Source organism: Lutra lutra, chromosome 12 (genome assembly GCF_902655055.1).
Source record: "Lutra lutra chromosome 12, mLutLut1.2, whole genome shotgun sequence".
Classification (NCBI taxonomy): Eukaryota; Metazoa; Chordata; class Mammalia; order Carnivora; family Mustelidae; genus Lutra; species Lutra lutra.
The window spans coordinates 13,367,154-13,428,101 of record NC_062289.1 but is presented as its reverse complement, the minus strand read 5'-3'; the positions used below and the strand labels follow the sequence as shown (position 1 = coordinate 13,428,101).

The following is a 60,948-nucleotide window of genomic DNA, read 5'->3' as shown; positions in this document are numbered from 1 at the left end:
TTTGAGGGCTATTAGGATTTCTACTGCTGTGAACATTCATGTACAAGATTTCTGGTGGACATTTGCTTTTATTTCTCTTGGATCTACACCTAAGAGCAGAATGGCTGGATCTAGGGTAACTGTGTTTAACCAGAGCTGCCAGACCTTTCTATTCTCGCCCACAATGTATGAGGGTTCCGGTTTCTCCACATCCCCACCAACACTTGTTACCATCTGTCTTTTTCATTATAGCCTTCCTAGGGGGTGTGACGTTTCCTTCTGGTTTTGATTTGCATAAGGAACATCTGTTTGTTTGCCTGCTTGCTTTTCCCTTCTGTTGTTGTTTTTAGAAACATGCAAGAACTCAGGGGCAAATTGATCTCATTTTTTCTTCTTTCTTAATTTATTGCCCAGAGTTAGGCAAATGACAAGGCTTGAGGGTACAGTCCCCAAGACTTCTGACACCAATTACGAATTTGGGGGTTCCCCTCAAAATGAAAAAAGTAAAAATTAAAGAAACAAATTTGGGGGTTCCCAAACCACCTTCACTTTTGATAACTCTCTGGAACGCCTCACAGAACCCACAGAGAGCTGTTATTTTCGTGGTTGTGGTTCATGACAAAGTCAGCTAAGGGAAGAAGTACAGAGGTCAAAATATGGAGGCCTCCTGTTGCCGCCTCCCATGGAGTCAGGACAGGTGACCCTCCCAGCATGGGTGTGTGATAATAGCACCAAGTACTGCAAACCAGGGAGGCTCATTTGGTGTCCAGAGTGTTTATTGGCATTTCCAGCGTGTAAGTACAATTGATCGTACATATGGCTGATTGCACATATGGCTGAACTCAGTCTTAGAAGGTCAACTAATGATACGACCTTCCACCTAAATCACATGGTTGGTCTTTCTGGCAGGATCAGCCCCCACCTCAAAGTCCAGACTGGCCTACCTCATCTAAACAAAGGCACTTCTATCAGCTGTGGCACAGATTACTCCAAGAAGCCAAAGACAAAGGCTAGAACTTCTTCTCTTCTGGCAAGCCTAGATTCTTGACTACACGGTCACTCCCTGGCCTTTATCCAAAGCCCTCCTACAGCAAAACAAACACATGCCCTAACATTTGGAGGAGGTAGGGTAGAGTAGGAGGCTCTTAACTCAATTTCCCAATAGATTTTACCAACAATATCAGTAGTGCAATCTTCCTACCTTCACTCCTATAAGACAGTGCCAGTGTTACACCATATCACAAGATGGGCTGTAGACATAACTTGAAAAATAAGAGCCAAAAGATAGTGGCCTGTCACTGGAATGTCACTCAGTCATCAACAACTGGTCCAGCTCATCATCACGTCACATGTCTCCGAAAGTCATCTCATTCAGATTTGTAGGTTTCCATTCAACTCTATCAGTTTCTAGAAACAGGGGTGCTCTCCACCCCCTAAGACATCCGGTATAATTGAGCTTTCATAGGAGACAATATCATCTCTTGCTGTGAGCCTCCTTCAAGGTGTTGATGTAACTCTGGATTATGTTTGTCGCATAGCCCATTTATTTGTTCTTTTACACTCAGCTACTAGTTCTCCTTCTCTCTATTTGTGACTTATTTTTACCCAGACTTTCTCGCAATGGAAGGAAGGCTAGGTTCAGCCTAGTTCTAGGCTGTTCCAGACTCCTAGCACTGCTACTAATTGAGCAAATGCCTCTCCCTCGGTCCATTCCCATTTATATGGGGGAAGGTAACAGAGGTGCACAACCTGTGGGCTTTCTCAACCAACCACCACACAACACATCTGCGTTCGCTGTCAACCCCAATTTCATCAGATGGAGGGAAGGCGTAACCATCACCCCCATTACTATCTTGGAAGTCTAGTATAAATGTTTAAAAATAGAGTTAGAGTTTCTTGCTTGGGGATCATCCTTGATTCTACCACCCGAATTTGAAGCCCTGGCCCTTGAGATCACTGAATCGGGGAGAAAAAGAGGAAAGTTGAGGCAATGTGGAGAAAAAAAAAACAAAACCGAAAGTATGGTCATACCATCTTCTCTCCATGGGAAGAACTGCGTAGTCGCACCAGCATTCTCCCTCACCCTCTCCAGATTCCCCAGAAGAGTGGAGAAATCTATCAGAGTGGGCAACATGTTCAGGAAGATGTAGATGTCAGCCCTTCATGCCTTTATTTCTTCCTCCCCGTTTTCTTTTCTTTTCTTTTCTTTTCTTTTTTTCTTTTCTTTTCTTCTTTCCTTTCCTTTCCTTTCCTTTTCCTCTTCTTTTCTTTTCTTTTCTTTAACATTTATTTATTCATTCCAGAGAGGGAGAGCACATGGGGGTGGGTGTAGGGACAGAGGAAGAGAGAAACTTAAGCAGATTTTCTCTAAGTGTGGAGCCCAATACGGGGCTTGATCTCACAACTCTGAGATCATGACCTGAGCAGAAACCAAGATTCAGAGGATTAACTAATTTTGCCACCCAGGCGCCCCTCCCTCCCCCATTTTAGACAATAAATGTTTCAATTTCCTGTTCCAATTCTCTGTCAGACCTTTACTCAAGATGATATGCAACATGATTCGTCCGTCTGATGTTATCTCTTTGCCCGTGACTGGACACTGTGTGCTGAAAAGTGCGTTCCTTGGTCCGAAGACATGGAAGTGGTGGTCCAAGTTGTTATGATATTGTCTAGTCCAGTCCTTTTATCGTATTTTGATCATTTGCTCCTAACTCTAGGCCTGCAAAATCCAATCCAGAGTGTGTCTCTTCCTGTCAAACCACATCTGTAACCTTCCAGGGCTCGCAGCATCTGTCCAGGTACCAGCTCTGTGTTTCCCCCAGGGAATCTGTTCTGTTCCACAGCCATCTGCAGCCTCTGTCAGTTTGGGTGGCCCACAAAAAGGGTCTCATTGGCATCTCCAGAGGGTACAAGAGGACAATGTCTAGACTCATCCCATCTCTGCGTTGCTGTGCCACTCCCCACCCCATCCCCATATCCATTCATGCCATGGACCCAGGTAGCCAACCCAAATAAGCACAACAGGATAGTCACCAGCTGGTTCCAATCACCTCCCAGTCCTAAAAGAAGGTTCTTCTAATGAACAGTGACATGCCCTCCTTTGATGTTCCCCTTGATGGCCATAGTGATTTCCATAGGGCAGTGCCCCCTATAGCATCCCTTGAACACAGGCAAGTTTTCCATTGCTCTTTTACTTAACCACATGGCCAAGACATTAGCCATTGCCATGAGTTGGTTCAAAACCCAAACATACGGGTCACACCACATAATTCAGCTCATTAGACTGATCTGTTCTCATCTTCTTCTATCAGAGTGGTGGCCTCCAAACATTGTGTGATCTATACCCCTTGAGACTGACCTCTGTAAGCCAAGCAGTTCTTTTTTGGTCCATAGAGAGCTGTTTGTAAGGCACTGCCCAAGGGCCTACAGATCTAGCAATTTCTCAGGTGGTTCCAAAGTCAGCCCTAGGGGAAAAGATTCTACCTGCTTGTGAACACGTATGCACCTCCTTGTCCCCTGGTACCATGTTCCTGCAAAACCAGCTCCACTGTATCATGGAACTCGTCTAGACATTGCTTTTTCCATGAGACTGTTTCTCTGACATCACCTGAGACATTTTATGTATTTCAGGTTTCCAGATTATTTTATGTCCTTCAGTCAATGGGGCGGTATCAGTTAATGTCCCGTGGCAAGCTAGTAATTGGCTCTGAGATGGAAATCCTCTGTCCAAAGTCACAGCAGTCATTGATAGGGGATGCTCACAGCCTTTTGCCATAAGCCCCAGTGTGAGTAAGGATTCTAGAACTTCATTCTAGTGGTGTTACAGGTACAATCTAGTAGTATTTCCAGATGTGGAATATGCACCCTCCAAAATCCAAAGAAGCCAACTAGACACTGGTCTTATAGCATCTCTTATCTACCAGGTAACCCATACTGCTATAAACAATGTATGTGGGCTTGGGCAATGTTATCCGGTCCTATTTAAGAGGGTCAGGCAATCTTGCCTGGAGGTCAGATTTGCCTGCCTTGTGTTTTACAGTACTAGGTAGAGGAAATTCTCCCCAATCAGACACAAAATCCATCCCCATAGTATAATCACATAAAGGAGACACAACTACTTCACACAGAGGCTGTTTAGACGTTCTGCATTTCATCCAGACTTTCACCTAATCCCATCAACCACTGTAGCTCTGTATCCTCCCAGCCCAACTATAGTCCCTGTTAGGACTTCACCAACAGGTAGAACTATCGGAATGTCCATCAATGGATGAATGAATAAAGACAGTATACACACAATGAAATATTAGTTGGCCTTTAAAAATAAGGAAATCCTGCCCTTTGTGTTAACATGAAGGAACCTGGGGATATTATGCTAAGTGACTATAGAAAGATCTCACAGAAATACAGACAAATATTTCATAATCTTACTTATATGTGGGATCGTTAAAAAAAAAGCAGAACACATAGGAACAGAGAACAAAATGCTGGTTACTGGAGGCTCGGGCTTGGTGGGGAGGAGAAGATTATAGAAAGAAAGAAGGAGGGAAGGATGGAAAGAAGGAAGGAAGGAAGGAAGGGAGGGAGGGAGAAAGAAAGGGAGAGAAACAGAAAGAGAGAAAGAAAGAAGTAAGAAGGGAAAATGAAAGTAGAATATCAGTTTCCAGAGGCTGGGAGGAAGGTAGCATGGAGAATTAGTGTTTAATGGGTACAGAGGTTCCATTTTGCAAGATGAAGAGAATTCTGGAGACCAAGGTCAAGATGTTTGCACAACAGTATGAATATACTCAATGCTACTGAGCTGTTGACTTTAAAAAATGATTAAGATTGTAGATTTCATGTCATGTGTATTTGATCACAATCAACATTTCCAAGTGAATATACTGTTTAATATGCTTCTATCAAAATCCCAGCTAGATTTTTTGTAGATAGAGGCAGGAGTATTCTAAAAAAAGCGAAGAAACAAGAACTAAAACTTTATTTTGAAAAGAATAGGTGGGATGGGGCACTTGGGTGGCTCAGTAGGCCAAGCAACTGCCTGAGGCTCAGGTCATGATCCTGGAGCCCAGGAATTCACTCCTGCATAGGGCTCCCTGCTCAGCGGGGAGTCTGCTTCTCCCTCTGACCTCTCTTCTCTTTAATGGAGGGAAAGGTAGCCGTTTTAATAAATGGTGCTGGGACAATTGGGCACCTATAGACCAAAAATAAATAAATAAATAAACCTCAACCTGGACATTCCATCTTCCACAAAAATTAATTCAGATGGCCCAATAGTTAATTTTATGTCACTGTGACTAAACCCTGGAGTGTCCAGATATTTGGTCAAACAGTATTCTGGGTTTTTCTGCAAGAGTTCATATAGTGATATAAGCATTTAAATCAGTAGAATGGAGTAAAGCAGATGGGCCTTCCCAGTGAAGATGGGTCCCATCCAATCTGTTGAAGGCTGACATAGAACCCAAGGCTGACCCTCCACCAAGTAACAGAAAATTATTCCTGCCTGCTGGCCTTTGAACTAGAACATCAGCTTTTTTTCTTGCCTTTGGACTTGAGTTGAAATCTTGGCTCTTCCCAGGCCTGCAGCTTGTCAACTCACCTGTAGATCTTGGAACTTCACAGCCCTCATAATCACATAAGCCAATTCCTTATAATCAGTCAGTTAATCAGTCCATCTTCTATTGGTTCTGTTTCTGGAGAGCCCTGACTAATGCAGAAGGAATCATGGACATAAATGTAAAACTATAAAACCATTAGAAAAAACACTGGATTTTCAAAGAATGGCAATTTTTGGTCAGTCAGGCAAAAAAAATAAATAAAAAAAATCCGGGTCACTTATTTATAAAAGAAATCAGACTAGTTTTAGATTTCTCCATGGTGACGTTCAACACAAGAGAACAAAAATACATCTATAAGATCCTTAAGGAAAGAATGTTGAGCCAAGGTTTTGTATCCAGCTAATCTGTATTTCACCCACTGAGCATGCAGTCAGTAAGGAAATGTTTTTCCCATAAGTGTTTCTTTTTTTTTTTTTTTTTAAAGATTTTATTTATTTATTTGACAGAGAGAAATCACAAGTAGGCAGAGAGGCAGGCAGAGAGAGAGGAGGAAGCAGGCTCCCTGCTGAGCAGAAAGCCCGATGTGGGGCTCGAACCCAGGACCTGGGATCATGACCTGAGCCGAAGGCAGCGGCTTAACCCACTGAGCCACCCAGGCGCCCCCCCATGAGTGTTTCTTGAGGCAAGTATGGAGCTCTTAGTCCCTTTGGGTTACTAAAAAACAATACCACAGATTCACTGGCTTATCAGCAACAGAGATTTATTTCTCCCAGTTCTGGAGATTGGGAAGTCCAAAATCAAGGTGCTGGCAGGTGCGATGTTTGGTAAAGGCCCACTTCCTTGTTCATAGACGGTGTCTTTTCACTGTGACCTAATGTGGCAGAAGGGGGAAGGGAACTCTCTGGGGTGTCTTTTAGAAGAGCATTAATCCCGTTCATGAGACCAAAATCACCTCTCCAAGGCCCACCTCCATTTGCCGTCCTGTTGGGCACTGGGATTTCACATATGAATTTTGGAGGACACAAATATTCAGCATGTAGCCAGCTGAAAGATAACTGGAAAAGTATGATACTGCCTTTTGAGAATTTCAGAAATGAAGTATATTTAACAGTAGAGCAAGAACTAAAACAAATGTAAGGACTAGGGAACAGAATGCTATGTAATTGGTATATACCTTAACAATGGAAAAATAATAAAAGACATGCATTTTAGGAGGAGAAGGAGGATGTAGAAGGTAGGAGTGATTTCATGAATGGTGTCATTTATAACTGAAATCCAAAGGAATTGTTTCAAGCTGACAAATCAAGTCATACAAGTATGAACGTTTAACACCACGAAGGTAAACATGAAGAAATATTGACTCAAATCAGGTGAGTTGGGAAGGAAGGCGAAAGATGTACATTTTATTGTTGTTTATGGGAAAGGGCTAAGACATTATCAAAGGAAGTAGAGGGATATGGGGCCAAATGAGGTGTAATTATAGAGGCAAACAAAACATCAACTTCTCTAATGACAGCCTGAAGAAACAAACGAAGAGGGAAATGAACACTCCTGGCTGACGGGATCACATTGTCTCCTGCTACCACAGCTCTTGCTACATCCGGGTTGTTCCGTGTAATGAAGGGCTGGCTGGCACCCTGCAGGCAGCACTGCCCTTCTCCATCTCAGCTATCAGTGCATTCAGCAACGCTCCTCAAACTGTGTTGAATGCCCAGTTTCCTTTTTTATTTCCTTTCTGTGGCAAACCAGTCAGGAGAATGAAATGACACCTAGCCAAAGCAAACACATGCAAAATGCAAGCTCTAATCATTGGCTGTTAGAGTCCAGAGACTTAAAAATAATGAATATAATAATATTGAGAAAAAGAATGACGAAACTATTAGGTTCTTTGTTAAAAGTATAACAGTGGTTCATCTGGAGAAGTATTTTCGTAGGGAACTCTATTTTCCAAAGATGGCTGCCACAGCATCATGAATACCAACTTGCCAGTCGAGTGAGTGACGCCTCACCAGCAGATATGAACCATCCACGCTGAGTCCTACCCAAATTGTAGATTTTGACTTCTTTTTTTTGCCTAGTTTGCTTCCTCCTCCTTCTCTTCACAGGGGATCATCTGTAGTAAACATCTTGCCCTCCAAACTCCTCTTGTTGGCTTCTGGAGAACTCAACTTGTGACAACACATAACACCAAGCCCTTATCCTGGCAACTTCCCTTCTTGGTATTAGAAATGCTAGAAAATTCTAGCATTTGAATTACCCAAAAGGTTAAATAAACCTGGTTAGAATTTAGACCCAATTACAAAAAAGCTTACATTCAGTGTAAGTTATTTAGGAAATTCCAAATGCTTTTCTTTGTTGCTACATGTAGTACTTTATAAATGATGCTTTTCTGCACATGAGCAGGAGCTCTTTTCTCAAAAGCTAGTGCAGAATACATGTGACTGTTCGCTTAAAAGGTTTAGCAAAGAAAAGTCCTAGTCAACTGAATTTGACATTCCTTCTGGTACCTTCAACCAGACTTCCAGTCTACGAACATGGTAGGACAAGAGAATGAGGAAGCAACTGAGGCATTTGACTCAGGAACAAAGTTTGGTGGGATTCCAAAATAATCAGTCATCAACATAAATGGCATTTAAGATGATATTAAAAAATTAATGCAAAAAAATCCATGATTTAAAAAATATCAAAATTGTTATCGAGATCATCTTCACATGACTAACTGAATGAATAGCAGAGTTTGTGATGGGGTTACATACCTGCGGTCATCACCCCAAAGCACCTCATTCTAGGTCCTCATAAATTATAGATGACAACAGGGGCGCCTGGGTGGCTCAGTGGGTTAAAGCCTCTGCTTTCGGCTCAGGTCATGATCCCAGAGTCCTGGGATCGAGCCCCGCATAGGGCTCTCTGCTGAGTGGGGAGCCTGCTTTCCTTTCTCTCTCTCTGCCTGCCTCTCTGCCTACCTATGATCTCTGTCAAATAAATTAAAAAAAAAATTGTTGATGACATTTTTTTCTGATTTGAAAAATAACAAATATACTTCACATCCATTACGATGACTATTATAAAAAAAATTAAACAAAACAAAAATGGACAATAACCAGTGTTGGTGAAGATGTGGCGAAACGCATTGGTGGTGGGGATACCAAATGGTGTCATCACTGTAGTGTTTTCTCAAAAAGTTAAACATGGAATGACCATGTGATGATTCAGCATATGATGATTCTACATACCTAGCAGTTCCAGTCCTATGTATACACCCAAAAGGGACTCAATTCTTGGGTATATACCCAAACAGATCCTTGAATATCCATGTCCTTAGCAGCATTACTCACAATAGCCAAAGGTGGAAACAAGATAAATATTCACTGGCAGATAAATGAATAAACAAAATGTGGCTTATATGTACATACAATGGGATCTTATTCAGCTTGAACAAATGAGGTTCTGATAACATGCCACAACATGAATGGACCTTGAAGACACTGTGCCAAGTGAAATAAGCCACATACAGAAGGACACATGGTGTATGAGTCCATTTATATGAGGTACTTAAAATAGGCAAATTCGTAGAGGAAGATGGTAGAATAGTGGTCGCCAGGGACTGGGGGGAGTGGGGTGGGAAGCTATTATTTAATAGTTTCCACTCAGGTTGATGAGAATTCTGGAAATGGGTGGTGGTGATGGTTCTACACAGTGTGAATGTATTTAATGCCACTGAATTGGGCATATAAAAATAGAAAAAACGGTAAATTTTATGTCATGTATTTTTTACAGTAAAAATGACAAATGCTCACCTCATAAAGTTAAACAAATAAGAAAATAAAGAGTAAATTTTAAATTATTACTCATGCTATCACCCAGAGAGATAGCTGGCTCCAGACCTTTCATAGAACATCTTGGGATGACTTCACAACGTGTGGCAGCATCATTAAGACATGTGTTTTTTTCCTCTCTGGATTTTCTCTTCCTGTGGCATGTGAGGATGGCAGGCTTCACTTGCCTGGTATACACAGACAAAAGCATCTTGGCCTGCAAAATGTTTTCATATTGGCGACTCCCCCTAACAAATCCTAATTTCTCTTGTCACTGAAGAGATTAAGTGAAAGACCTTTGAGAGCAAGAGGAGAAAAGAGAATTTGTAGGCTCCAAGAAGGAATGGGGACAGAATCTCTCACCTCACAAGGTCTGAGGGTTGGACCCACACACACACACACACCAGTGGCCAATCCTCAGATAGGATGGCACTGAGGTGTCTAGCCTTCTGCAAAGATTCTTCTATTGTATTCCTGGAGTGGAAGAGGAGAGCTAAGGAACGTCTCTGGACATAAGCAGTAAGAACACCAGTAACTGACTTACTTGGTACACTAGTGACATTTATCTCCTGTTATGAATCTATTGACAATTTTTTAGAAGTCTTTGGGAAAAGAGGATAGAAGTCTTGGAGGTCTGGCAACTTTCCAAGACAGAACTATTCCTATATCAAGGATTGGCAACATCCAAATGTCTTCGCATGACAGCCATTGGGTTATTGGGTATTGTCTTCAGTTTCTTTTGATCTAGAAGAATCTCTCAACCTTTTATTTCATTTAATGGTCTCCACTTTGTGGAGACCAGGCTGGTTGTCTAGTAGATGCCCTATATTCTCTTTTGACTGATTGGTTCTTCCCGATGTTATGTCTCTCTCCCTTGAATTTTCTGGAACCCAGCTGTTAGGTCTATGGCTAACATTTTGTTTCAAGGTGAGATTCAGATGAGATTCAGATCCCACATTTTTGGTAGGATGAGCATATTTTGTATCTCTTCCTACCCAGCAGCATATGTCAGTTTGTCCACTATAAGTGATGCTCAATTTAATTGGACTTTTTGGGTAAGGTGGTGATGAGCATCTCTCTCCACTGTAAAGGTCATATTCCCCTCTGTAATCAGCAGGTCACCTGGGAGTGACACCATGAAATGTAGGCAGATTGTCACCAATAATTCCTCCCATTTCTGTTAGCATGTGCTGCTCCTCCCATCAAGAGGTAGAAATCTTTTTCACCCCGATTCTGGACTGGCCTTAGTTTAAGTAATTATAATGTGGAAGAAGTCGTGTATATCCCTGTTTTGGGGCCTAGGCCTTAAGATGCCTTAAAGCTTCTCTTTTTGCCCTCTTGGGTTCAAGTTGCCCAGTAAAGAAACTCGGGCTGGACTACTGAATGGTAAGAGAGCTCAAAGAGGAGAGAGGTCCCCCCAGTCCAGCTGGAGGCATTAGAGATAGGAGTGAAGCCATCTTGAATTCTTCAGCCCAGGTCAAGCTATCCCAGCCAACACCACGTCGTCAGAGGCAAGCGCTGTCCATGGCGCTCTGCCTAACTTGCAGCCATGACAAAAAATAAATGGCATTTTAGGCCAACATGGATTTTGAGTGGTTTGTCATTCAGGCAACATAGGAAACAAATCCCATGTAAATATTCTGTGTTTCATGCGATAGTTTTAGCATCCATTGTTATTTGCCTGGGTCAATTATTTCACTGGGGTTGCCAAAGGAGAGTTTAAATTTTGCTGTTCTCTCTACAGCAGAGAGAGAGAGAGAAAGAGAAGGGGCAGAGAGAAGAGGGAGAGAGAAAAAGCACCAGTTTTCTGTCAACTTGGTATAAATGATTGTTCCTCCTGAGAATGAAGGGCGAATGCTTCATCTTTCCCATTATTAGTTTTCAGAACAGAAAGGTGAAGACTCACTCCCCAAGGATGGCTAATAGAGTTCTCCACCCTCTACTTCTAGTCATCCTTCAGTGCTTGTCCTCCAGTCCCCTGGGTCTCCACACATACCTGTCCATGAACTCAAAGCATTGCGCTCTAACCGCTGATTCACGTCTGTTTAACTGAACTCTGTTTCTTGAAGGCAGGCACATTAAGGGCAAAGCCAAGTACGTCTCAGTTCTATGCGAACCTAGATTTCTAACATACTCCTACTTTTTTTCTTCATGTATATTATCTTACATGGTTTAGATAATATCTGATTTTTTTTTTAAAAGATTTTATTTATTTGACAGAGAGAAATCACAAGTAAGCAGAGAGGCAGGCAGAGAGAGAGGAGGAAGCAGGCTCCCTGCTGAGAGGAGAGACCGATGCGGGGCTCGAACCCAGGACCTGGGATCATGACCTGAGCCGAAGGCAGCGGCTTAACCCACTGAGCCACCCAGGCGCCCCAATATCTGATAATTTTTTTAACCATGCAATTGCTTTATCTTTGGGTGATTTTGATTTTTTTTTTTCATTTCATTTTTTGATGAAAAGAGTACTGCCCACAGTAGAGTGGGCTGGTGATACAAATCAGCAGCTCCTGACCCTCAAACCCTGGACTCCACCAGCGGTAAGCACTTTCAGTTTTTTAGGTTTGGTTCTTGTACGTCTCTCTCTTTTAATGGCCACGATATCTTTTGACTCAAATGCCTTTTTCAGTGTTGCCTTGTCTCCCAGTGACAGGTGGGATCTATATCCTCTCCCCTTGAAACTGGAGGGCCTTTGTGACTGTTCCAACCAATACAGTACGGCAGGGGTGACGCAGTGTGACTTCTGAGACTGCTAGAGACTGCTATAGTTTTCTGCCTCTCTGGAATACTTGGATCTCGAAGCCTTTGTCCTGACCACCGGGCGGAAGCCCCCACTAGCCCACATAGACACTGCCTGGGGAGGCGCTGAGGCTTCATGGAGCTGCCCCCCCCCCCCGCCCCCGGGGTTTCATCGCTCTGCCATGCCAGCCCCAGCCGCTCTCTGACCACATCTGTGCACATGGTTCCTAGCTAGACCCTGTGAGCTCCTGATCCACAGAAATCAAGAGAAAAAATTGTGCTTTAAGCCATGATGGTCAGGCCTCTTGGAGGCCAGGCTTGGTTTTTTGGTCATACTAAGGAAGTAGCACCTTCATTTACTCTGGTCCCAAGGACCCCAGCATCACTGAATTATTGCTTAGAAGAACATTCTAATTGTCATGCTCGCTCTATTGCCTCATATGCTGACAAGTCCACTTTGGCTTGTAATGGTTAATTGACATGACGTGGCTTCTGCAACCAAAGGATCTTCTCAGCTCTGATGAAATCAAAGAGCCAGTAAAATAACTGGGAATGCATTCCTTTCACCTATCAAAGGCTCGGTTAAGGGGCTGGGTCATGGATCTCCCCTGGGAACAGTGAAGCCTTGGGAAGGTTCTCAAAAGAGGAATCCATGCCAGCATTTCTATTTCCTAAAGATATTGGGTTCTTCCTTCTGCACTATGTATTAATGGGGTTCCGATTCGATTGTCGAGTTCTTTCTTCAACCACTGAAGCAAACAATTAAAACCACTCCCAGCAGCTCAAACTGAAATTAAATTCAGTCTGTTGATTGAACCTATATCATTAAGACTAGATCATTTCTGAAATTCAGCTCTCCTTTTCTTGACTGATCACCAAAATACTCCATTCCCGCCCAAAGTGCTCCAGGTATGTCCCAAGACTCAGAATCCTTCAAATCCTTATAAATATACACATTCCAATACTATGCACCCTGCTCTTTGCCTCCCAAATTTCCTTACCTTCACATTAAAAAACCAAAAAACTCCACAAAAGTTGTTGAATCTGAATTCAACTGCTATCACTTGGTAACTGCACAAATACTAAGTTTCACTTGACTTTTTTGATACTGTGAATGTGAGGAATGTTTATAGTCATAGATCCCTGGGTTTCTCTCCCTGCCCTGACCTCAAAACAGCAGTCCTTGCCTTCATTTTGTTCTATAGTAGCTATGAAGGAATTCCCGTGTCTTGTCCTCACTGGGCACTTCATTCCACGGGACCACAGACCATCGTGTAATTAGCGGTCTCACGAGCTACCAGATTCCCATCGGGTCAGATGCTAGTGATGCTGATTCTGTTTTTAGTGTCCTGCCATCTTTGTGGTGCTCAAGACAGATGGACCTGGATGGCAGCACCTGATGCACCATGGCTGGTCGGGTGCCCATGAGGGTTGCCTTGTGATGGAGAAAAACAGGATGTCCCCACTTTGGTTCCTATAGCGGGAGGCTAGGGGCATTCCCAAAAGCATAAGGGCAGTTTGGGGGAATAGCACGCTCCCCAAGTACATTTGTTTGATGACTGTCTATGCCGTTCTGTTTTTTTACTCTCTTCTTAAAAGCTTTTCTGCTATTATAAAGCTCCAAAGGGGGAGACAAATTCCTGTGATCAGCTCTTGGCCCAACTGTAATTCTTCCCTAAAAACTTTTGCTTATTTTGGGAAATTAAAATATTTAAAGATAAAAACAAAGGAAAACTTGGGGCGCCTGGGTGGCTCAGTGGGTTAAAGCCTCTGCCTTCAGCTCAGGTCATGATCCCAGGGTCCTGGGATCGAGCCCCACATTGGGCTCTCTGCTCCGCAGCGAGCCTGCTTCCCTTCCTCTCTCTCTGCCTGCCTCTCTGCCTAATGGTGATCTCTGTCTGTCAAATAAATAATAAATTAAAAAAAAAATCTTAAAAAAAAAATAAAAACAAAACAAAAAAATAAAACAAAGGAAAACTTAACAAGCATCCATACTGCTACCACCCAGATTTAGCCACTGTTAATTTCTTGATGTATTTGTTTTCATTCATAATTTTCTTCGTTTAAGGTAAAATGTGCGGGGCAGGGCGGGGGTGGGGGGCAAAAATAATACATACTTATTGTAAAGTATTCAGACTGAGAAAAATTTACAGATTCATTCACTCAATAAATATTTATTGAGCACCCATCAAACACCAGGCACTGTTCCGGATACTGAGATACAGCAGAGAGAGAGAGAGGAAAGAAAGACCAGAAAATCCCAGCTCTCACAGAACATACATGTTAGCAGAGAAAATTACAAGTAAGAAAATAGGAAACTATACAGCATGTTACATGGTAAGTGCTGCAGAGGAAAATAAAGCAGGAAATGGGTATACGGAGCATCAGGAGGGATTGCAATTTTAAATAGGATGACCAGGGAATCTCTCACTGAAAAGGTGACATCTGAAAAGATAAAAGGGGGAGAGAAAATTAAAAAAAAAAAAAAAAAAAAAAAACAACCAAAATCTCACTAACCACAAATGACAAAATGAACATGAGGTGAAAAAAAATTTGTTACATTTCTATGTATATGGACAGAAACATACAACTAGGAGAAACATACTATTATAAAAATGGACTCAAACTTTAAAATATTTTTTTCTTTTCAATCATCAATGTATTAAGCATCTTTTTTCGTGTCTGGGGATTAGAGAATATACACGTAGATGTGCAGAGAGATCTACATATCAGATTTGAGATTACATTAAGTCTAGAATCAACTTGGTTAGAACTGATAGTTTAACCATCTTCTGACTCATGAACAGGGCCCATTTCTCTATTTATTCAGGTTTTCCTTTGTAATGTATCCTAGTTTTCTATGTGAAGGTCTGCACATCTTTCAGACTTGAGATATCTGATGCTTTCTGATGCAATTATAATTGGTATTGTTTTCATAATTTCAATTCCTAATTGTTGCTCAGATATACACAATGATTTTATTAACTTTGGATGCTGTAACCTTATTAAATTCAAATTCTAAGATTACATTAATTTGGATTTGCTACATATACAATGTTATCTGAGAATAATTTTGTTTCCTTTTCAATCTCTAAACTTAGAAATTCCTGTCCAAAGTTGAAAAGAAGTGGTGATAGCAGGGGAGTAAAGTTTTCCATAATTCACAATTAAGTGTGATGCTTGCTACAGTACTGCTTTTCTTTTTTTTCCTTTTTGTAGATGCCCTTTATTAGTTCCCTTCTATTCCTAGCTTGTAGGGTTTTTCTAAAAAAAAAAAAAAAAAATCAAAATAAAAAAAATCATAAATGGGTACTGGATTTTAACAAATGCTTTTTATGACTCTAAAAATGTAACTTCTGTACATTACTTTCATAAATGCAATAAACATTAATTTTTCAGCTACAGACTGACTCCATTTTATGTGACACCATGTTAACTGCAACTTGATTGCAGCGTGAACCCTCCCACCAGAGCCGATTTCAAGCTGCCAGTATGAGCTCAAGGATTTCATAGGTAGGAAAAGATGGGTACTGGTTCTCGTAAGCCAGCAGGAGCTGGCTCTGGCCTACCTCTGATTCTATCCCCAGTAACCAAGACTGAAATTTACCATTTCACTAGACCAGCAAGAACAAAGCCACTTCAAATGATCTATTTTATAAGAAGTCTCATAGATAATCCAGTAAGTCAGTAAAAGGACATTAACTCCCTTATTTCTCAAGTCTTTATTAAGTACCTAATAAACAGCGTGTAGCACGGTGCTAGCTGCAAGTCAAAATGTAGCTCTCTGATGAGCTTACGTTACAAATGATCTCAACAAGAGTAACAGAATGGGCTTCAAATTGGGATAAAAATCTTATGATAGTAGTAGCAACTTATTACTAATTAACAACTTAGTACTAATTTATTACTAGAACCCAAAGGTAGGAGTGAGATTACTTTAGGAATTCTTCCCGGCAGAGAGAATATAGGTCATGAGCTAGGTATTCAGGGAAATAATGGGATTGGGATTAGCAGAGAAGACACGACACTGTAGTGGAGTAACAGAAGGACATAAAGGAAGGTATGGAGGCAGGAAAGCACATCTACCAGAGCTCAGAAAGGTGAGGGAAAGGCAGTGTCCATGCTGGGCATTTGCTTTTGCTTCATTTGCGATGGCTACGGCTACAACGTTACAGAGGTGGGCCTCAATTTCTCGGCTATGCCGGTGACAAGGGGCTGAATGGAACTTCCCATTAATAATCAAATATACATACTCATTCTGTTTTACTGCAGGTTATCAGGAAACTCAAGTCAATTTTCTATTGAAATTCTTTCAAATAAGACCCTGACAGTTTCCAGGCTGAGAAAAAAAATGTTCTTCAACACCCGGCTCATGTCAAGAAGCCTCAGAAACCATCTACCCCAGTTTCGTAATAGTTCAAGTTCAGACAGAGCCTGAACATTGTAAGCACTTATCTGTCCGTAAAGAACTCATGAAGTATGGTGTATGCGCTATCACTTTAGAATGAGTCTAGAATTATTTGATTCCAGAAATAGATTTAGAACCAGAAATGTAAAAAACGTATTAAGATGTAATACAGAAAACGGAGCCATGGCTGGAAGTGATATGGATACTGAAATACAGTTCTTGAAGCACGCAGAAGAATTCAGTGTGATAAAGTATCCACTTAGCATCAACGCTGTACTTACTTACCACCGGGTCATGTATTTTGTCAAACCAAGTAATATACCTCCTCAAAAAAAATTCTGAATTTCAACTATTATATAATTATGTGAATTCTCCTAATGATATCATTAATAGCAATACTATATAATTCTGAGGCTGATAAAGAATATAAATTATTTTATAAGGCAGCCACAAAGAGCTGTTAGTCTGACAACTCCCAGCCCTCACATAAAAGTTGTTGACGAATAGAATTTTCATGTATGCATTCTCAATAATTTCTAATGACTTCTTGGTATCTAATCAATTTAGATAATAATTTCTCTTATACAGAAGATCCCAAAATAAAGAAGCATACACAGAAAATAGCCAATAGTAGGTTATATCAATTTACTTCACATAAGAACAGTGGATTTCAGGCCTATGATTTCCATTTAGTATCAACAAAAACAATCTGTACAGAAAACTCAAAGGCAACCATAGAGCATTATATGTAAAATGTGCAAATATACTTTAAAATGCAAGTTATTCTATAGTATTTGCAAGGTAGAACTTTATAGTCATTAAGGAATCTACCTCATTCCAGCTAACTGAATCATTCTTTTGCATATAGAGCCAACGCAAATGCACAAGGCACAACTTAGTGTTTGCGCTAAAGTGTGTAACATACACCTTCAGATTTATTTGGAGATATTAAAATAACATATCATGTTTGTTTTTTATTATTTAATGAGACATTAGCTCATTTCTAAAGCTTCAAGATCATTACACTTGATAACATATGTGTGGCAAAGACAAACTTCCCTGGACTTAAAAGGTAAAAGACAAGACCCTTGGTAGCCTATATTAAAAAAAAAAATTCTATTTATATATATATATGTACACACACACCCACAAGAAATTTCCCATAATTCAAAGGGAGACCATTCCTTTAGCAAAGGTTCCCATTATAGTATTTCATGACAGAATTATTTAAAAAGTATGTATTTATTTGCCATCTGTATTGGTCAATCATGCTATAAAAAGACACCGAAATAGACAATTTTCTTCTTCAAGATGAAGACAATGCCAATTTAGAAAGTCCTTCTTTTGAGATTGCACAGTGAAAGGTATTATTTAATTAACTATAGAAGCTTGTTGCTTTTAAAGAAATTATTGAAATCTACACAAAGAAAAATGTTAGCCTATCAAAACTCAATGAGACTCGGCTAGAACACAATTCAGAATCTTTCAAGCCCAATCACAGTGCTCTTCGCTGTTTTACCGCCCATCCCTGAGAATTAAGGTTCTATCATTTAAAAATTTTTAATAAAGTAAATAAATTTTGCATTGATGAGAATTAAGAATTATTTTTCAAAATATAAAATAAGGCCTGTTACATTTTGGTGAAAAAGAATATAAAAAAAGAGAAATGCTCTTTGCAAATACCACCAATTCTAAATACTGGTATCTCAATCAATGTTAATCCTCTTCTGGGTAATTCCTATTTTTTGCCATTCATTTATCACTCATTTCCTTATTATCCATTATTTTATAATTTTTGTTAACAGGAGCACTTAACTGGTAATGGAACAAAAATATGGATAAAATTAAAGGAACTCTGGATTGAGATCGGTATTTCCCTGTGGGAAAAGAGTTTCACTGGAAATAATCTGAATGCCATCCAAGAAAGGCAAAAGTACCTATGAAAGAAAGAACACACATGGTAAATGTCTTCTTCGTTGTCTTTGGTTTAGCCTTCTTGGCCAAAATCTTCTGTAAACTTCTTTAACTTCAACAAGTCATGTTCATTGACTGTGGGTTTTGTGTTAGATAGTGACCGTAACATATCCGACTGCCAGGGAAAAAGAAAAGAGGAGTATTAGTAACGATCAAATCAAATAAACATCATTGCATTATTATTAACTAACTTTCCACCTGAGGTTAAATCTAAGTATTTGTAGTATGCCATAAGTTACTAACAATAAACGCTCTTATTCCTTCTAGAGGACATCTCTGATCCTGTTCTTCCTTTGCACAGCAACTTGAAACTGCTTGCCTGTCCTGACCACAACTTTCGATGGCTCTCCATTTCGATACACTTCCCCATCAGAAGTATAATCCTTTTAGCCTGAGTATCAAGGCCCTCCAAAATATGTCCCTGATCTCTCTTCCCATCTTATCTGTTTTGTTTTTTTTTTTAAGATTTTATTTATTTATTTGTCAGAGAGAGCAAGCACAGGCAGACAGAATGGCAGGCAGAGGCAGAGGGAGAAGCAGGCTCCCTGATGAGCAAGGAGCCCGACGTGGGACTCGATCCCAGGATGCTGGGATCATGACCTGAGCCGAAGGCAGCGGCTTAACCAACCGAGCCACCCAGGCGTCCCTTATCTGTTTTTTCTTAAAATAAGAGAGTTCACCAAGTGCAGTTCAAAAGGAGTACAGTCATTCACTTACAGAAGTTATTCACTTATACTTACATGAAACATAACACCATTTAATTAAAACCACCTAACCATATTTTTAAAAAAATATTTTATTTATCTGAGAGAGAGAGAGAAGAACCAGTGGGAGGCAGGGCAGAGGGAGTGGCAGGGAGCCCGAGATCATGACCTGAGCCAAAGACAGATGCTTAACCAACCGAACCACCCAGGTGCCCCTAGAATTTTTAACAATTAAAATTATGATCAAAATGGGAAAAAAAAATCTGCTAATACCAGGGATTCATTAAAAGATTAACTTCTGGACGATGTCTCTTATAAAACAGTATGAAAAATGGTCAAAGAACAAAATCTTTAAAAAGTAACATAGTGGAGCACCTGGGTGACCCAGTCAGTTGAGCACCGGCTCTTGATTTCGGCTCAGGTTATGACCTCAGGGATCCCCATGATGGGTTCCACACTCAACGGGGAGTCTGGCTGAGATTCTCTCTCTCTCCCCCTCAACAACCCCGCCCCCCTACTCACTTGCATGTATTCTCTTTAAAATAAATAAATAAATCTTAAAAAAAAAAAACCCAACAGTGCAAGGACTGAAACAAAAAAGGGTTTCTAAATAACTTTCAGGGAAACATCATTAACACATAAAAATATCTATACACATACTATGTACATATAGAGATATATATATGTCTGTAGATCTATGTGTACATAGCATGTAAATAAGTTTCTTCTCTGGAAGTTACTGTTAATTCAGACATAAAGCTCTTTAAAAATCTGTAACTGAAGCAGAAGATTTAAAAAACTGAGCGTTCAGCAATAAGAAAACATAAAAATAATAAATGTAGCTTTTCACAGTAAGCTTCCTATACCTTACGAAATGAGTCTTAAGAATTATAAATCCCTTCAGCATAAATTATAGAAATGTAATTTTTTTTTATCATAAAAATTGGGTTTCAGGACTTTTTTTTACCCCCCAAGCACATTAAACTTCCTACAAAGCTTGGGGAAGTAAAACCGAAAAACACCATTATGATTACTATGATAAATGCATGAAGGTTTCTGGATATTTTACAAAATCTTAGATTCAGAAAAGAAATTTCACCAATTCTGCTTTTTAGTTAAGTCCTGACAATAATTTATGCCATATAGAAAAGTATTCTGGTGATAGTACCTCAGCTATAAGACCAGTAAGCTTACAAATCTGTGTTTTTGAATAATAGCTTTTTCAGTGGAATTTAATTTTTCTTGAAGCCCACAAAAATATTTTAAAGATAATTATTTTTAAAAAAAATTTTTTTTAAAGATTTTATTTATTTATTTGACAGAGAGAGATCACAAGTAGATGGAGAGGCAGGCAGAAAGAGAGGGAAGCAGGCTCCCCGCTGAGCAGAGAGTCCGATGCGGGACTCGATCCCAGGACCCTGAGATCATGACCTGAGCCGAAGGCAGCGGCTTAACCCACTGAGCCACCCAGGCGCCCCTATTTTTTAAATTTTAAGTTCAATTAAACTTTACAACTTTTTGAGTAGTTAGTATTTCATAAACATGCTTGATCATACTGACATTCTCTAGCTAATCCTACATAACTGAAAATGTTTATCTTTGTCCCACAAATGACAAACTATAAATTTTTTAAAATGTCAAACCATGCAAACAACTGGCTCCAAAAGTTTATCCCCAGGGACATCCATCCATGTCATTTCAATGGCACCAGGGTCACCAGGAGAACAGGGTGTTAGCAGATCATCTACTGTCTTGTTGGGATCAGCTCGTGAAGGTCCGCGCACCTGTAATAAATAGTCTGAAATATTTATTTGAACAAATTAACTATGTTAAGATTTAGGCCATTATTAAGAAATCTGAAAATGTACTATTCTGTATTTGTTAAAATGTCTAATTCTAAAAATAAATAGATGAATATACAACAAATGTAGTTTTCTTTGGGTGATTGGACAGATTTTGTTTGGTTTTAGTTTTTTTCTTGATGCTTTCCTCTATTTTGAAATTTCCTCCAATAAATTACTTACATGATCGAAGGATAGAGTTAAAATTTAAAAAAAGAAAAGAAAAGAAACATCTGTGTTTAAGAAACATCTGTGGTTAAGAGTTCTCTTTTCTCCTCTCGTGCTTATTAAATGGTCTTAGAGTCCATAAAAAAGGCTTCCTCTGGGGCGCCTGGGTGGCTCAGTGGGTTAAGCTGCTGCCCTCGGCTCGGGTCATGATCTCAGGGTCCTGGGATCGAGTCCCGCATCGGGCTCTCTGCTCAGCGAGAAGCCTGCTTCCCTCTCTCTCTCTCTTTCTCTCTGCCTGCCTCTCCATCTACTTGTGATCTCTCTCTGTCAAATAAATAAATAAAAAAAAAAAAAAAAAAAAAAAAAAAAAAAAAAAAAAAAAAAGGCTTCCTCAATAATTCTCTTAATTTTTCTCTATTTTCCAAAACTGGGAAAGTTCTGTGATATTTGGAAGATTATTAGTGTGAAATCACTGAATCTTTCTTTCTCAACAAAAATTCCTTCTTGAGGGGCACCTGGGTGGTTCAGTGGGTTAAGCCTCTGCCTTCGGCTCAGGTCATGATCCCAGAGTTCTGTATTGGGCTCTCTGCTCAGCAGGGAGCCTGCTTCCCTTCCTTTCTCTGCCTGCCTCTCTGCCTACTTGTGATCTCTCTCTCTGTGTCAAATAAATAAATTAAAAAAAAAAATTCCTTCTTGAAAGTAAGTACAAAATTAAATACTAAGTGTAATTTCAGTGCTATTCTGTGATTCATAACTGATTTAAAATGAAACCTTAATAACACCCAGAGACAGAACCTTTGTGACTCAGAGTCACTTGCAAGTATTTTTCAGATGACAACAAATCTATACTAAAATTGGGGGTTGCTTTCACATTTAATATTTATTTCACCATGATCAATCTTAAATATTACATCAGGATTAGGGCAGGTGCAGAAATATAAACATTCTGCCTTTACTTAAATTATGTGTATTTTATTGTCTTTCTCCACAAAAATTTCAGCTGCAGAAATTTTTGGTTTTGATTGTAGTACTTTCTGACTTATCTCTAGGCTCCGAGTAATACTTCAGACATTTTATAAATAAAAGAACAGGCAATCCTGTTTTTGCTATCAGCCTTAAGAATGGGGAGTGAAGGATGGAGCCACTGGGAGATCTACTGGCTGGTGATGCAGAAGGCCAGATGTTAACATTACTGTGGCTGCTTCACTTTCATCCTCCTAAGAAGGACCTGGCTTCAGGGTCACAGCTGTCCCTGGCAGTCATAAGGAGAACTGAATGAAAAGTTCTGGGTAGGAAAGGACTGAGTTCCTAAGAATCCATAGTTTTTAAATGCAAAGAGAATTTAAAAAAAAAAAAACACAACACAACAACAGCTGGGACATAAACTTGACCCTGAGCCTCCTGTATTTCCAGTAACCAAGTGGCTGCAGAAGGAAAAGGCTATTTCCCCAATAGCCTACTCAAGTATTTTATGAGAACTACTTCATTTCTTCTCTCAATTGTATGTTGAGGCAGTGCTATTGTCTCTACTGTAGTAATGATAAAAATGAGACTTAAATGGGTAGTATAATTTGCTTAAGGAGACATAACAAGTATATTGTGGAGTCGGGGTTCAAATTCAGGTTTTAATTCAAGCTCACAATTTTTAAAAATACTTATTTTATTGTATGTAACTTAGTCATGATATATTAGTCTTCTCATATACTGCTGAATTAAGTTTGCTAATCTTTTTTTAGGATTTTCACATTGATCTTCAGGAGTAATACTGGATACTGCTGTTCTCAGCAACAGGGCTGGTCCAAATTACCTACTTCACTGGTACTTAAGTATCTTGGATATGCCAAGACCACAGTCTTTTTACAAAATGCTGTGTGTGCAATTCATTCATGCAGAGGAAACAGTGTGTGGGAAGCGAGGCTTCAGATTCTGAAGTACACGTGACATAGGGAAAATATCATAGGTCTGCGCCTATCTGGTTATACCTGGGCAAACCGTGTTAGCAGCCAAGTCCCAGTTTAACCATGTTAACATCTAAGTCTCAGATTAATGATCAACAGGTGGCCAGAAGCACCTCTTGTAGAGTTTTTGTGAGTACCGAATGAAATAGTGAGTTAAGACTAGAACACAGTGAATATTTAAATATTAGCTATTAGTATTTTTGCTTTGTTAATGAGGTGTTAACTGCAACAGATTCTGCTCAAGGATATTCTAGTTATACCAGTGGTCACTATATATTTAAAGTTTCTATACTTATATCAAAATTTTAGTAAGTACTTCAAAAAAATCACTGCATAAAAACTTTTAAAATACATTAAACTATAATAGCTATTAATAAACTTTGTGGGAGAACCTATTTTCAATGAAATGGAATATTTATTTTATACACCCACTATTTATTATATAAAACAGAAATCTTCCCAAAATTATTTGAAGACAAATCAATGATGGTCTCCAAACTTGACTTTAAAAATATCTGAAAGGATGGTGCAAAGCTCCTATCTTTATGTCAGAGAGAGTGAGCACAGGCAGACAGAGTGACAGGCAGAGGCAAGGGAGAAGCAGGCTCCCTGCTGAGCAAGGAGCCCGATGTGGGACTCAATCCCAGGATGCTGGGATCATGACCCGAGCCCAAGGCAGCTGCCTAACCAACTGAGCCACCCAGGCATCCCCTAAAGCTCCTTACCTTTTTAAAATGAGTAGCTGACTGCACTTTTCGAACAGGCTGCATAAGTGCATCGCGCACGATGATACTTATGTCCGCCCCCGAATAACCATCCGTTTTCTTCCCGAGTTCCCGGAAGTCTGTTTCTGTGAGACTGTTCTGAGTGGTCCCCAGGTGCAGTTTAAACATCGCTGCTCGGGCGTGGGCCTCAGGCAAAGGAATATAAATTCGTTTCTCAAATCTTAAGATGAAGGAAGTGTACATAAAGAATATTACCACATATATTTAATTTCAATGGAAAATTCAGATTTCTCAAGAAGAAACAAGATGCTCAGATATTCTCATTTATACAAAGCTAAGCTGAATAAGTTAAATGGGCCCATATGTGTCAAACATTTATATTTAGGTTAAATAATGGGAAAATATCCAGAACACATTAGCAACTAACAAGTAAATCCAAAATAGCCATAGAACCAGTTTGGAGTGATTTAATCTTTCTCACGTGATTTGTGGGTTATTTTGGCCACAGTGTTCATGTCTAGGTATGTCCCACAAGATGAGCTTCTCATAGAATCATATTCTGAACTGCTGACCCAGGGGTTAATATGGTTAATCATGTGAAATAAGAGAAGACAAAATAATTCCCTAAATTCAAAATGGTAAAGCCGCTCCAAATCTTACCTCATAAACATATGTCTACACAGATGTCCACTTTATTATAGAGGGTGACTCAGAATAAAATAAATAAGCTTTTTTATTAACACTTTTATTAACAGTAACTTCGCTTGCCTTCTCAGAATTTCAGCATTTGGAAAGGGAGGAAGCAACAAGGGAAAATTTAGATGTGAAAATTTCATTCTTCACGTAACTCTGCGTGGCCATGAGAATTTTAAATTTCCATTATTTTAGAGATGGGTTTAGAATGAGGCCATTTTTCAAAAATAAGCAGCAGATTTCCTTTCACAGTACTGGATGGTAACCCTGCACACTATCCAGTGAGTGGCACAAAAGCACCAAGAACTGGTGCTAATTTTTAGCGTGCGCACAATTCAATGAATGAAACAGGGAGCGGTGTGCATGAAAAGTAACAAGTCTATATAACTTTCCTGTAGCTCAAGTTCAATATGTAATTTAAGAATCAGACAAATTTTTTTAACATCCTGGCTTTAAACTGCATGACTGTCATTTTGCTAAAATTTTATATGAAAGTCTTCCATTGAAACATCAAGCTACATTTGTACATTTCTGAAGCATCAGTGCCTTATACTAAGCTTATCAGAATTAACAGTAAGCATTAGGTAATATATTTTCCAATGTGAAAGATTCCATATATGAAAATCTATTATCGTCAATATAGCAAGCAAGCAAGCAAATGCCTGCCTCTCTTCCCCCAGCGCAGAGGGGCAACAGGGTTATGGTACATCAAAAAAAATTCTGAAAAAAAAAAATCTGAAAACCTGTCAGAATGTCTCTTCACTGGACAAAAAGGGAACTGTTACTGACTTGTTACACCTGCAGTGAGAAATAAGATCTTCACTGTATCATCATACCTTCTTCTAATGGCAGAATCCAGAACCCACGGTATATTTGTAGCTCCCAGAACCAAAATTCCATCATTGTCTACACCAACACCTGCATCAAAATACGTAATATTTTAAGGAATTTGTCCCTTTAATGTTCTTTCCAACCTCGTCTATATGTTAAGAATGTGGTGTTTTGGGGCACCTCAGTAGCTCAGTCGTTAAGCGTCTGCGTTCTGCTCAGGTCATGATCCCAGGGTACTGGGATCAAGCCCCGCATCGGGTTCCCTTCTCAGTGGGAAGCCTGCTTCTCCCTCTCCCACTCCCCCCATTTGTATTCCCTCTCTCTGTGTCAAATAAATAAATAAAATCTTAAAAAAAAAAAAAAAAGAATGTGGTGTTTAATGTTAAAGTGCCTCATCCTGAGAGTCTCTGAAAATACTGTATTTAATCAAATGTCACATTATTCAAATATGAGGCAAATACTGCCAAGAATCAAATCTGCTAGACTGTGGACAAATACTATTCATATTCTTCTCAAAAGATTTCATTTGAAGTCTACACATTCCTTTTGCTGATACTGTTCCTGGTAGGTTGTAAGTGAATATGCAAATCTTCTGTTTATGCCTGAGTCCAGATCCTACAGATGATTACAAGGGGGTGCACACTGTGTGCGTGTGCAGGACGATCAGAATGAAACACAGCACAATGAAAACAGTCTGCTAAAATGGAGAAATATGGCTTGAATTTTTTCCATTATTATGATAGTAGCAGTTATACAATAAACAGAACGAAAAAGAAGTCCGTACCCTACCTTGCATTTGAACTAGGAACTCCGTCTTAATTCTCCGGGCGGCTTCGCTTTCATTTTCACTTCTTGAGCCGCACAGGGAATCAATTTCATCAATGAAGATAATGGAAGGTTTGTTCTCTCTAGCAAGTTGGAATAAGTTCTTAACTAGCCTAAAAATAAGTAAGAGCTCTCAGTTTCTTAAAAAAAATGGTAAATGACACATGACTTAATGAAAAAAAAAACTGAAACAGATTATATATATAGAATTATATGAACTAAAGTCCAAGCATGTTTTGGTCCAGAAAATAAGAATGCTTCGGTTGGATAATTCAGTTTATGATTTACTAAACTACAATATATGTAACTGTGCATATGCTATCTTCTCCCTATGAAATGAATTTCAAACAGACTGATTTGACAGAGAAATGAATACTTATACTATGTCACTTCTCTGAATATCTATGAATGATGTAAGAAGCCTATTATTTTACAAACTGATATAATGATTACCAGGCAAAGAGAAATTAAAAAAAAAAATCAACTTACTTACTTTTCACTTTCACCTAGCCACTTAGAGACAAGGTCAGAGGAAGATATTGAAAAAAATGTTGAGTTGTTTGCTTCTGTTGCTACAGCTTTGGCTAAATAGGACTTTCCTGTTCCAGGTGGCCCAAATAACAGAATTCCCCTCCAAGGTGTTCTCTTGCCTAAAATTTGCATTAGAAAAATAACATGAGAATCTCAGACTGTTAATTTCTGTTACCGGAGATATTATCCATACTGAAGTACTGTGAAGAGGTTTTTGCTCTACAGCTATCAGAATAAAAAAATTTTTTTTAAATAAATCAAACTAAGGTAAGTGTATCTTAGAAGTATCTTATTTGCTTTTTCTAGCGAATACTTTGTCATATGTGTTTACACAGATATAATCCTTCTAAAAGGAAGCTCATTTACTTCACTCATTCGTTCAACCAGTATGTACTGAAACCACAATGTAGAGACCAAGAACTATGAACACGAAAAGATCTCTGCCTTTCATGGGCTTACAGTCTAGTAAGGACAGAATCGTTCAGTTAAAAGGCACACCCTGGGGGTGCCTGGGTGGCTCAGTGGGTTAAGCCTCTGCCTTCAGCTCAGGTTATAATCTCAGGGTCCTGGGATCGAGCCCCACGTCGGAATCTCTGCTCAGTGGAGAGACTGCTTCCCCGCCCCCTCCACCTGTCTCTCTGCCTACTTGAGATCTCTCTGATCTCTCTCTCCATCAAATAAATAAATCTTAAAAAAAAAAAAAAAAAGGCATGCCCTGATTGTCTGTGCTGTGCAATACTCAATATCAGAATATTGGAGGATAAACTATGATCCACAGGGCAAGGGCAGCTAGAAACATTTTTTGTTTTTTTAAAGATTTTATTTATTTATTTGACAGAGAGAGATCACAAGTAGGCAGAGAGGCAGGCACAGAGAGAGAGAGAGAGAGAGAGGGAAGCAGGCTCCCCGCCGAGCAGAGAGCCCGATGTGGGACTCGATCCCAGGACCCTGAGATCATGATCTGAGCCGAAGGCAGCGGCCTAACCCACTGAGCCACCCAGGCGCCCCGAAACATTTTCTTTTAAATATTTCTATTTCTTATAAATATTTATGATTCTTTAATATTAAGAATATTAAATATTCCTTTTAATATTTTGGAGGAATGAAATTAACACAGTCTGGCTGATCCCTCGCAAAGCTCTATCCAATTCCTGATTCCACAAGGAAGCACAGTCTACTATTAAGAGAGCATATCCTTATTCAGGTGGCTGAAATCCTAGTTTTGCCAAAATATAACAAGTGAACAAGTCAACTCTGTATTTCCATTTTCCTAATAAAAAATCCTAATGCTGCCTAAAATAAAACAGGCTGAGTTTTATTCGGCAAAAAAATATCAAATATACATTCAAGAAATTTCTAGGTTCAAACCGTGGATGGGTATATGGTATCTATATAAGAACATGTAGATTACTAATGACAAAACTAAATACTGTTGTATTTACTTTTATGAAAGCCTCAACTTTGCCTTGAACTCTATCTTCCTATTTAAAATGTCTGCACGGGGCACCTGGGTGGCTCAGTGGGTTAAGCCGCTGCCTTCGGCTCAGGTCGTGATCTCAGAGTCCTGGGATCGAGCCCCGCGTCGGGCGGGCTCTCTGCTCAGCAGGGAGCCTGCTTCCTCCTCTCTCTCTGCCTGCCTCTCTGCCTGCTTGTGATCTCTCTGTCAAATAAATAAATAAAATCTTTAAAAAATAATAATAAAAAATAAAAAAAAAATAAAATGTCTGCACTGTAAGTCATGTTCCCTTAAGTGTGCTGTATATGACCGGTAGCACAGGAAGTGCTTTTCAGGTAGAATACAAATACTTTTTATTTGAATCGTTTTTAATATAGAAAAATACAAATTTTTCTTTTTAAAGTAGACACAAAGCAATCTTTTAAAATAAGTTACTATGGAAAAATAAGAAACATGATTTATAAGTTCAAATATAGGCAAAACGATCTACAGTGTTAGGAGTCAAGAGAGTGAACACCTTTGCAGGGAATGATCTGACAGAGGGACTTACAGGTTACTGGTATCATTTCTTATCAGCATGATGATTATTACAGAGATGTACTTAATTTCTATAATTTATGAAGCTGAACACTTTAAGGTTCCTACTGGTCTCTGTATATTTTTGCTACACTTTAACAAAAATTTGCTTTAAAAGTGAGTGATTTAAAGAAAAATATTAAAAAATAATGGTACACATATATGGAAATAACCATAAGACACATAAATGACTTGTGTTTGGAAAACACCAGCCTAATGAATATAAAATGAGCTCACCCATACTTTTGTGCCTTTACAGGATCATGATGTCAATTTTTACACTGTTAATTTCGTATTTCTGAAGTTGGGTTTTAAGTCATACCTTGCTTGGTAGACACCCAGGGGCCCATAGGGTCTTTGCTCGTCACTCCCCTATATGACATCACTTCCTGGACCGGTTCAGTTTGAGGCCAACACCACAGATTTGCTCTCTACATAAACCAGCTTGTTTCTGAAAGGGACACCCTGTTTCAGTTACGCTGTGGGTACAGCCACATCAGCGCACAGGCAGGCTATCAGTCACAAAGAGGATAACATGAAGGAATGGTTCAGCCCAGACATCACGTGCTGCTGGAGCTGTAACCTCAACTATACCCAGACAGTTGGGTTACCAATATTGTCCTCACAGTGAGAATGAGCTGTCCCTGGAGGACAGGCACTCCATCCGAAAATGTTAAATATTTCTTGCTCCGCTTTTTAAGAAATGGGAAAAACTCTTATATGACTAGAACATGGCCACTGTAAAAACTTCAGATGAGAGGCGCCTTGGGTGGCTCAGTGGGTTAAGCCTCTGCCTTCAGCTCAGGTCATTGTCTCAGGGGTCCTGGGATCGAGCCCCGCATCGGGCTCCCTGCTCAGCAGGGAGCCTGTTTCCTCCTCTTTCTCTGCCTGCCTCTCTGCCTACTTGTGATCTCTGTCTGTTAAATAAATAAATTAACTAAAAAAAAAACCAAACTTCAGATGAAAGTTCAAGGAGAAAGTAAAAATCACCCATCATCTTATCTCTTAGGCACAACGCTAGGATTTTTATGTTAATCTGTCAACATTTACTTCTCAGTGCACACATCTATTTAACAAATGTAGAGTCATACTACACGTATTTAGAGCTTGTGTTTTCATCTTTATATATATATGTGGACATCTTTCATGTCAATTATAACACAGATCTAAATTTCTTAATATAGACGCACCCTCTATTTGAATGGGAGCAAAGTATTCTGCTGCATTTCGGTGAGTCACCCTTTGCCCTACTGGCTGACATTTGGGTTTTTTGAAATATGTGTATGAAGTAAGTATCTTGGTGTAGAGGTGTATCACTACTTTAAGGTGCTAACTTAACATGAGACAAAAATTCACAATGCTCTACTACCTCAGCCATCAATGTATTTTTGAGACAATCATCAAAAAACCTATTTAAGTCATCTCACCTGTAAAAAGATGAGGGAATTTAATAGGCAATATCACAGCCTCTTTAAGTGCCTCTTTGGCTCCTTCGAGACCAGCAACATCACTCCATTTCACATTTGGTCGCTCTATAACAATGGCACCTACAAGACAAGTATGTCATCTTTATATTAAGAAGACTATTCCATCACATGTAGAAGACAACATAAAATAATGACATTCAAGAAATATAGTACAAAAATGTCTGGAAAAGTTTTATCTATTGAAAACCTTGAAATCGTGTGATTAGGAAGTAGTCGTTGGGGGCGAGTGAGCAAGTGTCAGAAAGCTGGGCTGGGTGATCGGCTAACTTAGGGCAGGTCACTTAACTCTTCTATTTCTGCTTCCTCACTGTGAAATGGAAAGAATACTGTCTGCCCAAACTACTTAAGACAGGTTAGTGTAGGGATCAAATGCCCTAATGAATATTAGAGTGTTTGGAAAAGCACCAAACATTACGCCAAGTGGTTACAATGTGTGAATGCACTGATTCTGAAATATTGAAAGTAACTATTCAATGGGGGCTGATCTACTACTACTTCTTTTTTAACAAAAATACCCAGTGATCTAATGCTCTCCTTAAGCACCAAAAGGAAAATATACCTAAGAACTTTAACTGGTGATAGACACACAGACAGACAGACGGATGGAAAGATAAATCGTAGGGAGAAGGGAGGGAGGGGATGACGGAGGAGAGAGGGACAGTGTGCTCTGATCTGCAATACTTCCCTGAGATTTGTCAAATTTTCTTTTGGGCCTCTAAACAGACCTGCTTGAAAGTCTTGTACATTTAAAAGGTTATCTAAATGATTTAGTTTTTCAATATAATATATTCAGAAGCCACAGAAATTGTCACAGTGAGTCCATAAAAGGTTTCTTCTAACATAGCTTACTGACAAAAGTTTTGAATCCTCTAATAACAAAAGCTTTTCCAAAAGCTGGTTCGAAGGTGATGTGTAATTGTTTTAAGTATACCAAAACATCACCACTTACACAATTCACTGATTACTGATGAAATTAGTTTTGTGGGTATTTCTTCTTGCTACAAAAGATCATTTATTATTATAAGAGTAATTATATTATACAACATAGTTAAATTATGAAAATCTTTAGCTATAGATTAAAATTAAATGAAATCCCAGGGGGCCTGCCTGGCTCAGACAGAGGAGCATATGACTCTTGATCTCAGGGTTGTAATTTTGAGCCCCACACTGGGTGTAGAGATTACTTAACAAAATAAAGTATTAAAAAAAAATTAAATGAAACCATAAATACTTCCTGTATTCTAAAAGTTCAAATTAAGTATAAATTAAAGTGAATTCACTTTTTCTTTTCTATGTTCCATTCAGTTTAGTAGCCCTCCATGAGGAAATATTTACATTACCCAATAGGATTTTGTGATGGTTAAAAAAAAAAAGTCAATTTCCTTTCTCTATAAGCAGCATCTGGTCAACTAAAGTTTTTTCTAAGTATGAATTTTCCAAATATGCTAAAACTTATCTTCACATTTAACTAATACTTTTCAATGTTTAAAGGTCACTTTGGACTGTTTACTGACAAAAGATTATTTAGATATAAGTAATATTAATAAAAGTAGTACTTAGGGGCGCCTGGGTGGCTCAGTGGGTTAAAACCTCCGCCTTCAGCTCGGGTCATGATCCCAGGGTCCTGGGATCGAGCCCCACACTGGGTTCTCTGCTCAGCAGAGAACCTGCTTCCCACCCCCCAACCCCGACTGCCTCTCTGCCTACTTGTGATCTCTGTCAAATAAATAAATAAATCGTTTAAAAAAAAGTAGTAATTAAAAAAAGGGAGAGGGATTATTAGGAGTGAAGGCTATATGATTTGTTTCCAATTAAATAAATTTAACCAGTCTTTGATTAAACCTCAACAAAGTCACTGAGCATCAAAACAGTTAAGAGAAAATTCAAATCATGTATTCTTTAATAATCAAATACTACACTTAAAGTCATAATTCAAAACAGAAAGATTTAAAATGCTTTCAGATAAAAAGAGGAAAGATCCAAAAAAGGATATTACACAGTGAAATCCATGAGCAAACTATTAAATGAAAAGATGGAAAAAAGGACTCTGAGATATGAAAGGCTAGGAGTCCTTTCATACTTTACCCTGAAATTCCAAATGAACTTCCTCATTTAAATATTTTCAGCCTTTGTATTTTTGTATATCTCTGGTCTCATCATTACTGATTTAAAGAAAAATTCCCTATTAAAAGCTGGCTTGTATCTTTTCCAAAACTAAAGACTCACTCCAGTTTTTACTCTGCAGGGGAGAGAGGGAAACAAAACCAAAAGGACAGAAAAAAAACGCCTTTGCGTTACAATCAAAATAAGGCCACTTGGCACAGACCACTGGATCGTCCAGCAAAACTTAGTATGAAGCGTGTACCCACACTGCTCCAGGCCATGGCGGTGTGGCAGCAGAAACTCAGCTTTTCCTTCTGGATTTTATTCACCTTTGAAGTTCCCGTTTTTAAATTATCCTTACTAACTGTAGTGCTTTCAAGATATTAACCTTATAGTATTCTCCTATATATCCCAGTGGAGCTGGTAAAACCAGTAATAGAATAAAACGAAGAGACGAGTTAGTACAGCAAGATTAAAGGACTGGCCAAGCTAGGTATAGTCACCATTCACTAACCCAGGCTATGCCTCTATAATGGAAATCCTTCCCAGTTATGCATTCTATTTGGCAAGATTCAAATTAACAAAATACTTAAAATTCAACCCCAAAAGTCATCAGCTAACGTATCAAAAAACAATTAAATCTCAGTACACAGCCAGCAATGAAACAGGTGCTGTTGCAGATACAGCAACTACCATTGCCTGAGGCCCTAAAATTTGTCAGATCTAACATTGGCAGTTTTTATACTGTTATAATTTTCTAACTGCCCAGAAAAGAAGGTATCAGTGATTCCCATTTTAGAGCTGGGGTCTTCTATTCTGAGAGGCTCAGGAATTGGCCCAACATCAGACAGCTCTTCCGCAGAAGGCCCTAGAGGGACTCCAGGTCAGAATGGAACCAAAATCCATGTCCCTCATCATGCCACTATCCTACAAGCACAGAATGAAAGGGTTTTAGAGGCATGGGAGGTAAAAACAGAAAGCTGGAAGAGATAAATGTGAATTGCAACACTGAAACGGTAAAATACAGATGAGGAAAGTCTGCGAACATGAAGGAAGCCATCAGTGCAGCTTCAGCAACAGCAATAAAAACCAGTGTAAGCCCCAATTCATTCTGTTCCTCTGACAATTTGGACATTTTAAAACTGTCAGATTTTATAATGTGCTAGTAGTGTAAATGCTACCTTCTCTAAAAGGGGGCAAATAAGACAAAATAAAAAAAGACGAAGTTGACGGACAGGTTTCTTAAGGCACATACAAAGCCGAACAGTATTTTTACTACATGGGGAAAACCAACCTAAGAGAGACCCTACAGAGTGAATCCTATGAAAATGGACAAATGAAGTCAGCATGTGACCACTGGGAACCAAAGCCAGTTCTTGAACCTCATTTGAATACAGGGGGAAGAAAACAATTCAAATAACAATTCACTATGAGGTTTTTTAAAAAAATAAGATAGTAAATTTAAAAATGAAATCTAAAGCAACCTTGAAGTTGATTCTGTAGTTTCTTTTTTTCAGGATCATCAGATTCTCCTTCCCCATCACTGTCATTCCTAATAAAAAGAATTTAATATATTCAAATGATCACTCATTGCTATCAAAATAAGGCAAAAATGAAGGAAAAATTAATCTGAAATATTTGTGACTTAAGTGACAAAATAAGACATTCACATTAAAAGTTACGCTTTTTAAAAAAATTACTTTTAAGAGTATATTAAGCAGGCATATTATCCATCAATATGGAATCATGAACAGGAAAGGGGCAAAAAGACCAGAATGAAGTCAGGAACCAGCTCCAAATTCCCATGACATACCTATGTATGTACAAATTCATAAACGCATGCCCCCACACTGCATTCCACGGAAGACTTAAGATGAATTACAGGAGAGTTGTGAACAACATGAAAACACCAAACTGGGCAAACTACGTATCAGAACAAGAAGCCATAACCAGGACAGAAAAACCTAGAATCTTAATTATTTAAGGTATAAAGGTCTATAATCCTTAGTCTGGGGGTTCCAAAGAACAGATGAAGCTATCAATGAAAATAAACTGAGACCAAAAGATGAGTTTATCAACCCAGATATTTCATATCTGAGAATTTATTCTGAAAAATTAATTTAAAAGGAGTTCAAAGATTTGACTACAAGGATAATCATGTCCCCACTGTTCTCAAAAGGGAAAAAATTAGAAATAAGGTATGTTCAGTTACGGAATGTAGCATATGACAGACTACATTGCAATCTTAAAACTAATGCTGTAGAAATAGTTTACTGAGCTGTTTATAACACAACCTTCAATGAAAAGGTGATAAAGCAAAAAATATGGCACTACATCATTTTTTACATATAACACATAAAGGGAGATTTAAAAGCTCGATAGATTTTTCCCCAAAATGGGATTGGCTTGTTCATCACAGAATGGCAGGGTGACGGGTTTGGTAGAGACTGCCCACTGATTCACTTGACATCCACTCGAACCTTGTTCTACCATGCTTTCTTCTACAATACTTCTAAGTACTTCTAAAAAGTTGCCCTTTCTGGGCTTCTTTGCGCTAGGGCTCCCCATGAGACCAAACCAAGAAGGTGGAGGCAAGCAACTGAGGTGGCAGCTGCATGGGAAGAGATCCTACCTTCGAGCGAAAGCCCTGGCCTGCTGAGGGAGCTGTGGCAGAGGTCCTGTGGCCCCTGCCTGGCATCAGAAGCCTTGACAGGGGCGCTGGCATAAGTGGGATCCCTACTGGAACAACCCTGGTGGAAGTGGGCATTTCTCCTAACAACATGGAACCACGTTTGAGTCCCTGCCCCCACCCCGAATTTATACGGTCATTACTCTTTACTAAGCTCCTTTTTGCTTCGCCAAGGTGGGTCCTGCTATTCAATACAGAATTGGTATCCCCCTGCTAGGGAGCCACCTCAAAAGTGGAAACTACAGGGTCTTCAAGCAAGACCAGAAAGCCTCAACTCACAGAGAGAAGAGGACATTTCTGCTGGCAAGGGAGTCTCAGGAAGAGTCGGGGGATCCAGGCACTCGAGGTTAATGAAACTTTTCCCAATAGTTTCCTTTTAATTTTGGAGACCCAGTCTTCCATTAAATGGCTCAACCTTCATATAAGAAACCCTAAAGTTGACTCTATGTTGAAATTCAACAATCCGTAAGATCAGCTGGGGCCTGATTTTTGCTATGTCAATGCTGTAGGTACAGAAGATAAAAATATTGTCGGTGTCACAGGAACTTCCTAGTTCCCTGACATGTCTTGAACAGAGAATATAAAACCTTGAGCTTGTAATGGATTTCAAACTCTCACATGTAGTCAACTGTAGTTCTTCCCACTCCTATGTCCTTCAAAATGGCCTCTGGTAGAAGCCACAGAGGTCCTGAACACTGCCTTCAAAAGACACTCCGTTCCCTGTGACCACAGAGGGTTGTCTAAGTGCCTTGTGCCATGCATCCCAGGAACTAGGAGTATCACAATCTCTAACGTGAACCGGACCCTCCTGCCTTCAAACCCAACCAGGCCAGATAACGCCACCCTGGAAGTCTCATTCTTTAGACGTCAGAGACTATGTTCCCATAAAACTGTTTACAAAAGCAGGCAGGTCAGATTTGGCCTATGAGTCATGGCTTGCCAACACCTCGTTTAAACAAAAGAAACTGATTTCACAAATTAAATGTAATTTTTTCTTTTAATTAGATATAAAATATAACACTCTAAAATACATACCCCTTCTCGTCAGCTGGACTCGGCTGTCCCTCTTTCACTGGTTTCTGTGGATTTTTCTCTTTCTTTTTCAGGTACTCCTTTAGTTTTTCTGCTCTATCAAGATATTCTGTACACTTTGCCCTGATACTTTGCTTGGCTTTATCACCCTGAGCTTCATCTATTAGAGGGAAATAGGAAAGATTTTTCTATTAGTATTCTAGATTTAAACAGATAGGTTTAAACTTAGACACAATTTTGAGACAAGAACAATGTAGTTTGTGGGAGGGAGGAAGAGCATCTCGAGCTCAACATAACCAATGCTCATCAACTCTTCTCTGCTTCCTCCAGCATAGCTCGGGGCTAACAATGCATCTCAGTCAGAAAAGAGATCTGAGCAAGACACTAGGATATTTTAAGTTAATGCTAAATAATAAGAAGAAATTATTTAATATTCTGAGGGTTTTAATCTTCCCATTACATTTTGTGCAGATAGTTGAAAGCTGCTTGTCTCATACAAAATGAATGATAAGACAAACAGAAGTAATATTAACCATTTCCATTAATGTCTACACAAACTATTTTATAGCAAAAAAAAAAAATGACAGAAATCCCATATACTACATGTACCACTGATATGTAATTTGACTACATGAAGACCTCTGTGAGAGCGATTTCAAAAGCAGACTTCAGCAGGCCATGCAGTGCATGGGACTAGATCCACATACCTTATGGTTATGATTCATTCTCAGTTTCACTTTTATTTGACACAAAAACCTCAAAATGAAATGGAGAAGCTCAAAAGAAAATTCTAAATTATCCGAATGCTAAAACTGTTATTTATAAATAACTATTAAAAAGACACTTTTAAAATGCTCAGCATTAGGTTTAAGATCGACGGCAGTGTTTTTTTACCCATTTTCCTCTCATTTGCCGTATTCCAGTGCCCAGGATACCGGGCATATAGGAAACATACAATACATACTTTGAAAATATATGAATAAAATGTCTCCCAACGTATCTTTTTTTAAAGGTACTTAAGAGCATGTTCAGAGATACTTAGAAAATGTGAGGTTCATACATAATCGGGGTACATTACCAATAAAAAAAACTATTTCCATTGACTGTGGTATTTTAACATGTTTAGGTATATAAAGTAACAATAACTATGATAACTGTGCACATTTGTTTGCTGAATATTTAAAAATTATTAACAAGCTACGGGCAATTTTTTGCAAATGGATAGTTTATAATTTTCTGGCATTGTATTTCAATTTTTATAAATAAAATATAATAATCTTTGCCTTTAACATTTTGAAATAAAAAGCAAACTATGACCTTACATTTAACTACATGAAGAAAATACTGAACGGCATGTTGGTAGAGTTGAAGCGCTTCCTCATAGTTCCCGGCTTTGTCTTCCTGGGCTGCTTTGCCAGCAAGATCTATTGCTTTCTGTTTGAAGGGAGGCAAAATCATACCATCAAAATCACAAAACTTTGAAGTAAATGAGCATACTGAAAGTTTTATTTTTAATAAAAGCAACTTTAAAACAAACCAATCTGTTTTCCCTAATCTCAACTGCATGTTGTTATAAATACTAATGATTTATAAAATGTAAACTACATTTATTATATGGGTAAATGCTACCTGATTTCTACTTTTTTCCCCCAGGAATCTTTTTTTCTTTAAGATTTTATTTATTTATTTGACAGAGAGAGAGAGGCAGCGACAGAGGGAGCACAAGCAGGGGGAGTGGGAGGGAAGAAGCAGGCTCCCCACGGAGCAGGAAGCCTGCTGTGGGGCTCGATACCAGCACCCTGGGATCATGACCTGAGCCGAAGGCAGCTGCTTAAGGCCACCCTGATTTCTACTTCATCCAGTACCAATCACTAAGATTCTCACACAATTTTCATTCAACAAAAGTTAAGCTTAGAGCTAGTAAGGAATAACTGAATATATGAAAATTCATGTTAAAAGCATTCAGGGAAATTCTCAAAAGTCCTGTGCTGTTATAGATAACGTACATAACAATTAGTAAAATATAAATGGTAAAAAACCCCTTCAGAAGCAATGGGGCAATGAAATAGCAAGAATCTGAAAATACCCAATCTTTTAATCCAGTAATTATCTAAACGGTTTACTGAACTAAGATAGTAACAAGAGGGGTCTTTTGAAACATAACAAAACCTGAAATCTGGAATTTTAAGCAGCAAAAGATGCCACACAATAAGTTATTATAGGATCATTAAAACAGTATTTTAAAACATTCACAGTAATATAGAAAATATGTTTATAATAGAATTTTTTAAAAAGGCACAACACAATTTTTGTACGTAGCATGAGTTCTACTATTTGAAACAGCAAAAACAAAAATAACACAGGAAAATGATGGAAAGACAATTTAACAGCGGCTATCTTTGATAAGACTCAACTTTTTCTTTTTCTACTTTTTCACACCTATAAAGATGCCTATAATGAACATGGGCTTTTGTAGTATCAAAAAACTCCCAAAAAACCAAAACCAAAAACTTCCTAAAATAGATCCACACCAATATGCAAAAGCAAGTTAATGGTAGAAGAAACAGTGCGGGGGCAATTAGACATCTATAAGAAAAAAAAAAAAAGACAGACACAGAAGAGAATCCTTTAAAAAAAAAAAAAAAGCAGGCTCCACGCCCAGCATGGAGCCTGACATGGGGCTTGAACTCACAACCCTGAGATCAAGACCTGAGCTGAAATCAAGACTCAGACCCTAACCTGACTCAGGCACCCAGGTGCCCAGAGACAGAATCTTGACCTAAACTACTCTGTATAAAAATCAACTCACTATATTTCTCACCCAAAACTAATATTACATAGTATGTTAACTAACTGGAATTTAAATAAAAACTTCTTAAAAAATCAAGTTGCTTTTAAAAGCAGAGAATTTTCTCTGGTTGAAAGTAGAAGGTAAGAGGCGGAAGGAAAGGTCAGAAAGAACAGAAGCAGGATGAAAATTCAATGAACCACACAGGATGGAAGAAGAAAGTGGCAATGGGTCAGAGTATGCAGGTGATTTCTTTAAGGGGAGAATCACCCTCAGCTGACAACCAAGAAAAAGAATCTCAGTTTGACAAACACATGAAACTGAAATCTGCCAACAACCTGACTGTGTTTAGAAGCAGACATATCTGTCCCTAGAGCCTTCAGAAACAAACAAACAAATAAGCAAAAATGCAGCCCTGCAGACACCTTGATGTGAACCTGGTAAAACTCTGAGCTAGAACCCAGCTGAGCTATGCTGTACCTGGACTTCTAGCACATTTAATTTGGGGGAAAAAATTAACTCACAAAGGATTATGGACTTAAATATAAAATGTGGGACTATAAAATCTTTAGGAAAAAAACAGAAAATTTTTAGCATTGAGGGCCAGGCAAAGGGTTCTTAGACTACATACCAAAAAGCACAATATATATGTAAGTAAGAACAATATGGTATTGGCATAAAAACAGACACACAGATCAATGGAACAGAACAGAAAGCTCAGAAATAAACCCACACACATATGTGGTCAATTAATTTACCAAACAAGAGCCAAGGGTATCCAAAAAGAAAAGGACAGTTTCTTCAATAAATGGTGTGATGACTGGCTGGTGCTGTCGGTCGGGGTGTCTGACTCTTGCTTTTGGCTTGGGTTGTGACCTCAGGGTCATGGGACTGGACCCTGAGATGTGCCCTGTGCTCCACGGAGAGTCTGCTTGGGATTCTCTCTCTCTCTCTCTCTGCCCCTCCTGCTTGTGCTCTCTCTCTCCAAAGTAAATAAGTAAATCTTTAAAAAGATATGGTGTTGGGAAAACTGGATAGCAATATGCAAAAGAATGAACGTGGACTACTGTCTTACACCATCCATGAAAATTGACTCAGAATGGATTAAAGATTTGAACTTAAGACCCGAAACCATAAAACTCCCTAGAGAAAATATAGGCAAGTCAGTTTGGACTCTGGTCTTGGTGATGATTTTTTGGACTTGATAAAGGAAAGCAAAGGCAATAAAAGCAAAAATAAACAGGTGGGACCACATCAAACCAAAAAGCTTCTGCACAGCAAAGGAAACCATCAACAAAATGAAAAGGTGACCTACTGAATGGTAGAAAATATTTGCAAATCGTGTATCTGCTAAAGGGTTAATATCCAAAATATACAAAGAACTCCTATAACTCAACAGCAAAAGAACCAAGCAACTCAATTAAAAAAAAAAAAAAATGGGTAGAAGATCTGAACAGATATTTTTCCGAAGATGTAACAGATGCCCAACAGGTATACGAAACAGCATTCAACACGACTCATCATCAGGAAATGCAAATCAGAATTATAATGAGCTATCAACACACACCTGTCAGAATGGCTATTATCAATAAAACAAGAAATAGCAAGTGCTGGTGAGGACGGGGAGAAAAGGGAATGCTTGTTCACTACTGATGGGACTGTAACTGGTGCAGCCACTAAAGAAAACACCATGGACGTTCCTCAAAAAATTAAAAATAGAACTACCATATGATTCAGCAATTTCACCCCTGAGTATTACCCAGAGAAAATGAAAACATGAACCCAAAAAGATATATGCACACCAAAGTTCACTGCAGCATTATTTAAAATAGCTGAGATATGGAAAGAACCTACGTGTTCACAGAATGTAAATATGGAATATATATACATACAATAGAATATTATTCAACCATAAAAAGGGGGAAATCTTGGCAGTGTGACAACAAGAATAGACTTGAGGGCATTATAGTAAATAAGTCAGAGAAAGATAAATACCATATGATCTCACTTACATGTGAAATCTAAACAAAAAATCCACAAACATAAAACCCCAAGCTCACAGAAACAGAGAACAGACTCGTAGTTTTAAGTTGTGGAGAAAAGTGAAATAGGTGAAGGGAGTCGAAGGATACAAACTTCTCATTATAAAATAAATAAGTCATAAGGATGTAATATATAGTATGGTGACTACTGTTAATAATACCAAATTGCATATTTAAAAGTTACTAAGGGAGTAAGTCTTAAAAGTTCTCATCAAAAGGAAGCCATTTTTGTAACAAAGAAAGATAAGAGATGTTAATTAACAGACTTATTATAGTGATTATCTCACAATATATACAAATAATAAATCATATTGTACACCTGAAAGAAATGTTATATGTCAATCATACTTCAAAAAAAACCAGAAATTAAAGAAAAATGGTAAATTGGACTTTATCAAATCAAAAAACTTTTGGTCTAGAAAAAAACTGTTAAAAGGATGAAAAAGAAAAGCTAGAGATTGGGGGAAATATTTGCAAACTACATATTTTAGAAAGGAAGATTAATATTTAAAACACAGGAAGAACTCCCAAAACTCAACAGTTTAAAAAGAATCCAAGTAGGAAATCAGCTGAAGACAAGAACAGACCTTCCATCAAAGAGGTAATACTGATGGCAAATTAGCACACAAAAAGACGTTTACAATCATTAGTCACTAGAGAAAGGCAAATTAAAACTGCTATGAGACATCTCAAAACATCAGCATGGCCAAAAAAAAAAAAAAATAGTGACGAGAATACCAAATGGTGGTAAGGATACAGAGAACCGATTACTTACACATTGCTGGTAGGATGTAAAATGGTACAGCCACTCTGGGAACTGGTTTGTCATTTACACATGTAAACATGCAGCTACCATACAACCAGCAACTACACTCTTGGGTATTTACCCCAGAGAAATGAAGACTTGTGTTCACACAAAACTTTATACATGAACATTCCAGATGTCCTTCAAGCACAGAGCAGTGAAACTCTGATGCACCCACAGCATGGAGTACTACTCAGCAACGAAAAGGAATGACCTTGATCCACAGAACATGAATGACTCTTGAGAGAATTTTGCTAAGTGAAAAGAACCAATCCCAAAAGGTTACATATTCTATGAGTCTATTTATACAACCTTCTCAGAAAGACAAAACTAGAGATGGAGGGCATATTAGTATGTCAGGAAACAGGAATGCAGGGCAGGAGAAGAGAAAGAGTGGTGATTATGGTTCTAAAACAGCCACAGGAAGGATCCCTGTGGATAGAACTATTCTTCTTCTTTTATCTTAAATATTTGAGAGACAGACTGAGAGAGAGGGCATGAGAAGGAAGCGAGAGTCAGAGGGAGAAGCAGACTCCCCGCTGAGTGGGAGAGCCCAATGCAGAACTCAATCCTGGGACTCCACGATCATGACCTGAGCTGAAAGCAGTTGCTTAATCCACTGAGCCACCCAGGAGCCCCTGGAGAGAACTATTCTGTATCACGACCGGGAGAAGAAACTGACCCATGTGACAGAACTGAACACACATACAATACATGAGTACAGGGGTGCCTGGGCGGCTAAGTCAGTTAAACATCTGCCTTTGGCACAGGTCATGATCCCAGGGTCCTGGGATAGAGTCCAGCTCCCTACTCAGTTGGGAGTCTGCTTCTCCCTCTCCCTGTTGTTCCCCCACTTGTGTGCACATGCTCTCTCAAATAAATAAAATCTTTTTTTTTTTTAAAGATTTTATTTATTTATTTGACAGAGAGAAATCACAAGTAAGCAGAGAGGCAGGCAGAGAGAGAGGAGGAAGCAGGCTCCCTGCTGAGCAGAAAGCCCGATGTGGGGCTCGAACCCAGGACCTGGGATCATGACCTGAGCCGAAGGCAGCGGCTCAACCCACTGAGCCACCCAGGCGCCCCAATAAATAAAATCTTTTAAAAATATATATACATGAGCACAAGTAAAACTGGAAAATCTGAGTAAGACTGGTGGAATGTATCAATGTCAACATCCAGGTTACGATACTGTTCTGTAGTTTTACGAGATGCTACCACTGCAGGCAATGGGTGAAGGGTACACAGGATCTCTCTATATTACGTCTCACAACTGCACGTGAACCTGTGGTTATCACAAAATTCAATTTTCACTAAAAATCTATTTTTAATACTTAAAAACATATACATACATCTAAGAACAAGCATGGCTGATTAAAACATTCCATCTGGATTCATCCAGGTAGTAAAACTATAGTCAAAAGGAGTAGGAGCCAGTAGAAAAAAGGATCATGGTGATGCTACAGCAAAAATAAGCATGTAGGGGCGCCTGGGTGGCTCAGGTCATGATCCCAGGGTCCTGGGATCGAGCCCCACATCGGGCTCTCTGCTCAGCAGGGAGCCTGCTTCCTCTTCTCTCTCTGCCTGCCTCTCTGCCTACTTGTGATCTCTGTCTGTCAAATAAATAAATAAAATCTTTAAAAAAAAATAAGCATATAATTAAAAGAAAAAAAAATCATCCAAACAATCTCAAACCAATCACACGAGAATATTATATTTTGAAGCAGCTACTACGGACCGCAGATTGACGTACATGGGAGGAACAGGCCTTCCGTCTGCTCCAGCAGGACGGCAGAAACAGGAACTGGTGTTTTAGCACTGAGAAGATGCAACAGTACCGATTTCATAGATCAAATAGCCCAAACTTGAAGCTAAACAAAAGCTTGGTAAGCCAGGCAGGATATGAAGGGCAGAGTCACAGGACTCATACACTCCGTTACCCAGTGGTCTGGTGCCCCTGGTCATTTAAAAATGGATGCAGAAGACTCCGCGGCTACACCACACAGAGGAAGTAAGTTCTTCCTTAATCAAGCTACAATTTTCTCCTACTCTTCTCAGTTACTACGCCACTCCCCTCTGCAGCTACATACTCCCCTCATTAGCAGATAGTCGTCTTTCTTTTTTTTTTTTTTTATTTGTCAGAGAGAGAGGGAGAGAGAGCGAGCACAGGCAGACAGAATGGCAGGCAGAGGCAGAGGGAGAAGCAGGCTCCCCGCCAAGCAAGGAGCCTGATGTGGGACTCAATCCCAGGACGCTGGGATCATGACCTGAGCCGAAGGCAGCTGCTTAACCAACTGAGCCACCCAGGCGTCCCAGATAGTCGTCTTTCTGGCACCACAATGATGATTAAAGGAAAACTCTCACACTCAGTACTTAATCATCTGGCACCAAATAAGGTACTGATGACTTTCAACCAGCCTTTCTACGATGGACGTGACTCCTGCGCTGTCCAAAATGCAAGCCACTATCTACAGACAGCTTCTGAGCACCTGTGGCTAGCATGACTGAGGAGCTTTACATTTTGAGTTAAATTTAAATGTAAATAGCTACATGCAGCCGCCGTACTAGACAGTGCATGCTAAACCTTGAATCAAAGATGACAATTTGAGAGTATGCGTCTGTTTTTCCCTTGCTGAATAGCCCACTTCACCCTTGCTTCTGTTAGCATTTTTCATCTGAATTGAAACTGTGTCTTGCATGGTTCTGCAGTGCAACCATTCTTCATCCTGACCATTTCCTTCGCTACTATCCTTGCTCAGTCCACTACGGCATGTGTCAAAACTACCACCGAACCCGAGTGGTGAGCCCGCTTCCGCACTCAACACCCTCAAGTCCTTCCCGCAAGCAGAGAAGGGCCGCCCCCTTTGATGGATCCCACTGCCGGGTCATGGTGTACAAGGCCTTCGACGACCCGGGCCCTGGTTCCTTCTGGGTTGCTTCTCAAACCTGTTAGTCTGCCTTCACGCAGGCAGCCTGTGCAGCGTTGATCCCTCTGCCTAGAATACGTTTCCCTGTTCTTCCCCCACGGGTGCATGACAGTCTCCTTTTCAGTCACGCAGCAAATGCCAAGTCCTCAGAGAGGTCCCCCCTAATCTACTTCAGAGGCTGTACTCGCTCCGTCCCTGCTTTCAGCTCTCCCCTCACCCCCATCCCATCACTGTGATTACTGTTATCTGTGGATCCTCCCACACCGCCTATCTCCTTTAACAGAAAGGTGAGCTCCATGCGCACAGGGACCTCACCTGCAGCGCTGCGCCAGGCCCAGAGCCTGGAACAGAGCCTGGCACAAACTGGGTACTTAATAAAATTGTTGAGCAAATGAAAAAAATCCCCAACTGCTTTCTCAAAGTCTTCTTCCTTTTGGTTATTCCACCTCTATAATCACTAACAATTTCCCTCCACTGGATATTTTCCTCTGTCAATGCTGTCTTTTCCCTATGCTCTGGAGTCCATCCCCACCTTCCTTCCTGAGATTCACCCTATCAATTATATGCCACTCTACTGCTCTCCCCAACCTAACCTCCCTCCCATCTTTTTTTTGGGGGGGGGGGGCTTCCTTAGCATAAACATGTATATTAAGTCCTACTTCAGACTCATATTTCCAAAACACAAACTAAAACACACTGGCCCTCCTGAGTTCCTAGGTTTCTCTCTAGTTACTACCTTACTCCTCTTTTCACCTCCCTAGCAAAATCCCAAAAAGAACTCCAAGTGCTTCATGGATCCTTGATTTCTCCATGGCAATGCTTCCTGCTGGACTACCAGGTCTCACACTTACCTAACTCTCTCTCCACAGCATTTAACCCTCCTAAGAGACACCTGGACGTGGCCTCCTCCACCTTCAGCCTCCATGGCACCATTCTCTCTTGGTTTTACTCTGGATTATATAATGAATTTTTTTTTAGGCTCCCTTTTCTCTCCGCTTAAATGCCACTATTCCAGAGTTTCTACCTGTTTGTTTTCTCTCATTCTATGAACTCTCCAGAATGCCCACAATCTCTGCTACCATCTGTACACTATTAACTCTCAAACCCTTGTTTCCAGCCTGGCTCCCTCTCTTCTAGGTCAAGATATCCAACTAAAGAGTTGGATATATATCCAACCGCTCATTGAACATTTCCACTCGGTTGTCCCCAAATGCATTTCAAATTCAAAAAGTTCAACAACAGCTGCCCCCAAACATGTTCCTCTTCTTGTAATCCCAGAACCAATTCCTCCCCATTCAACCCAAGGATCTGGGAGAAAATCCAGACTCCTCCTGTCCCTCTTTTTAAATGCAGAGCTAAGCCTGACTGTTCTTCCTCTTCAATCTGTCTCTGATCAATCCTCCTCCTTCTTTAACAGGTATTACACTACTCTGGCCCTCACCATCTCCCACACACAGAACTCTGCCTTCCTAACTGTGGTCTCCCTGTTTCCAGGCCCGCTACCAATCAAGTTGTCCCCTATACAAAGGTGGTAGTTTCTTTCTAAATAAAAAACCTGAGCATATTTCCTTCTGATTCTCCACCTATAGCAGGATGAGAACCAGTCATCTCTGTGTGGCACACACCTTTCCATGGCCTAACTAGGCGTGTCCTCCCACCTTATACACTTAGTCCCAGTCATACCAAACTAGTGGGACAACCCAGACAACTCAGACTTCAGGCCTTTGTTTACAGTGTAAACAAAATACGGGGCTCTCCACCTGGAACATACTATCCCACTATGTCCCTGTAAGGCTCCAGCTTCTCCAAGCATCAGCAAAGTCATGGTCTTCCTGCTGCAAAGCCCTCCCCCACACCTTTAGGGGGCCTAACCAATGCTTCCTCTAAATTTCCACTGCCTCTGGTACATACTTCCAAAGATCACACAGTATCCCCATCAGCCATGTTATATGTCTTATCACATCAGAATATAAGCCTTTGGAAATCAAGGGTGATATATTACTTTTATGATTCCTTAAGACTTAGCAAAATGAATGGCATATTTAGGACTGAGAAAACTTGAGTTCTGTGCATACTGTATTACTTGCAATTTCTCCAATCCTCTCCAAGGTTTATTGTACTTCTTGACTGAGGTATATATTCTTTGTCTTTACCTGAAATGCATCCTATTTTCTCATCACTTCATAGTGAAAGCACAAACTTACAAGGAAATAAACCTGGATTCAAAACTAACTTCAATACTAATTAAAATCACAACCTTAATAAACTTGGGTTTCTTATACTGCGAAACTGAAGTAATACTGAAGAGTTGTTTCGAAGATTAAATAAGATCACACCAAATACCAGGCTGACAATTAGTGTCAGTACCTTTCACATTATCTAAGCTCACACCATCTCCTCTGTGAAACACTTCTCATTTATCCTTAAAGAGTTAGGTAAGTTCTCCTTTCTGCCCTCTCACACTCACCTCTAATTCTATTATTTTATAATTTTGATTTTTTGTTATCTGGTTTCCTCCATTAGATTATAAGCATCTGGTTACGGGCAGTCTTGCCTTGTTCGGTGGAAAGTTATCTGTTATTTGAATATTCTCCATCCAAATTTCCTAGGTTAGAACGTTAAAAAGGTTGAATGAGAAAGGGCAACTTATGACCCAACCATAATAAAATTGTAACTCAACACCTCTCCCTGTTTAACACCAGTAACATGCCTTTAATATGTGTCAATCTCTGATTCATTGAGGAACACCTGCCCCAATTCAAACATGATGCAAACTGAATATAGAATGAAAGTGCAGTTATTGCAAAAGGAAAAAAAGTATCAGTAAATGTTTGAAAATTATGTTGCGGAACGTCCCAATTACATGCAAGGTCTCGACAAATGAAAAGTTAGTGGAATACAAGGAGTTAACTGACAAACCAACAAGGATGAAGACAGCACTTCAAAAGAAATCGCCTTTGATATTCAAAGGAGACAATACTTTTTCCAAGAACATTTACCAAAAAGACCCTTTCTGAATGGGGCTACAAAACAAAAACAAAAACAAAAACAAAAACAAGAAAACAATGGTAAGTGGAGATCATTACATCTTATTAAATGCAAGCCTGCTGGAAAAGACACACAGAAAACTCAACATAGGACCTAATCTTGATTCTAAGGAATAAGGAGTAAGTCACAGTTGACAGTGGCAATTATGCTTTAGATATATAAAATGTTTACTTTCATAATCCTTCTGGTACATGTTCAAGGTAAAAGTCCCAGGAAAGCTTCTCCCTCGCCAACTTTTTTTTTCTTTTCTTTTCTTTTGTGAATTTTGGAGCTCTCTTTAAATAGATCTACTTTCAGTGGTCTTTCTTCAGGATCAATTACCCTGGTGTGAGCCCGTCCTCCATTAAGCTTGGATCCTGCACCAGGCACCAATAAATGTCTGATCAACTACTGCAAAACCAGGACAAGGATTCAACACAGGTATTTTATGCTGATCTTTCCCCCAAACTGACCTAGTGGACTGGGAGCCCTCGAGGCTAAGATACATTGAAATCTGAATGTGAAACCTCAGATCCAATCTAGGGATGGGAGGCACTATTTCAGAAATTTCTCTTAAGTGAATTCCATAGAGATCCAAAAATTATGTCTAAAAGATTAGGAGTCTATGATCTATGTACAAAACACCGTACTCGCTGCAGTAGGGGCGGAAAGGTGGAGCACAAATGAGCTTAAGACTACTCCCCGATTTTGTACACATTTTGGGAACCACAGTAGAGTGCACATGAATGCACACCTCAATGAATTCACGGATCCCTCAAATTCTAAGACTGTCCTCATAGGTCTAAAAGAGAAGCGCTGTGGTACACCAGTTTGAGACGGGGGAACTATCTTCAACTGCCTCAGGGCAGTGCTTTGCAAACATTACGTTCTTTTCTCTCTCTTACAGTGACTGGTGCGTCTGTGCCTCTCGTCCAAAGCTCTGCCCAGTTCGGTTCAAAAGAGGAAAAAAAGCCCCACCTTAGAAGAGTCTCACATAGCAGGTGGGCTCGGGAGACCCCGGAAGCTGGAGGAAAGAGCGGGACCCTCCCGCCTGCGGCTGGGCGCTGGCACCGCCCTCCTCCGCCCAGCACTAGGGGCGCGGCCGCTTCCTCCCTCCTTCTCGGCCCCCACTCCTAACCCCGCGCCGCCCCTCGGCTCCGGCTCTCCAGGGGGCGGGAGAACAGTGATACCTGGAGGTTGGGCGAGGTGGATGTCATGGCGGAGATCTAGGCGGTTCTCTGGGAAGAACGAGGGCAGAGGAAGCCAACAGCGGCAACGTCGAGTCGCGCCCGGTGCTGCCCGGAACGTGCGCAGGCTGGTGGCTCTCGGACCCCGAGCCGCGGCTTCTTTTCTGGAACTTGTTCCAAAACCACACGGCGCTCCGAGAACCGCCCGACCCTTCTCACAAAACTTCCGCAATCCTAAGCCCCTCCGGGCTCTCGCCCCGCCTCTGGCCACAGCACTTCCGCTTTCGTCATCAACACGCGCGCTACCCCGTCTTCTGCCATCCGGGTCTCGCCTCAGCCCCGGGATCTCGCGAGGCCGGTAGTGACATTCCATAAAGCGCTCCTTGGCCTGTGGACGTCAAGCTGGGCGCAGGCGCCCTGCGGCTCTGACTCAGGGCCAGAGAGGACACCTAGAGTCTAGATGTTTCCTTTTCTTCTTTTTCCAAATGTCTTATACTTGAGATGAAGTATTGGTTCTGGCCTCTTTCACTCCACGTCACGGAGAGTGCTCTGTAGCTCTATGGCATTTGAGTGATACAAGTCATCCCATTTCCAAGACCCAGCAGCTGGGGACTTGGGCCCCTAACTGCGTCAGATGGGGGTAATTATAGGACCTACCTCAGGACTGTGAAGAATGCTAGTAGCGTGTGAGAGCACAGTGTTAGGTGAACAGTAAGAGCTCAGTAGGCTTCAGGGCTTATTACTCAACACTTAACACTCCATTCAACAAGCATTTTTGAATGATTGTTTGGCTCTGTGAGGCCCTGAGCATGTTAGTAAAAGATATGTGTGGCTGCTGCCCTCGAGGAGCTCACGTTTTCCGTGGGGAAGCGAGCTCCTGAACACAAGTCTCGTGAAACTGGTAGATCAGCTATCTTTCATACCTTGTCTAAGCAGGGTTAATGACTTGAAAGGTTAAGCGCTGTATGTGAGATCACGTGTCAGGCATTCGTCGCAGAGCTAAAGTAAGACCTTTCCTCGACGTTCTATTGTTTGCGGCCAAAATCCTCCTCTTCTTCCTTTCACAGTTAAGCTTCCCGAAGGAAAGTGAAATAGATATTTAATCATTCCTTCATTTTATTTCCCACTCACTCCCTAATTCTTTCCAATCATCTGGTGTCTCCTAAGTAATTAAATCACTTCCTGCTCCCTTCTTACGAAGTATTGTCAACTACCAAGTTCTAATAGTGTTATACTGATACAAATTTCTTAGTTTTGATAAATACACAAGATAAGGTGTTAACAGCAGGGAAAGTCGGGCAAAGAGTATGTGGGAATTCTCTATATATCTCTGCAACTCTTTTGTAACTATTATTTTAGAATAAAAGTTTTTTTTTTTAATTCCTCCTCTTTGGGAGTTTACATTCTAGTGGGATAGAAACTTATTAGCTTTTTCATGTTTAAAAATGTAAATCTAAAAATGTTACATGTAAAAAAACATAAAAATGTTACAAGTATGATGATTTATAAAGTACTTCCGCATACATTATTTCCTAATTCTGTGAAGTTGATCTTAACTATCTCATGTGAGGAAAACTAAATCTGAGAGACATAGATGTTCCCCAATCCATGCAGCTTTTAAGTGGTAAAGTTGGAGTTTGATCCCAGGTCACCTGACTCCAGATCGAATATTAGAAGTGACAAATGGTGGATTGAAGGCAGATTGCACCATGAGGCCAAAGAGGAGACACCACTTAATTTGGAATGAGCAGCTAGGAATTTCATGGGGAAAGCATCCGTTAAACTGGATCTTAAAATCTTAAGCTGATTTTGACAGAATCTAGGCCATTTCAGGCAGAAGTCAAAGCATGAATAAAGGCTCAGGAAAGTGAATATCTGATATGTTTGGGATGACTAGAATGTAGGAAGCGGGAGGAGCTCTAGGAGAAGGAGTGGCAGGAATGGAAGCGAAAAATGCACTGATTGGCATTGTCAGGTGCTCAAAGCTTTGAATGATAAGAAATCTGAACTTTGTACTGTGGGGAGTAAAGATTCATTGGAAGGTCCCCTCTCTTTCTCCTGCCCTTCTTCTCCCTCCTCTCTAACTTTCTTCCTTTTAGAAGAAAATAGATTAAGTAGAGTCCTGATTTAATCTAATACTGGCTTTATGAAAATGGATCTATAGTTGTTTGTAGAATGAACCAGGGAGAGAGAGGAGGTGGGAGATGAAGTAGGAGGCTGTTCCAACAGTGTTAGGTTTTAGAAAACATGGTGTACTGAGCCAGACAGCATGTGTCCCATTCCGGAAGCCCAGCACTTATTTGGACTTTGATTAATACATCCTCGCTCCCACAATTGCATTCACCACTTGAACCTGGTTAAAATCATACCTATTCTTCAAGTGCTAGTTCCAGTGTTAGTTCCTCAATATAGCTTCAAAACATTTCTGAACTCTTATAGCACTTTCGACCTTGAATTGTCCTTAGAGAACGCATACTAAGTCCCTAATACAATGGGACTTAGGACTGCAGAGACTCAAAAATCATTAGCCTCACTCACATAGTGTCCGTCCTTTCTAGACAGTAAAATCACCAAGGGCACAGACTTCACCTTACTCACTTTTGTAAACCCTTGTGCCCTTTCTCCCCACATATGCCTACAGAGTATGTTCTTAAAGAGCCAAGATTTGTTGAAGAAAATGAAATCTCCTTGCTCATGATCACGGATTTTGGAGAATAAGAAGTTCAGTTGGCTGTTAAGTGACATTTGTGGATTCAGGCTCAGCAAGTCTCTCGTCCAGCCCGTCCAGGACCAAGTCTATTTCATCCGGCTCATCTTAAAGGAAAAGCCTAATCTCAAAGTCCTCACAGCATGCCTGGCTCAGCCACTCAAGTCCACTCAGAAGGCTGGTCCCACCTTGTTGAGTCACCAGCTCCCTCTCTGACCTGGAGCACAATTATAAGGAAGGCAAAACACTGACTGTGCTGATCACGGGGAAGAAGTGACTCGGGCAGTTCCTGGGCAGGAAACGTGTTCTCCATATCAGGCAGCATACCTTTCTGCGTGTGCTTGGGAACCGTGGAGACCTAGCCCTTCCTAAATAGCTGCTCTTCGTTTTTTTCATATGAAGCCACGGAGAGGTTTTGGGCTGATGATGTCAATGTCAATCAGCCTCCTGAGGGAGGGTGAGTCCATCGAACTAGCTCTTCGTGATTGTCAATTACCTATGGGCAGATACACCATAAGGCTTTCGTGCAGAAGATGAGATGCCTGTCCTCGAGAAGTTTACAGGCTAACACCACCGTCCCCCGGACTGTGACTACTTGGAGCACAGATAATGCACTTAGAATTGATTTCAGACTCCTTTCCCCACTCCTGCTCAATCCAAGTCTTCTGAACAGTTTTGTCTGAGAATGCCTCCTGTACTCTCACGCCAGATTTGGTATTCAAGCAGTTGTAGCGAAGGCTGAAAACAGTCAAAACTCCCTTTTCCCCCCTTTTTGAGTATCAAGTGTAAGCTACATTTTTTCAGTTTCCTCCCTCTTTCAAGACTCTTAGCTCAATTAATCCCAAGTAACTGCTCTTTGGGACTCCTGGGTGGGTCAGTTGTTAAGCAGCTGCCTTCAGCTCAGTTCATGATCCCAGAGTCCTGGGAACAAGCCCTGTATTGGGATCCTTGATCTGTGGGGATCCTGCTTCTCCCTTTGGCTGCCATTCCCCCTGCTTGTGCTCTCTCTCTGATAGATAGATAGATAGATAGATAGATAAAATCTCTTTTAAAAATTGCTCTTTGGCACTGTAATAGGAAAAATAGCATTTTCTAATCTAACTTGCTTCATAATGATGCAGTGGAGGGATGGGTAGGTTGGAAGTGTGTGTGTGTGTGTGTGTGTGTGTGTGTGTGTAACACACAGAGTGGCCATGACTTACTGCCTCAACGACTATTACAACTGGCAATAGGAGGGGGGTATCCAAATCACCAGTCTCTCCACTTTCTATATGTTTGAAATTCTCCACAATAAGAGATGTTTCTAAAAAAATTTGTATTTCTATATTTGTGTTGAACTGTGTTCAAATTCTTTTTTTTTTTTAAAGATTTTATTTATTTATTTGACAGGGAGACACAGCGAGAGGGGGAACACAAGTAGGGGGAGTGGGAGAGGGAGAAGCAGACTTCCTGCTGAGCAGGGAGCACGATGGATGTGGGAATTGATCCCAGGACCCTGGGATCATGACCTAAGCTGAAGGCAGACGCTTAACCGACTGAGCCACCCAGGCACCCCTGTGTTCAAATTCTTTGTCCAGTTTTCTGTTGTGGTACTCACCTTTTCATTTTTCTTTTATTGATTTATTAAAGTCCTTTATACATTAAGGAAGTTCTTTTATTATATGTATTGCAAATTTTTCCCATTTTGTTCCTTGTTACCACTATTTTTGGCATGAAAATTTAAGTTTCAACACAATTACATCTATTATTGTTTTCTTTTTCTTTTTTTGTTATGTTTAGAAAGACCTTACCCACTACTAGATTATTTGAAACAATGACAATGTACCTGTATCTTTGTACAGTACTTTCAACATTTTATTGTTGCATTAAATCTTTGACCTCTCTGGAATTTATTTTGGTGTAACAATTGAGGTCAAGATTTAGCTTTGTTGTTTTACTTTTATTTATTCCAAATTGGTAATCCATGGTCCCAATATTATTTATTTAGGGACCATTTTTTTTTCTCCACTCATCTGAAAGGCTACGATTAGGATGTAACAGTTTTTCACAAGGATTTGTCTGAAATCTTCATTATGGGTTTGTTTCTTTTTTTAAAGATTTATTTATATATTTGAGAGAGAGAGAGCGTGCTGAGGGAGGGGTAGAGGGAGAAGGAGAAAGAAAATCCCAAGCAGACTCCCCATTGAGCGGACAGCCAGATGCAGGGCTTATCCCACCATGTGGAGATCATGACCTGAATGGAAATTAAAATTGGATGCTTGACCAACTGAGCGACCCAGGTGCCCCATGAAATCTTGATTATGTTTTAACGATTCCTTTTCACTTTCTTTTCTTATGCCAGGAAAACTATTTTTGTTACAGTAGCTTTGTAACTACCCAATTCATTCTAAGCAGAATGGAAAACTAAGGGTTCAGGCTCTGATGTTGGAATGCTTGGCTCAAATCTTGGCTTGAATGCATATCAGATAATTCTCCCTAGGATGCTGTTTTTGCTTCTGTAAAATGAAGATAATAATGTTACCTGTCTAATGGGGCTGTGTGAGAATAAATGAGCCTATCATACAGTAGAATTGGGCTTAGAACATGGTTAACACCCACGAAATGTTAGCTATCCATAATTTTCAGGATAGTTATGATTCTCTTATATTTACTCTTCCATGTAACTTTGATATCACTTTGTCAAGTTCCACCTAAAAAGCTTATTTATTTTGGAATTGAATCTGTAGATTGATTAGGGCAGGTGAACATCTTTATGATATTGAATATCCCTCAGATTTCAAAAACATGTCGTTATTCATGTTTCTTGTATGTTTCTCAGTAAAGTTTCATTATTTTTTTGTATAGTTTCTGAGTATTTCTTCTAGGCTTATTTCTGGTATTTTATTGTGTTATTATTGCTATCGTAAGCAGTGTAATTTCTTCTCTTTATATTTTCTCGCTGATTGTGGTTTGTATGCAGGTAGCCATGAATATATGTAAGTTAATTTTGCACATACATTGTTTCTAATAGATTAATAACATATCTCCTTGGGGGTTCTAGGTAAACAATGAAAACATCTGCAGGCAGTGCCTCTTTTCTTTGCCTCTTTTCTGTGTAAAGTTGAAAGGGTCAAGAGCACTCATCCCAGCTTTCTTCCTAATTTAAAGGAAATCTTGTAGTGTCATAAATAATTATTTTAAACGCCATTATATACATTTCCTACTGCTGCATAACAAGTTACCGCAAACTCAGCAACTTAAAACAACACACTCTTAGCATCTCTCAGTTTCTATGGGTCAGAGGTCCGGCCTGGCCTTGCTGGGTTTTCTGCTCAGGGTCTCACAAGGCTAAAATTAAGATGCAGGCTGGGTTGTTTGTTCTGCAGACTCAACTAGGGAAGGATCTGCTTCTAAGATCTCTGAGGTTGTTGGCAGAATTCATTTCCTTATGTCTGTAGACTTTGCGATAGCTGGCTTCATCAAAACCAGGAGTACACATGTGTGTGCACACACAATCTCTGTTGCTTCAGGTTTCTGACCTCAGAAGAGGCTCAGATCCTCTTTTGAGAGTATTTACCTGATTAGGTCATACCCACCCAAGATAATCTCCCTTCTGACCAACTCCAAGTCATCTAATTAGAGACCTTCATTACATCTGTAAAATCCCTTCACTTTTGCCATATTCTATTGGTTTGAATGAAGTCACAGGTCTGTCTGCACTTAGGGATGAGGATTATTCAAGGGCATGACTCATTGCGGGTCCTTTGGAGTATGTCTACTGTAGTAACATCCCTATAAAGGAGACAGGAGAAATTAATACTCTGTTTTAACATCAGAGAAATATGTAAGATTTCATATTACAAATACTACATTCATAGGCAACTGTACAATTTTTGTTGGTAGTCTCTCTATAAATATACATATAAAAATATGTATATATGATTTATTTTACACCACTATGGCAATTATTGCATTCATTAGGGTAACAAAAATAGATAATAAAAAAATGGAGTGCCAAAAATAGATGCTTATAAAGAAAATCTTCATGATAGACCACTGCCTTGGAAAATTGCATGGAGCAGAAACACTTGATTTAGAAAGAGGAACCACTTCTCCATACCTTTGAAATATGCTGACTAAGAGATATTCTAGCAACAAAATTGACTTGGACCTAGAAGCTCTTATTGTTCACTGAGAGCTCCTTCTCCAGAATCCCATTCCTGTTGTCTTTGTTGGCGAAATTTCCCAAAGATGCTACCACTGAATCAACAAGGAGATCTGGGGGGAGAGTGTTGGGTGGAATCATTTTTAGTCCAAAAATCAGCCTCCATTTACTTCTCATGGATTAGTTCCAGAAGAAGGATTTAGGAGAATTTAGGTTCAATCTCAGAATAGCCCCCCAGCACCAGATAGCAACAATGCCACCATCAAGCTAATGACTGGCTAGATTAGCAGAGAGAATTTGCATTTTGTTATCTAAATGAACATTTCCCTGGAATTATAGTCTAAATCAGTCGTTCATTGTCCCATTTGATTGCTAAATTAAGTCAACTCAGAAACAAGATTAAGCAAAAATAAAATGAATACGCCATAAAAGTAGCAATTATATGTTGTACCAGAGAGGGCTTGAACGTGATGTCGGTTTCGTAGTGTTTTTTTTTTTCTTCTAAAAATAGTGTGATGCTCCCTTTACTCTTTTAGAAGCTCATTAGTATCGACTTCAAGTAAATCTGTCCAGACCTTAAACTTTACTTCCATCTTCATTTTCTTCCTTTTTAGACTTCCATCTGCAAACATTTTCAAAAAGATATCATTGTGTCAGGAAAAAAAGTTGGTTGTGGTTTTGTGTAGAACACATAGAGAAGCCTCATGATTTAATTACTAGCTACACATTTAGTAAATGGCAGTACGGTACATTTCTGCGTAACAAAGGAGGATAATACTGTGGGTAGAGGAGAGTGTGAGGGGCGGGCCTGGACCCCTAAGGGAAAGGTCCATCTGACCACCTTGAGATTGACGGTCAACCGGCAACTTTCTTCTTTGCTGATTCATCACTTTCCGTGTTTTGGATTTAAAAACAAATTCGAAACTGATAAGTGTCAGTGGCGAGAGGACGAGCCCAAACTGCCAAGCCTAAAAAATGTTTTATTGGAAGCTGCTGTTTCGACGCACCTTAAGGTCAATACTTTAAAAACCAGATAAGACATTTAATCTCCCATTCTTAGTCTGTTTGTAACTGTGTTGGACTTCGGGATCCAAGCGTGTGACAGGGATTTCTTATTTATATGTGTAAATAGAAAGAAACCCAGAGACTCTTAAGAAGAGACAACTGAATTAGTAACATGCCTATGTTTGAACCAACATTTTTCTTAAAAAAATTTTTTTTAATTTGTGTCTAGTTGACACACAATGTTACATTGGTTTCAGGTGTGCCTGATAGCGATTCAACATCTCTGTACCTTATGCCCTGCTCATCAAAAGGTCGCTACCACCTGTCATCACACACAGTCACAGCATCATTGACTATGTTCTCTATGCCTTGAACCAACAATATTTTGTAACCACTCAACCAACTGATGCTGATTGAAGTTCAATTTGTTATGCAGCACCCGGATCTGATATTTAAATGAGTCCACGTGGGAAGTCAAACTTAGCTCTTCTCCCAAGAACCGCTAGCGTGGAAAAATAAAGCAGTTGCAAACAGAAAGCAGTCTTCATAGGTCAAAACGTACGACAAATATACCGGTATGTCTAATGAGTTAAAAACAAGTAGGGAGGAATGAGGGCTGCAGTGATCATAGAAACAGCTGGGCTTGAATTGTGCGTAGAGAGCAAATTTAGATACAATGAAGGAATTTACATTTATTCATATAAGACACTCTGCGCTCCTGAGGAGTGTTGTCCTTTCATATTATTCAAATTATAATTACAAAATGGGAGTCTTGAAAGCTTAAGTGTTTATTCATAATCCTGGCTAAAGTCCACCCTAGAAGAGTAAGGATAGGTTAAAAACCACAGCCAATTCAATTATTTAATTTCAGTGTATTAAAGCTCAAGGTTGCCAAATGATCTCATTACCGAATTATATCCTAAGGTCATGCTGGGAAAATACGCGATTCTATGCCAGACAACCTACTCCCAAGGGCAATTCCTGGCCAGTGATACTGTGAAGTTGCAAAATGGCTGTTTTTCATAGGAAAATTCCATCTTCCACCCCGGTGCTCTAGGAGAGTTCCTTGACTTACCTAAGCTGGCTCAACAGAGCGCTAGGCCAGAGAGATAAGTAAAAGACGCCGCTCAGGCGCACGAGAATGACAACCGGTAGCACTCGGGAAGAGTGATTTTGTAACAGACTTTAGAAGGAGGGAACTTGCGTCTATAAAAATCATAAGAGATAGCAGCAAATTGCAGCGTTAATGACAGGTGCTCTCCATATGCTGCTATGATCAGGTATTCACAAGTTGTTAAAATACCAGAGTAAGACATGTGCCTGGGGAGGTGATAGGTAAAGTGCGAAAAGACAGAAATGTTCAGCTTTGATGGTTCCTGTGTTCGGGGCTGTTTTCAAAATGGTGGGACTTTGTAGAAGCAAAAGGCTCAAGTTCTTTTGTAAAAGAGAAAGTATCCTACCCCTATCGAGGCAAGGAATACCCTCAAAGGAAGTGGTCCTATTGTGCCAGTGACAAATTCCAGAAAAGGGATATTATAAGAGCCTCCAAGGGGCAGATTTAGGTCAGGGGACATACATACCTTGGAGAGAGATGGAGACATTAACTTATTTAGAAGTCGACTCTCTTCAAAGCCCTCGGAGTGTAAAGTATCATGTAATTGATCCAAGAGGACAATATGTCAATCAACAAATCTAAATCGAGTGGACTATTATGTGAAAGGCAGCTAACCCTCCAAGCTCCTTCTAAGTTTCTCAAATGAATAAGGCCAGCATTGTGCATTGATTGTCTAACTAATGGGTATTACAAGACAAATATATTTTAGAAGTGCCAACAGTGATGTTGTAATTTTATAGCACGGTGGAAAGAGCTCTCTCCGGGCTTGGAGTCCTGATGTCTCGGGTCTTAATCTTGACTCTCCCAGCCAACAGCTTTGGGGCCTTTCTTAGAGAGTTATAAGAGGGGTTTTGCTGCAATGGGGTGTGATTTAATCAGAAGATCTTTGTTCTCTCCTTGGCTACGCCACCCCTTTTCCTTCGATAGGTCTGTAGCTCTTTTTTTTTTAAATTTTTATTTTTATAACTTTATTTTTTTAATATTTTATTTATTTGACACAGATTGAGAGAGAGAGATCACAAGTAGGCAGAGAGGCAGGCAGAGAGAGCGGGGGGGGGGGGAAGCAGGCTCCCTGCTGAGCAGAGAGCCCCATGCGGGGCTCAATCCCAGGACCCTGAGATCATGACCTGAGCCAAAGGCAGAGGCTTAACCCACTGAGCCACCCAGGAGCCCCTCTGTAGCTCCTCTTGTCTTTAGTTTGCTTGTTTGCAAAGAGGTTGAGCTAGATCGTCTCTGAAATCCCTTGCTGCTTTAAACCAATCCCTCAAAGCACAGCGTAATTACATTACTTGACATTACTGTGGATGCTTAGATTTGCGTCTTGGCTCATAGGCCGGATTGTGGAGGTTCTGTGGTAGACCAGAAACTATTACAGATTCTGAAGTGAGACCCAAGGTCAGACACTTAGCGGCTCTGAAACCTAGTTCTCTTATCTTTAAAACTGGGCTAGTAATTCCTCTTTACAGGGTTCCTGCAATGATGGGAGATAATGACCTATGACATTTGGCCTGTAGCGGCCATTCAATAAATGGTGGTGCTTTTAATTTTTCCCTCTATGAATGACTCGATGCCAAGGTGTCGCATTATTCCTGTGGGAAAATAAAACGGACCGTCTCACAATCCACGATTTCTAGGGCATCAATAGGGCTGACGTGGTATAATGCTATCTTTTGTAACGTAGATGGTGACCGGGTAGGGACTTTTAGAAAAACCCACTAATGGACTCCATTTGGAGTCCATTACTTTGCAAAGGTATTGGATGTTACCTTTGTAATGTCTTTTACTCAGGTCTTACTGTTAATTCGGGCACTTCATGGCCCTGGTTTCCACAGTGAGGCTGGCCCCAGCAGGCCCCAAGTTCACGTGCAGGCTGTAACATGGACCAGATGAAGCTCCTTCTCAGTTTGGCATTTTCTTCCATTATTCTTTCCAGGCTCCTCTTTCCAGCACCATCCCTGGCATCTTTCCAGCGTCCCCACTGCTCTGTGCTGTGGCACAGATGTGGCATCTTGGCTACATCTGGATGCTGTTGGATACGTCCTCTTTCTCTCTGGCAAACGGAGCAACACACAGGTTTCCGCCAACCTTGGCTGCTTCCCTTCATCTCATTTGCACCAACAGTGGTCATTATAAGCTGCAAAGTTAGAGACCCTTTTGGTTGGATACAATCACGTTTGATTCTGGAACCTACTTTGGATTAATTAACTCTTCCCATTTTTGAGCACCTGTCACTGTTCCTGGGCCTCGGACTTCCTGTAGGTGCTTGTGAGTGAGCACGGATGGTAGTGTTTCCAGCTTTGACCGTTGCCCCGGCAACTCACTGTAGAAGGAACCACCCCTGCTTTCAGAGGGCTTACAGTCTGATCCCACATGGAAGGATGAGCCCAGACAGTCCTGTGAGATAAGCCTGAGCTTATCTCACTGCCGAGGAGGAGAGGAAATGGCTGTGGGCTGGACCAAGCTGGCTAGGAAGGGGGCCAACCCTGGAGCTGGCTCCTGGTGGGAGAGAGGAGAGGCCCTGTCAGGTGCAGGGGCAGGGATGGGCCAAAAGAGCAGCTTGTGCAGAATCTTCCCCAGAGCCGTCTCAAGGGACGATCTTACTGCCCAATCAGCTGATAAGCTCATCTTTGCTGTGGATATTCTTTTTAGCCCAATGCGGCACAGAAAAGTGGGGGCCGTGCACTGTGTGTGTGAGCTGGGCTAGACCACGTGTCTAATTCCAGCTTTTCAACAGGTACAGCCGGCCTTGAGGGCTAATGTGACAATTAAGATGGAAGCCATTCTACGGGGAGAGAGCAGGCCCTTGATCGACGTGAGATGTCCCCTGTTCCTCTGCTCCACATAAATATGTCTGTGACACGTAGAATTGGCTCATACGTATCTCTACAGTTAATTCATTTTATATTAGAATTTATGCACAAATTAATGAACATGTTTAGGTGAATAAACACAAATGTGGTAGAGCTATACATTTCCTAGGTTTTTGTTATTTCTGGAATATTTCTGTGATGGACTGAAAAAAGATAAAAAAGTAGTTTTAAAGCAATCTTGTCGAGCATATAAGTACAAAATGTAGAAGATTGTGTCTGGGGTTTTTGGTGACCCAGCTGCCAAATGGC

General features: G+C 40.1%; 1 protein-coding gene across 2 annotated transcripts; it reads right to left on the bottom strand.

The window, feature by feature from the left end:
• Positions 1-14,223: 14,223 nt before the first annotated feature.
• Positions 14,224-49,133, bottom strand: VPS4B (vacuolar protein sorting 4 homolog B). Of its 2 annotated transcripts, XR_007121775.1 has the most exons (12): positions 48,863-49,133; positions 37,409-37,520; positions 36,090-36,246; positions 33,850-33,917; positions 30,203-30,322; positions 26,706-26,862; positions 26,177-26,325; positions 25,393-25,474; positions 23,864-24,083; positions 20,815-20,955; positions 18,431-18,582; positions 14,224-14,530 (listed from the first exon to the last, which is right to left on the bottom strand). XR_007121775.1 is itself a non-coding variant. In XM_047696332.1 (11 exons), the coding sequence occupies exons 1-11, from the start codon at positions 48,887-48,889 to the stop codon at positions 18,481-18,483; spliced, it is 1,335 nt and encodes a 444-aa protein (XP_047552288.1). In that variant the 5' UTR covers positions 48,890-49,133; the 3' UTR covers positions 17,124-18,480. The 2 variants fall into 2 exon arrangements, 1 of the variants encoding a protein (XP_047552288.1); XM_047696332.1 differs by lacking the exon at positions 14,224-14,530 and having other exon boundaries at positions 17,124-18,582.
• Positions 49,134-60,948: the final 11,815 nt, after the last annotated feature.

What these genes read in the sequence shown, in the direction of transcription:
- VPS4B (XM_047696332.1), bottom strand. Translation starts at nt 48,889, where the DNA reads ATGACATCCACCTCGCCCAACCTCCAG. An exon ending in TTTTCTTCATGTAGTTAAAT is followed by an intron (nt 36,247 to 37,408) that starts GTAAGGTCATAG and finishes TCCCTCTAATAG; the next exon opens with ATGAAGCTCAGGGTGATAAA. An exon ending in GTTCCTAGTTCAAATGCAAG is followed by an intron (nt 25,475 to 26,176) that starts GTAGGGTACGGA and finishes ATTTTGATGCAG; the next exon opens with GTGTTGGTGTAGACAATGAT.